The 70,590-nt window shown below is 44.1% G+C and overlaps 1 protein-coding gene across 1 annotated transcript; it reads right to left on the minus strand.

Annotated features, from left to right (window-relative positions):
- Nucleotides 1-27,458: 27,458 nt before the first annotated feature.
- MATN1 (matrilin 1) lies at nt 27,459-60,464 on the minus strand. The gene is made up of 8 exons (XM_032802216.1): nt 60,377-60,464; nt 55,527-55,873; nt 43,443-43,665; nt 40,163-40,288; nt 36,576-36,983; nt 31,514-31,666; nt 30,037-30,117; nt 27,459-27,508 (listed from the first exon to the last, which is right to left on the minus strand). The coding sequence occupies exons 1-8, from the start codon at nt 60,462-60,464 to the stop codon at nt 27,459-27,461; spliced, it is 1,476 nt and encodes a 491-aa protein (XP_032658107.1).
- Between the last annotated feature and the right edge of the window lie 10,126 nt (nt 60,465-70,590).

Below are 70,590 nucleotides of genomic sequence, written 5' to 3' on the forward strand. Positions count from 1 at the left end.
GCCTACAGAAAGGCGAGGCCCTCACCAGCACGGCGCCTCCTGCTGGTCAGTAGGGGAATTAGCTCATCCAGCTCAGAAGCGCCCTCCTCTGGCTGGTTTCTCCCCTGCCCTTACCTGTCCCTCTGCAGTCCCTTTATCTCCACCAGTTCAGGCCCTGCATCTCTCCTGGAGCATGGTGCACTTTACCTTGGGGTGCTGCCCCAGGGCAGTGTCCACACACTCTGGGTCTCCCCTCCCGGGAGAACCCCAACCCCCTATACCCACCTTGCCTCAGTGGCTACTGCCAGTTGTCATCTAGCCGCTTACCCCCAAGGGCAAACTGCCGTCTGAAATGGCCACTCATCATTGGCAAGGGGGTTGGACCTGCTGCCTTTTCTGTCCCTGGCTGCCTCTTTGCATCCCTAGAACCTCCTCAGGCCTTTACTGCAACACTTCAGCCTGGGAGGTCACCAGGCCAGAGTTCTCCAGCTCAGCCTGCCCTTTCCCAGTACTGCTTTGTCCAAGGTACCCCTGTCTCTACCAGGGAACTAGGTCCTTGCTCCACTGCTGGGGCAAGACAAGACTTCCTTCTCCCCAGGAGCCCTTCTTATACTGGCCCAACCGAGCCCTGATTGGCTGCTTCAAGCCTGCTTGTGATTGGCTCCCTGAGGCAACCCTTTCCCAGGGCTGTTTTTAACCCCTTCCAAACTGGAGCGGGGTGATCTCCCCACTACAGGGCCCTGCAGGGATACAACATGGGTCTTTCCCTCCAGTTGGATGGGAAAGACCATCATTAAAATGGGGTCAGCTGAGCTCTAGGGCAAAAGGAAAAGTGCAAGGTTGGCAGTAGGTGTCCATGAACAAGAACGCCAATAGGGGGCACGTGACCCACACCCATTCAGTGTGGCGCTCTGTCACCCTCTAGTGGTGGCTGAGCCACATTGTGAGGTCGATGAGCCTTCTACAGAAGGAGCCTAGTCATCGTGAGAGCAGGGTACAGTGCCATGTTGAGTGGGTCACAGAACCCCAGGCAACGCCTGCTGAGAAGACACAAAGTTTCAGTGACATGGCCTGGAACTGAAAGGTGCCCAGTAGACAACCCTGTACACTTCTGTCCTTTGGACCATGGAGTGCGGGCGCTGATAATATCAGCCATGCAGGCTTCCTCATGCCGCCTGCCTACGTACACAAACTCTGCCTGGGATCAAACGTCTCTAAGGGCAAAAGAATAACTCAGATGCCATTTGATTTTGATGAATAGGGAGGAACTGGTTGAGAATTTGAAAGTGGAAGGCAGGTTGGATGAAAGTGATCATGAGATGGTAGAGTTCATGATCCTAAGGACCAGTAGGAGGGAAACAGCACAAAAAAAGATAATTGATTTCAAGGCAGACTTTAGCAAACTCAGTGAGTTGGTAGGCAAGATTTAAGGGGAAAAATAATTCAAAGAGAGTTGGCACTTTTTAATACTTCGTCTTGCTATGAGTGCGGGGAACCCGACTAGATGACCTTTCAAGGTCCCTTCCAGTCTTAAGATTCTATGGACCTCTGTTCTGGATGCCATAAATGATTAGGGGCCCAGTCCAGTAGGGTGCTGAATACCCTCAACTCCTAATGAAATTAATAGAAAATGAGGGAGCTCAGGACCTCACAAGATCATGGCCCTAAATTAGTATTGATTTGTGGTGGTAGCTCTTGTACTGTGAACACCAGTCCATTAGGACCTTCCCTGGAACCCCCAGCCCATTCTGACAGAAGTTAAAGAATCAGACATACATGAAGCCCCTACATGGAAGGGGCCAGTTCCCCCAATGGAGTAAAGTGATGTGGTTCCGTCAGATTGCCTGGAGCTCTGCCCAGATTAGAACAGGTCGGAAAAAGCAAGCCATTTCTCACAGTGAACATTTTCCTTTAGAAATGTTTGGGATGAAATTTTTTGTTTTTCTACTGGAATTTTGAAATGAAATAAACCTTTTCTTCTTGTTGTTTAAAAAAATCATCTTTAAATGGGATTTTGCTGTTTTAACTTAAAATGTCATTCACAGATTCCAAGGCCAGAAGGAAACATTGTGATCCTCTAGTCTGACCCCCTGTATGTAGGTAAGATCCCATGGGAAGCAAGTCTAAGGGGAAAAACAATTGAAGACAGCTGGCCGTTTTTCAAAGAGACATTATTAAGGACACAAGAGCAAACTATCCCATGGCATAAGAAAGATAGGACGTATGGCAAGAGACCACCCTCGTTTAACCAGGAGATCTTCAAGGATCTAAAATTCAAAAAAGAGTCCTACAAAAAATGGAAACTCGGTCAAACTACAAAGGGTGACTATAAACAAATAACACAAGTAAGCAGAAACAAAATTAGAAAAGCCAAGGAACAAAATGAGATCAAACTAGCTAGGGCCATAAAAGAAAACAAGAAAACATTCCACAAATACATTAGAAGCAAGAGGAAGACCAAGGACAGAGTTACTCAGCGAGGGGGGAAAGACAATAACAGAAAATGAGGAAATGGCAGAGGTGCTTAATGACTTCTTTGTTTTGGTTTTCACCAAGAAGGTTGGTGGCAATGGGATGGATAAAATAATGAATGCCAGGGAAAATGAGGTAGGAACAGAGTCTAAAATAGGGAACAAACAAGTAAAAAATTACTTAGAAAGTTAGATGTCTTCAAATCACCAGGGCCTGATGAAATGCAGCCTAGAATACTCAAGGAGCTGACTGAGGAGAGATCTGAGCCATTAGCGATTATCTTTGAAAAGTAATGGAAGATGAGAGACATTCCAGAAGACTGGAAAAGGGCAAATCTAGTGCCAATCTATAAAAGGGAAATAAGGACAACCCAGGGAATTACAGACCAGTCAGCTTAACTTCTGTACCCGGAAAGATAATGGAGCAAATAATTAAGCAATCAATTTGCAAACACCTAGAAGATAATAAGGTGATAAATAACAGTCAGCATGGATTTGTCAAGAACAAATCATGTCAAACCAACCTGATAGCTTTCTTTGACAGGGTAAACAAGCCTTGTGGATGGGGGGAAGCAGGTAGATGTGGTATATCTTGACTTTAGTAAGGCTTTTGATACTGTCTCGCATGACCTTCTCATAAACAAACTAGGGAAATACAACCTAGATGGAGCTACTATAAGGTGGGTGCATAACTGGTTGGAAAATCATTCCATTAGAGAGTAGTTATCAGTGGTTCACAGTCATGCTGGAAGGGCATAATGAGTGGGGTCCCGCAGGGATCAGTTCTGGTCCAGTTCTGTTCAATATCTTCATCAATGATTTAGATAATGGCATAGAGAGTACACTTATAAAGTTTGCAGACAATACCAAGCTGGGAGGGGTTGCAAGTGCTTTGGAGGATAGGATTAAAATTCAAAATGATCTGGACAAACTGGAGAAATGGTGTCTGAAGTAAATAGGATGAAATTCAATAAGGACAAATGCAAAAGTACTCCACTTAGGAAGGAACAATCAGTTGCACACATACAAAATGGGAAATGACTGCCTAGGAAGGAGTACTGCAGAAAGGGATCTGGGGTCATAGTGGATCACAAGCTAAATATGAGTCAACAGTGTAACACTGTTGCAAAAAAAACACAAACATCATTCTGGGATGTATTAGCAGGAGTGTTGTAAGCAAGACACAAGAAGTAATTCTTCTGCTCTACTCTGCGCTGATTAGGCCTCAACTGGAGTATTGTGTCCAGTTCTGGGTGCCACATTTCAGGAAGGATGTGGACAAATTAGAGAAAGTACAAAGAGCAACAAAAATGATTAAAGGTCTAGAAAACATCACCTATGAAGGAAGATGGAAAAAAATTGAGTTTGTTTAGTCTGGAGAAGAGAAGACTCAGAGGGGAGATGATACCAGTTTTTAAGTAAATAAAAGGTTGTTACAAGGAGGAGGGAGAAAAAAATGTTCTTCTTAACATCTGAGGATAGGACAAGAAGCAATGGGCTTAAATTGCAGCAAGGTCGGTTTAGGCTGGACATTAGGAAAAACTTTCTAACTGTCAGTGTGGTTGAGCACTGGAATAAATTGCCTAGGGAGGTGCTGGAATCTCCATCACTGGAGATTTTTAAGGGCAGGTTGGACAAACACCTGTCAGGGGTGCTCTAGATACTACTTAGTCCTGTCTTGAGTGCAGGGGACTGGACTAGATGACCTCTCGAGGTCCCTTCCAGTTCTATGATTCTACGATAACACAGGCCAATCCCCAGAGCAGGTCTCTTAGAAAAACATCCCATCTTGATTTAAAATTTGTCAGTGATGAAGAATCTACCGTGGCCCTTGATAAATTGTTCTAATAGTTAGTTATTCTCAGGGTCATCATTTTACTCCTTATTTCTTGTCTGAATTTATCTAGCTTCAACTTCCAGCCATTGGATTGTGTTGGACCATTCTCTGCTAGACTGAAGAGCCCATTATCTAATATTGGTTCCCCATGTTGGTGCTTACAAACTGAGATCAAGTCACCCTTTAAGCGTCTCCTTGTTAAACTAAGTAGATTTTGCTACTTAATGTAGTTTCATTTCTGCCTTTTCCTCCTGGAGAAAAGAAGATGGTTGTAAAATAGTGGAAGAAAGTGGGGGAAAACACCGTTTTTCCATTTGGAAAACAGTAAAAGAAAACGTGTGGAAAGCCATGTTTTCTCACTTTCTCACACTTTTACAATCTTTATTCCCTTGTTTCCAGTGAATAAAAGAGGGAGGTTAAATAATGCACACTGCAGATCCCCAAACTGAAAACAGAAATATTTCTGTTTCCAAATTCCAAAATGAAACAACATTTGATTGAAAGCCAACATTTTTGTTTTGAAATTTCCTGCCAGAAAATGTATGTTTCTTTCTTTCTTTCTTTTTTGGGGGGAGCATTCAGAGCTGAAATTTTCCTCAAAAAAAATTCATATTTGACAAAACCTCTTTTTTGGGGGGGAGAGGGAGTTATGCATGCACAATCAATCAATCAATCAATCAATAAAAAAGAGTCAGCTGAGGATCTGGCCATGCTCCCTGCAAAAAAGTTCAACTAATTGGTCCTTCCTGGCCCCGTATGAGCCTTGAACTTTTGGTCAGTGTGGGAACTCATTACAGAAAGACCATCTCACACATTAACCAAGCATAGCTGGGAAATACGTCCTACTGGTTAGGACACAGGCACTGGGAATTGGTAGTTCTAATCTCTCAGATCTGTCTTTTGCCCTGTGTTAGTCACTTTATGTTGTTTTTCCCCTTCTTCCTGCTCTTTTTCTGTTTCAACTGTAAGCTCTTTGGAGTAGAGATTGTTTCCCACTATGTGTCCATATGGCTCCCACCACGACGGGGCCCTGATCTCAGCTGGGCGCGCTGGATGCCATAATGATGATTATGTCCATTACCGCCTAGGCTCATTTCAGATTTATGACCTAGAGGAGAAAAGGCTTCACACGTGTTCCACAAGCCCAAATGCTCTCTCCTTAGTATCGATATTTTCATTTGTATTGTGCTGCTCTGGACGAAACAAAAGCACTAATACAATAATGCAAGATGCTTGGTTTTGAAATCTCCATAGATGGCAAAAGCAGAGACAGCCATAGAATAAAGATATCCCCTTCAAAGGAAATAAATAAGATGTTGATTGGCAAGCTAAATCCTCCACAGCCTTCCTGCTTATATGATTGGAATTCCAAATGAACCCAACTGAATCATGCTGTCTGCTGTTCCCAGACTCAAAAATGCATTTGTAAATCTATTTCCAGGACCACCACCTTGAATCCCACTTCCCATTTCTCTACCTGGATAGAAACATTCAATCTGTTACCAGCCCTTCTCTGCGCTAGCCCATTTCTTTCAGTGTGTAAGCACAGAGGCAGGGTTAGCTTGTGTTAACAGAGCCATTGTCATGAGATAATGTGCTGCTATTAAAGCATCTTTTTTGCTGATGGCCACAGGCCATTTTTCTGTGATAGAAAACAATAATGACATGCGGTACCTGGATACGTTAGTGAGAATAACATTCTCCTGTCTCGCAGTTGTACAGGACAATCAATTCCTCGCCATCCCTCATGGGAGACAAGGTGGGAAAAAGTCACTAAGGGGTGATGTTATCTTGGTAAATTGAGGATGTTTTAAGAGGGAACAACTGAACTGAAGCTGAATAAACTCTGGAGCAAAAAGTTAGCATCTTTAAAGCAGTGTGGCCCAGAGGATAGGGCACCTGGCCAGGAATCAGGAGATGTTGGGACTGTTTCCATCTTTACCACTAATTCGCTTTGTGACCTTGGGCAAGTTACCATCTCTGAGAATGGAGACGATGTTACTTGCTCTCCTTTGTACAGCATTTTGAGATCTAGAGGCTCAAAAGTGGTATAATTACTTAAGTAAATAGACTCTGAGATCGAAGTCCAAAAAGCTTATTATCTCAGGGTGTGGGTAGAGAAGACCTGCTCCCATTGATAGTGGAAGAACAGGGTGAGGGCAGCTGACTTCAGCAGTGTTACTGAACATGCTCAGTACAAGTCAAGCAGCAAATTGGGAGGTCACGTGACCCCGCATGCCCCCTTCATGCGTCACCTCTGGATGTGGGCTCAGATGTCTGTCTCCGGGGGGGAAAACATCTTACATGACTGGAAAATACTGAAAGGCTGAGATAATCCCAACTGTACGTATACAATGATGGAGTCTAAAGTAGCTGTTACCACTCAAGAAAGAGATCTTGGAGTCATTGTGGATAGTTCTCTGAAAACAACCACTTAATGAGCAGTGGCAGTCAAAAAAGTGAACAGAATGTTGGGAATCGTTAGGAAAGGGATAGATAATAAGACAGAAAATATCATATTGCCTCTATATAAATCCATGGTACACCCACATCTTGAATACTGCATGCAGATGTGGTCACCCCATCTCAAAAAAGATATATTGGAATTAGATAAGGTACAGAAAAGGGCAACAAAATGATTAGAGGGATGGAACGGCTGCCGTATGAGGAGAAATTAAAAAGACTTTGACTTTTCAACTTGGAAAAGAGACAACTAAGGGGGGGATATGATAGAGGTCTATAAAATCATGACTGGTGTGGAGAAAATAGATAAGGAAGTGTTATTTACTCTTTCTCATAACACAAGAACTAGGGTCCACCAAATGACATTAATAGGCAGCAGGTTTAAAACAAACAAAAGGAAGTTTTTCTTCACGCAACACCCAGTCAACCTGTGGAACTCCTTGCCAGAGGATGTTTTGAAGGCCAAGACTATAACAGGGTTTAAAAAAGAACTAGATACATTCATGGAGAATAGGTCCATCAACGGCTATTAGCCAGGCTGGGCAGGGATGGTGTCCCGAGCCTCTGTTTGCTCAAACCTGAGAATGACCAACAGGGGATGGATCACTTGATGATTCCCGTGGCACTTATAGACTGAACAGATGTTTTCGGAGCATGAGCTTTCGTGGCCTTGGGTGGCAGGCCAATCCTCGCCCACAGACAGACGTGCCAAAACCTAAACGTATTCTCACCCAGCACTGCACACCGCACCATAGTACTCCAGCTGAGGAACCAATTCCATGCAACAAACCTCATCCCAACTCTGCCACATATCTACACTAGTGACCCATCACAGGACCTACCAGATCAGCCACAACCATGCACCGGTTCTTTCACCTGCACGCCACCAATGTAATATACGCATCATCATTGCAGCATGCCATCACTGCTCTATGTACATCAGCCCAAACTGGACAGTCACTACGGAAAAGAGATAATGACACAAATCAGACATTAGGACATGGCAATCATACAAAAACATGTAGGACAGCACTTCACCTCCCTGGCCACACTATAAGACTTAAGTTGCCAATCCTGCAGCAAAAATTTACCAGGACCATGACTTCAAAAAAACTGCTGAGCTTCAGTTCATCTGCAAGATTTGACACATCAGATCAGGATTGAACAAAGACTGTGAATGGCTTGCCAACTACAGAACCAGTTTCTCCCTCTCTTGGTTTCACAACCTCATGCGGTAGAACAGGCCGCATCCTCTTGAATTGAACCTAACCTAGTTATCTCTAGCTTGCTTGCTAGCATATATATACCTGCCCCTGGAAATTTCCACTACGTGCATCTGACGAAGTGGGTATTCACCCACGAAAGCTCATGCTCCAAAACGTCTGTTGGTCTATAAGGTGCCACAGGATTCTCTGCTACTTTTACAGATCCAGACTAACACGGCTACCCCTCTGATACTTGATGATTCCCTGTTCTGTTCATTGCCTCTGGGCCACCTGGCACTGGTCACTGTCGGAAGACAGGATACTGGACTAGATGGACCAGTATGGCTGGTCTTATGTTCTTACGATAGACAGGCAAACATTCATTAGCTAGACAGAGGGGGACATATGGTGAGAGATAATTTAGACCTGTCACAGTCAACATCTCTGCAGTTTTGCTTGTGCAGGTTTAACACTGGTTGCATGCGTTGATTGTGTTCTCCTCTAGGGGCTGGCCCACTGGGAGGATATACGTCTACAACTATTGTCTGCTAATAACGTTTAGTTCAAGTGGTGAAACCCTGTGCTTTGGTATTGAAAACCCCGTGTCTATTTCCTGCTGATGGCCCACGACAAGGATCATTATACAAGTAATTGATGTCATCACTATGTCAAGGGGAGTACAGAGAACATTGTAATACCATTAATCCTCTTGCAAGACCCTTTAGGCAAAATTTCACAAGGATGACAGCCAGACAAAAGAGTAGCATAATGATCAGAACGGCAGTGGCAGCGCTACAGACTGCTCAGTTCTATTCCTGGCTCTGACATCGCCTCCTTCTGTGGTCTTGGGGAAATCACTTAACTTCCTTGCCTCAGGTTCCCTATCTGACCTTTTCCCTATCAGTTTCCCTAAATCATGGGATTCCTCCAAAGGTAAATACGAAAATCCTAATTAATCCAGTGAGTAAATAATGCTCTGAGCATGAAAAGTTCAGTTTCAGTATTATTACACACCAGTTATACACCAATGCAGAGCTGTAAAGAGCAAGCTTCATACGCTCCCAGGGAGCTGCCAACCGCAATGCTTAGCTCTCAGAGAATTAAAAGCAAAGGGGCTGATTTCGAAAGGCCTTGGGATTTTCTGAGAAACTGAATGGGGCACAAATTGGAAACAAGAAGTAAACATTCATACTCATGGCCTTGGCCTGACCCTCTTGTAGCTTCATATTATCCATGGCAGCTGTGGATTTCTTGTTTGGTGGCTACAAGAAAGAGCACGGCACACACTGCGGAGGTTTTGCTGCTGTTGTTGTTGGTTTGTTTGTTTTTTGATGCAAAGGTTAAACAAATCAAACATTACTGAGCCCCTGCAAATGACAGAAGGCTAAACGGTGTTCTTGTTAATTACTGTCAGTGTCAAGGCAAACGCTGGAGCAAATTGGGGGGATCCGGGCTTGCTGCCATCTCCAGCAGACTGAGGTAGCCTCACCTCTCATTCGCATGCAAATGGGGACATCTAGTGTCCACGGCTGCACACTGCGCCAGAGCCAGGTAGTAGGAAGCAGCTGCAAAGACAAGGTATTGTCAAAAGAAGAATTAGAAGAGTCGTTTTTTATAGGGCCTCTGACACTGCCTGGGAACCATCCTTTGATGGGTGCTCTCTCTCTCTCTCTCCTCCAGCGTATTATTCTTCAGAGGGCAGCACAGCAGAAGAGTTGCTTCCAGCTGAGATGAGCCAGCTCAGCCCTAGCCCACTGCCAGTTCGCTCCATGGATCACAAGAGAGCAGCAGGGCCCAGGTCGCAGAGCTCCAGATTGTGCTCAACATGTAAAGCCCCATGATGTCTGGCCCTTGTCCAAGGCCACCAGGGACCGAGGTGAGGAGGAGTCCTCTGCTAGGCAAGGGCCGGACCGAGATTCAGCCCCTAGGAGCTGCTAGGTACCCAGATGGTGATGAGCTGGCCAGTGAAGGAGGCCAGTACCTGGGCTGGTCAAAAAAAAAAAAACGGGGATGGAACAGGTTTTTTGTTGGAATTTGCTGATTCACTGAAGTTAAAATGTTTCACAGGGATGGTCTGATTTTGATGAAGCTCCTCTAGCAACCAGGCAGGGATTTGAAGAACAGAGGGGCTGGAAGCTCCCTGCTAAGCGGGGTTGAGGCATAGGAGAGGGTGGGAGGGAAGTACTGAGACTCAGCTAGAGAGGGAGAGCAGCTGGCTCCAGGCTGGGAAGGAGGGTCCTTGAGGTTCCTCTGTGCTTCCAGCCTGTCCGGGTCCTCATCCTGCTCCCTGCTCCCCGGCCCAGTCCTGGGCCCTGCGGTGACCACACCAGCCCCCTCCGGGTCCTGCTCTCACCTCCAAGCCCCTCTGCCCCCAGCACGCGGGCATTTATGTAGGGATGGAGCCCCACAATATTTCCATTGTTGGAGTGCAAGCATTCCCCCCATCCCCACTGCACACAGTTCCCCATCCCTGAAAAGGAAACCTACCTTTCTGATTTCCTGCCGCTCATCTGCCTGGCTCCTCAGCAGCCCGGCTTCTAGGGTCCACAGTTCTGGGGCAGGGCTCCTTGTTCCTTCAGCCCATGATCTAGTATTTCTGAGGATTGCGTCTACCAGGTTTCCCACTTCGAAGCAGCTCATTGTCAGATGGGCACCTAACAGGCAGTCCGCTCAGATACAACCAAACCATGTCTTTGATCCCATCAACTGCTCAGCTGGGGGTGGCTGAGGAACGCGCTTTCTTGCTACCAGCTCTGCCAAGATGTTTCCAGGGCCCTTCTCACAGGAAAAAGTGTCTGTTGGTTTGTTTGTCCGGAAAAAAAAAAATTTTATTAGCAGCATGATGAAGACAGCACCAAAGAGCACAGGAAACTGTACCTTTCACGTCTGTTTGTCTACCCCGTGCTTATCACCATAGTATTATAATGCTCATACCTACAACATACAGTCAACTCTTATGGAGACTTTATTTTTGTTCTTTCTTGCTGCTGGGTTTCCTGTCAGCTAAGATGAAAGTAATTCCAGACTGAAATCATCAGACTGCTCATTGTGCAGCAGATCAAGAAACCCTTTACCCAAAATCTCACAAAAAAACCAAAGAATGTTCTCCAGAGAGTTTCAGCCCCGTCCTGCAAAGCTGTGAGGTTCACATTATTTCGATAATGTCCAAATACTGCTGATGCTTCCAAGGCTTGCCCACCAGTGTTGCTTTTCCCCAGCCCACACTTAAAAAAGCTTGTGAGCTTTTAAGTTCACCATTACTTATAGCGAGCAGGATCTCACTCCAAGAGTGAGCCGATTGGTTTCACTGGGCCTGACTCATAAAGTCAATTCCTATTCGAAGTAAGAGCTGCAGAGGCAGTCTCTAAACAATTTGCAAGTACAAATCTGCAGCAAGTTGAGTGCAGTGCAAGCACTTACCACTGAAATGAGCACAAGTCCAGGAGAATAGCTTGAACATGTTTTTTTACTATCCTTTGGTATTTTATTATTATTTACATGTTTTTTTTCCTTAAGTTTCGGGGCCTAGGCTTTGTACAACACCTGGCACAGCCCCTCTGCCTCCCAGGGCCTGGAGAACCCCCTCCACCAAGGTGGAGAGCAGGAGAGCACTCTGGGAGAAAAACGAGAGGGGAGAGACAAGGAACCCATCTAGTGAACCCCAGCCCTGCTGACTGCAAGCCTCCCTATCATGTGACATACAGGGCAGGAAGGATTGTGCTCTGTGGGGGGGTGGGAGAAAGGGGAGGCGGGGTCCTGGTGTGTAACTTACTAAGTGGAATGATCCAGACTGGAGCAGCGGCTGCGTATCTCTATTTGGTGCTGGGCGGCTTGTAGGGCTCTGGGAGGAGGTTGGAGAAGGTGTTGACTTTGTTGGCTCCTCGCAGCAGTGGGGCAGCTTGACGATGTGGAAGTCCTTGTACAGGTCCTCCATCTGGTCGAGATATTTGGACTGGATCTTGTGCCAGGCCTCGCACATCTTGCAAGGCTTCTCAGGGTCCGGGAACACCAGCTGGTTGACGATGATGTTGTGGGTGTTGACCTTGCACTTGGCCAGCTCATGGATGAGGCGCGCTGTCTCGGTGAGCAACATGTTAGCAGGCACAGAATTGCTTCTGTAACTAAGAGCTAGTCTACTCTAATGCTGTGAGTCAGCCTAAGTTATGCTACTTCTGCTATGTACAGACACTGACGGTGACCTCCACCAGATGCTTCAGCTGTGAAGCCAATTTATGGAGTGAATGATGTGGATTACAAAATGGTGCTCCTTTGGCAGAGTTTGGTCTCTTGCAATGCTTCCAAGATGGCCTTAGAATTTTCAGACAGGCCAATGGAGCTAATTTTCTTCACCGGCCCCATCCCACATGCTAAACATCACCAGCTCCTCCACAATGATGCCAGCAAGTTGTCATCCGCCATATGCCCCCGTCACAGATTCTCTCTGTCCAGGGTCATGCAGAGGTTCTAGAGGGCAGGTCCATGACATGATTTTTTCGGGATATATCCCAAACATAATGGTCTTGTTATGGGCCAGGTCCTCAGCTGGCATAAATGAAAATCAATGGAGTAATGCTGATTTACAGCAGCTGAGGAGCTGACTCATGATATGTGGAAAGTGTTTGCATGCCTGAGTAGTAGTGTAGGGGAGGGGTTACTTAGGTTCCTCCTCCTGGAGAATTACAGTCCAGCCACTTGTGCTGATTGCCCAGTTTTTTAAAGAGTTTTGCAATTATCCAGATAAAGTGAGAGTCTGAAGGCCACTGGACTCCCCACCATTGGTGGGGTTTGTGTGTACAGTGGTTCCATGTATAACCCTGTGCAAACATTATCTACTTAATTATCAGAAAATCCTACCCCACCAAACACCCCCACCTGACTCCACCACCATTATAAAGAAGGAACTAAGGTAGACTGCTAACATACATACAGAATCAGTGTCAGAGCTGGTATTGGGAGTCCTATACTATCAGAACTATGCTTATTCTGCTAGACAGTGTCACTTGTAACTCTGTTGAGCTGCTTCTCCTTGTCGCCAGTGGTGCTAATGCCATCAGCCCATGGCCACAGGCTTTGTAAGTGGTGCAAAGCACATCTGTAGAGCCCTGCAAATCTGCAGATATCCACTTCATATCCGCAGACCATTTTTGCGGATTGGCAGCAGATACAAATTTTGTATCTGCACAGGGCTTTACACTTCTGTAGAGATAGTCACTATTGGGGCATTGATGCAAACCCTGTCAAGGTTAGGGTGACCTGATATCCCGATTTTATAGACACAGTCCTGATTTTGGGGGCTTTTTCTTATATAGGCATCTATTACCTCCCACCCCCGCCCCTATATTTTACACTTGCTATCGGGTCACCCTAGTCCAGTTGTGCATTAATCAAAATATATTACTAGCTGCTATCAGTTACGCCAGCTGCAAACAACCCAAAGGGTTTCTAGCATTGTCAACTCCCATGATTGTATAGTGAGTCTCATAAGTGTTTGAATTTTCTTTGAAGTCCCAGCTTCTCGAATCCCGACCGGACACATAAGAATCTCAGGTGCTCATTTAAAAAAGAAGCAAGTTTGTAGCCCTCAAGATTTCTCAGCCCTGAGAGCTGGTAGAATAGCAGCTGGACTCTGACAGATGACTCCACTTCTGGGATCTGATTGGTGGAAACCCTGGAGATCTCACTGGTCCCTAGCCTCTATTTAACCCATGTGCAGGAACAGTACATTGTCCATGCGGCTGCATTCTCCCTGCTTTTGCCTGCTTCCACTGCGATACGGGCTCTTACTGCCTGCTGCTGTTCTGGTAACCCGACTCTGCCTGCCTCCTGCCTGACTCTTGGTTTCCCCCCTCTGGACTCTGACCTGCTGTTACTGGATCCGGCCTGACTCCCGAATCCTGGGCAGCCTTCCAGCATCCTGGCATGACATCGCTGCAGAGAAAAGCTTGGAAACATGAAGTGAGTGCGTCCTAAAGACTCATAAGCCAGAGGGCAAAGAAAAAGAACCTACACGTGTATTGCTTTAAAAAAAAACCCATGATATCTAAACCAATCTCATACTTCGCTGGATTCATGATTGTGTCCCCCATTTGAGACTGGCACAGAACGGCCTCCCTGCAGCCAAGTGCCTGGGTCCAGCCCCTCTAGTCTAGGTGTGAGGCCTACTGGTGGGTGGCAATGTGTGGGGGAAGGTTGCCCACCCTGTGGATGAATAGGGAAGTTCAACGGCCAGGGCTGCTAATGGAGCATCTTTCACAAGCAGCACATTTTATTAAGTCACCCCTTAAGCTTAACCAGCCTCTGATGGTTGGAAAAGTTTAATTTGTCTTGCATGAGTGGCTAGACCCTGGAATTTACTCTGCATGATGTTCAGAAGAGTGACACCACAAAGTCGTTCGTACTGTTCCAGCATGATTTTAACCTGCCACCTGTTCAGATGGATGCGGCCCTTCATGAAAGGGGTGTAGAGCAAAGGCTAAGGGTTTCAAAGGCTGCACTGGATTTGGGGGTGTCTCAGCTTTTTGGGTGCCCAACTTCTGCCATCCTATAGGTGCAACATGAGGCCTGTGCTGGGCAACCATCCACAGTAGTGTCTCAAGCTGGGCCCTGAAAAACAGGCATCTAAAATTACTCGTCACTTCTGAAAAGTTGCCCCAAAGTTCCTACGCCAACCTGCCTGATCTGCTCTATAGTAAATCAAAGGGCCAAGGTCCTTCATGCTTGCAACTGGGCCTTGAAACAAAACATCAGATATTTAGAGATTGGTGATAAACTCACGGGAGTTGGCAACACTGGAACTATCTATTTAGGAAAAAAAAATCTCGTTGGTCTTAACTGATCCTTTCACATTTGCACCTGCAGTACGGGCTGATAGACACAGACAGAAATGTCCACCATCCCCAAAAGGTTACGTGAAAAATCTCACTAGTATTACCAACACCAATAAGATGCCTCACCTGAAGTTGCTTTTCCCAGGCAAGATTTTTATATGATAACACAAGGCCGGCAGCAATCAAATCAAACCAGCTAAAAATTCAAAGTAAAAGCTTCTGGCTCGGTAGCATCTTTCAAAAACACTTCTTGACACTAACGCTTTCTAATTGCCGCTAACAAATGGCGAGCTATTGGCAGCAAAAAAGCTCATGCTGAAATACATTTGTTAGTCTCTAAGGTGCCACAAGTACTCCTGGTTTTTTTTGCAGATACAGACTAACAGGGCTGCTACTCTGAAACCTGGCAATATTATTATTTTTCTCAAATGAGTGGCCTTGTCCCAGAACTGCCATTAACTTACTGTCCCTTTATAAAAGAAGCAGCATCTTTCGCCTATCCCTGTCCTCAGCAGAATTTCACCTTTTAAGGTGCTAATAAATGTATGTTGTGCAAGGGGCCATATGTCATTTCATATCCGATTGGTTATCTGGAAAGATAAATTCAACAGCCTGAAAATGATAATGAAAGTTAGTCTGCATTTCCCTCTGTTGCCATAAGCAATTATTTTAATGGTGAACTTTCTAAGGGTCAGAGCTCTGGCATTACATTTAGAATGACTTTATCATTTGGATTTGTTTTTTAAGCAGCGCTTATGTTTTTAGCAGTTCTGATACTGTAGTTTTCTGTGGCACTGTTACAGTTTATTCTGTATATTAGACCAGAGGCAGAGGTAACAGAGCTGAACAGAGAAAGGTAATCACATTTTCACAAAGGATTTAGTTATTCTGAAATGGAATGAAACCAAAAATTCTGAAATTCTTTGTGAAAGGGAATGGAGTCCCAGCTGTGGGGCAGTCTACCTGTTGGGCTGCCCCAGAGCCAAGGACTCCAGAAGCCCTAAGATGCACCCCTAGTTCCGGAACCTATGCAGGTAATTCCAGCAGCACAGCTGGTAATATTGGGTTACCTAGGGAAATGATGGAATCTCCTTTCTTAGACGTTTTTAAGGTCAGGCTTGACAAAGTCCTGACTGGGATGATTTAGCTGGGAATTGGTCCTACTTTGAGCAGGGAGTTGGACTAGGTGACCCTCTAAGTCCCTTCCAACCTGAGATTCTATGATTCTATGATTCTATGACTGTCATAGCTTTTCCACTCAGATTTGAACCTTAGCGTTCTAAACTGAGAAGCTAGCATGAACTCTCTAACTTTTACCCGCTTAGATCTGATATCGCTGCCACAGCCAAAAATTCCAGGGTTTTGGCTCCCTCTGGTCTTCCAAACCTTCCCTGGGGGACCCCAAGACTCAGAGGCTGTGAGTCTACCACCAAGGGAAATTAAACCATTCCCCCACCTCCTCTCCACCAGAATTTCCTCTCTGGGCTAACTGAGAGTTACTGATGCAACCCCTTACATCACAATCCAGAGCAGTCTCCTCTCTTCCACTAAGAGACAAACCAAACAAGGAACAAAAAGATTCTATCTCTTCTCCCCTTAGCTTCTTCCCACCCTGGACCCTACGAGAGTTAAACACAGAGAGTAGGTCTTCCCTCCCCCTGTCTTTCCTTTCTCCACCAATTTCCTGGTGGGTCAATTAAAAACAAAAATCAACAGGTCTTAAAAGCAAACTTTTAATAAAAAAGAAAAGAAAGAATAGAATAACGTCTGTGTAACCTAGATGTTAGATACAGGGATTCAACTTATAGAAAATGAATAAACAATAGAAAAAGGATAAACAGCCTTACCAGAAACAATACAATTTAAAGTTTATAGCCATACACATAAAGGACTCCACCAGCCAGATACACAGATGCAAATACAGCAAAACAATTTAAAAGACTACTTTTGCTACCTTGTACTTACAACTGGGAAACAGAGATTAGAGGACTGGAAATAGATCCTCTCATAGCTGAGATAGCACAGAACAGACAAAGACCCAGACAAAAAACCCCACAAATTCCTCCCTTAGCTTTGAAAATCCGTTTCCTGATTGTCCCTGTCAGGTGTTTGGTTCCCTTTTGTTAACCCTTTACAGGTAAAAGAAACATTAACCTTAGCTATCTATTTATGACAATGACCTGGTGCTAGGTAGTTGCATTGGACAGTGAAAGGAGGCGGTCTATTCGTAGTTTGCTACTGTTTTGCTGTGTGACTTGGGAAAGTCACTTCACTCATACTCTTTATTTCATTTGGGCAGAAATCGTCTTTTACTTGCATTTTGTCAGCTCCTAGAACAATGAGGCTGTGGTCCCGACTGGGTCTCTGCATGCTCCATAATAATCAACGCTGGCTCTTACACTCCATACGCACAGGGACGTGTGACACATTATACAAGTGTGGTACACGCCTGCACAATATGAGCAGTCAGAAGTGTACATGGGAATTCAAACATGTCAAGCACGGCAGTCTGCAAATATAATAAAAAGGGAATGTGCACTAGGGACTCACACATGCTGCAGAGTCCAGTGCCTTTGGAAATTCACAGATTCTGTTGCTGGAGCGTTCAGGCAGGCATAAACTAATAACACAGCCGCACATGGGGATGACTTTCTGACCTTTCGGAGGTCAAACTTCAATTTAATCACTCGACACTTCTGTTTTCATCAGCGTACCTCAAATTAGTTATATCAGAAGTATTACTTGAGTTCCCACGTAGTATGAATGATAGCCAGGGCTACATTTGGGAAATAAAAGATCAATTTCAAATATATATATAGTAGTCCTGCTAGCAGCAGTATAAGGAAAGGTAATTATATTAAACTGGCGAAAGGTGTGTGGGAGAGAGATACCTGTGGGGCGTGGAAGAAAATTTGGAACTAAGGGACCACCCTTTGTTAAAATGTAGGGCCATTAGGGGAAATGCCTTATCAGGGGTTATTTTATTCCATTAAAATTTGAGCAAAGGTTATAAAACAGCAGTAATCCCTCTTGGGAGAACAAGATGAACAAGGAGTTTTTTGCACACTGGATGGACTTTGCCCACATATCCAGGAATTTGGTGGAAGTGAGATCTGGGCCCTATGTCAACAAAATTATGCATGGTTATAACACTGTATTGCACTAACTGTGCATACTAGCTGAGGCGTTGCAACTTCACTGATCATGGATCATGGGGCAGATTCTGCCAGGGTCCGTGTGGCAGGACATGCAGTCAGTTACAGACACTGATTCTAGTCCCTCTGGATTGAAGGTGTCTGAAAGGGGTGGAGTTGAGGCCTGGCCTTGGCTTCACCTCTTCCACTGCACAGTCTGTCACGCTGGAGCTCCACTTATTTGAATACAGATACATGTAAATGTATTCATCTAGGACCTCAGCCCTCAGGCCAGATTGACAGGCTGGGGGACTCTATCCTGGGAAGCAGTGACTGTGGAAAAAGATTTGGGGGTCGTGATGGACAAGTCAGCTAGGACATGTGGTTCCTAGTGTGATGCTGTGGCTAAAAGAACTAATGTGATCCTGGGATGCATAAACAGGGATCTCGAGCAGGAGCAGAGAGGTTATTATACCTCTGTTTTGGCATTGGTGCGACCGCTGCTGGAATCCTGTGTCCAGTTCTGGTGTCCACAATTCAAGGAGGATGTGTAAATTGGAGAAGGATCAGAGAAGAGCCACGAGATGGTTAAAGGATCGAAAACCTTCATGTGCTAAACTTCAATAGGAGTTCGGTCTATTTAGCTTAACAAAGGGAAGACTAAGAGGTGACTCGATCACAGTCTTTAAGTATCTACATGGGGAACAAATATTCAATAATGAGCTTGTCAGTCTAGCAGAGGAAGGTCTAACACAGTAGTTCTCAATCAGGGCTACATGTACCCCTGGGGGTACTCAGAAGCCTTCCAGGGGGTACGTGAACTCACTTAGCTATTTGTCTAGTTTTACAACAGCCTACATATAAAGCCCCAGCGAAGTCAGTACAAACTAAAATTTCATACAGACAAAGATTTGTTTATACTGTTTTATAAACTGTACACTGAAATGTAAGTACACTATTTATATTCCAATTGATTTGTTTTATAATTATATGGTTAAAGATAAGAAGGTAAACATTGTTCAGTAAGAGAGTGCTATGACACTTTTGCAAGCAAGTAGCTGTTAAATGAGGTGAAAGTTAGGGGCACACAAGACAGATCAGACTCCTGAAAGGGGTGCAGTAGATTGGAAAGGTTAAGAACCCCTGGTCTAACACAATCCAATAGCTGGAAGTTGAAGCTAGACAAATTCAGACCAGAAATAAGGTTTACATTTTTAACCGTGAGTTTAATTAACCACTAGAACAATTTAGCAAGGCTAAAGGTGGGTTCTCCATCACTGACCATTTTAAAATCAGGATTGGATGTTTTTCTAAAAGTTCTGTTCTAGGAGTTATCTGGGGGGAGTTTTATGGGTTGTGCTATGCAGGATGTCAGACTAGATGATCACGGTGGCTCTCCTGGCCTTGGAATGTCTGAAGTCTGATCGTGTCTACATGGGGACGTAGCGCCCAGCATGCCAGGGGGTGGATCTATAGTGCACTGCCTTGCCATTCACTAACTGGCCAGGTGGACCTGCGACAGCACACGAAAAGGTCCTTCGTGCACTTTGACCCACTCCCATTTGAAGGACCCTGTGGAACTTTAGGCTATGTCTATGTTGCACACGACGGGTGGCAGCAGCTACCCTTCCACAGTGAAAAGAAAGCTGTGTCCACACTGCAGCTACCAGGGTCAGTGAAAGGCTCTGCCGGTGGGGAGGCAGTGGGAAAGGCTCCACTAGCGAGGAGACAGTAGGATACTGAGCTACTAGAATTAGCAGTGTAGAGGTGACAGGCACTGCTTGGATATGTGGTGAGCCATGTAGGGTACATACCCCAAGGTTCTGGCATGTCTGGCAAGCTAGTGCCCTGGAAATTCACATGTTGGCTTCCCAAGCCCTAAATCTCTGCATAGATCCTCTGTGATGGGGATGGGGTGGTTCCTTTGCAAGAGTTGTGCCGTGGTACATTGGTGTGCACCAACAGGGCGTGTGTCTGACTCACAATTCTGCCTGACACTGGTCCATCTGCTCACTCCGAATTTTTCCCAGGGACTCCATCCTCTATGCAGACACTTTTCTTTAGCAAGCCAGGTTGTATCTAAAACAGAATCCAGCCATAGACAGATGACATCTCTGTTAACAAGATTCAGCAGCATCGAGACCCCAATGGCTGTTAGCTCTGCATGCAGGCCGAGTTCTCAGAAACGGAGAGGAGCGCTACGCAGAAACCAGAACGTCACAGTTTCAGACAGTTCCCTGTCTCAAATGTCCTGCTCCCAGCTGGGCTAAGAATACTTGATAAAATCTCATGGTGTTCCAACCCTTTCTTATACAGCATCGATGGTCCCATGTTCCAAGGAGACCTGTACAAAGGACCAGAATCTGTCCCCGTCTGAGTAGTTCTCACACAGAAGTCCCTTAATTCTGTGAGGCTACTGAGAAGAGTAAAAACTGTTGGCCTGAGGGAGATCAGCAGGACCTTGATCAAAGTAACATGACTCTTCTCCTCCACCCACTTCTGGCTTCCTGTGGTGCCCTCAAGTGCCAAACCCATCACTTCTGTCTGCGAAAAGTTCTATGGCCTCTGGAAATTCCCCATCTGGAGTGGAGTAAAGGTGGTGGAGTAGAAACACACCTTTCCAAGCAGGGAGATGCAGTACATAGGCAGGGTGTTGAGTCGGTGGGCATCAGAGTCACAAAAGACCATGGATGTGGAATCAGAGCTTTTGATCCAGCTAGCAGGTTGTGTATATATACACGCAGGGCTCTAGAATAGCAAGGCCCTCTATGAATGTGATGGCTATTAGCGCCTAAGGATACCACTGGGTACCAGTCCCTGCTTAATCCAGTACAGAGGTGTTAGAAAAATAAAATGAATGGTGAGAAAAAGGTTCACCAAAATTGGTGAAACCTCCACAAAAGTTTGGTTCAAGTTTAAGGTTAGTTCCCATTGGTTTTCCCATTTGACATAATGTGTTTGAGCAGCACTGCCCTCCATTGGATGGAACTGAATCTGCTGCAGTGTGTGCCATAGGCCTTCTGCATCGAATAACTGCATCTTCTCTTTTAGCTTATATGATACATTGTGTGCTTTCAGAACTAGCAAATCTGAGTTCTATCCCCATGAAGTTCTGCATGGCCATACCCATAAAGTCCCAGGCATACCTGCACTGTTTAGACATATATATGAGATGGGGCAATGGTTTAATATAGTTTGGAGATGTTTGGAAAAGTCCAACAGAATTTGATTAACTCAGAGGTAGCATGGCTGAACCAGTTGGGAAAAAGCAAAGAGCCAGCCTGATCACTGAGCCTTTATGAAGGTTTAGATTTGATCCCTCCCACTACTGATCCAAGATCTGTTCTGCCCAGAATGAAAGATTTCTCATCTGGCATGTAATTCTTCTCAAGGTGAGCATGGGTAACTTGACATTGCTGTAGTCACTGCCCTGTGTATGTTGATGAATTATACTGTTACCCCTTTTTCACCTGAGCGATTGGCCAAAACTTGGGGTACTGCAGCTCATTCTAGATACATCTCTACTCCGATATAATGTGACCCGATATAACACAAATTCAGATATAACGCGGTAAAGCAGCGCTCCAGGGGGGCGAGGCTGAGAGCTCTGGTGGATCAAAGCAAGTTCGATATAACACGGTTTCACCTATAACACAGTAAGATTTTTGACTCCCAAGGACAGCGTTATATTGAGGTAGAGGTGTAATACTTAGTTCTGCTTTGGGTGCAGGGGACTGGCCTAGATAACCTCTCAAGATCCCTTCCAGTTTTCCTAGGAGGAAAAACTGATGCTGGAGTAAGATGGTTTCCCTGATGCAATCCTGTTGATTTACAAAGCATGTACAAAGTTCTGTTTCCCTAAACCTAGGAGGAATCAAACAGTAGGAGGCAGTTTCTTTGCCCAGGTTCCACCTTTGAAAATGGTATGTAGGGTCCTAAGTCACTTGGGGCAAGATATTTAAAGGAATGGGTGTTAGGTGCCTAAATAATTTTAAAAATCTGGCCGTTGGGCATTTTGAAAACATTACCCACTATCAGGAGTAAATGACCTCTTACATTGTAAAATAGGGACAACGGTGCCTGCAGCACTCAATAAGCCATTTCAAATGGCTTTTCCAGCTGCAGCACTCAAGCCAAATTCACCTTTTATCTCTCAGTGTTAAAATTAGACATCCAGTGATTTAAGAAGTAAATAAAGGTGCTAACTAGCGAGAGCTGCAATCCTATTGTTTATGCAAAAAAATAATTATAGAGCAGGAGCTAATTGCCTTTGATCACACGGGTGGAATGAAGGAAAAACAGCAATCATGTGACAGAGGGAAAAGTGTAGTTAAAAGAGAAGCACAAAAATAATAGGTAGGGGAATCAGGAAATGAAAGGGCCCATTTCCTTGGAATGAATCAACTATCAGTCACATATCAGATTCCAGTCATGCAGTTAAATATTATGGGTCAGATTCTTGCCTCTGCAACACTCTCACACAATAAGAGACTTTTAAGGGGAAATTGCAGTGATGCAGGATCAACGTACGGATGATGTTTGCAACTCTGTGCTGCCCTTCTGCTCAGCCCCAGGCAAACAAGCATGCTGGGAGCCAGGCTAGGGGATGGCAGGGTGAGTGGTCAATGGTCTCTGCTCTGGAAGTTCTGGGCTGCTGAGAAGCTGAGGGAGGCTACTGCTGGTTGGAGAAGCCTCTAGGATTTTGCTCAACTGTGATCCAGAATCCACAAGGACAAAAGATGGCATAAAGCCACCTGTGTGCTTCTACCTCCAGCCTGGGCTTTGCCTCTTAGGAGGCACAGATAGGTAGATACTGTCTACCAATCCCTACACATGGGAGGACAGGCACTGGCTCATGACAGGAACTGGTGTTTCCGAAGGGAAACCACAGCTGGCCTTGGAAAGGCACAGGGGCAGCACGCTCTAGCTTGTTAATGGATGGTCTGGAGCAGGGATCCGGGGAGGAGCCAGCAAAGCCACCACATCGGTGCTGGGAAAGCCAAGTTCATTTGTCCTATTGTAAAAGGGAGGCTTTGCATTGCCAGCCTGTACGATTTCCCCCATATGGTGTATCCCCCATGCTGGCGGGGAAGACAGCTAGTTTAGACACTAGTCATGTGACCACGATTAACCAATGGGATTTTAAAGAGATTTGCGCTGAATATTTTCACCATTGTGTCATTCAAATCCCCAAAAGGCTGTTTTGTCAAAGCCAAAACTTTCATGGAGACACTGGTTTTGTTGGAATCACACACACACACACACGCAGGAAGGGCCACATCACCAGTGCCAATGCTACTCCTGTCTCCACCACCTGCTCCTGTATCCAGAAAGAACCTAACCATGGATGCCTCTACTCAGATCCTGGTGTGGATTTGCCAAGACTGTGGCCTGCATTTCCCACTCACAGAAAGCCAGGCTGGGGCACCATCCAGTGCGTGAGATGCCTGCTGGTGGAATCTCTCAGGAAGGAAGTGGGAGAGCTGCAAGAGGAGGTGGTGAGGCTGAGGAACATCCGTGCCCATGAGGAATTCCTCGAGAGTATTTTACATGGAGATATCCATGGCTGAGGAGGCTATCGAGCTACAAAGCTCTGCTGTCACAACTTTGGGGAAGGAGGATATGTCTCTGTCACAAGGACTGGCAGCTGGTTACTTCTGACAGCAGGTCATGCTGCATCCGTCCTCCCAACCCACCCACCATGATGATGGAAAACTGATATGCTGCCCTGGCAATGAGCAATGAGGAATCTCCCCCAGAAGAGGAGGAGAAGACATGTACCCCCAAGGCTGGGAAGACTGCAGCCACCACTACTGGAAAGAAATATAGGGTAGTGATGATTGGTGACTCTCTTCTGAGGCAGATGGAGGCACCTATCTGTGATGGCATCCCGGGAGGATGTCAGGGGTCCAACTGCGACACATTACGGAGGGATTGTTGAGGATCATGCGGCCCCCTTGCTACTACCCCATGCTACTCATCCACGTGGGCACTAATGATACTGCGAGGTATGACCCTCAGCAGATCAGAAGTGATCCAAGGCTCTGGGAGTAAGGGTGAAGGAGTTGGGAGCACAGGTGGTGTTCTCTTCGATCTTTCCGGTCAAGGATAGGGGCCCAACAGAGACAGATACATCCTGGAGGTGAATGCCTGGCTGAAAAGATGGTGTCTCCAGGAGGGCTACAGCTTGACCACAGGATGCTGTTCCAGGAAGAAGGACTGCTACAGAGAGATGAGGTCCACCTATCGAGGAAGGGGAAGAGCATATTTGGATCCAGACTGGCTAATCTAGTGAGGAGGGCTTTAAACTAAGTTTGAAGGGGACAGGTGAACAAAGCCCACAGGTAAGTCAAAAACATGGAGACCCAGGAGAAGGGTTAGAATCTGGGGGGAGCATGGGCTGTTATAGCAGGGACAAGAGAGAGACAAGTCAGAACTGGGGGGCAGGAATCAAATCAGTATCTTAGATATCTGTATATTAATGTGAGAAGTATGGGGAATCAGCAGGAAGAACTCGAAATGCTAGTAAATAAATACAACTATGATATAGTTGTCATCACTTATTACTGGAATATTAGAACAGAAGGTACAGTTTACTCAAGGACAGGCAGGGAAAAAAGGGAGGAGGTGTTGCTTTATATATTAAAAACATATACACTTAGACTGAGGTTGAGATGGAAATCGGAGACAGACTTGTTGAAAGTCTCTGGGTAAGGATTAAAGGGATAAAAAACAAGGGTGATGTCATGGTAAGGGTCTATTTCAGACCACCTAACTGAGAAGAAGAGATGGATGAGGCTTTTTGTAAGCAACTAACAAAATCATCCAAAGCACAGGACTTGGTGGTGATGACGGACTTCAACTATTCAGATATCTGTTGGGAAAATAGAGCAGGGCATAGATTAGCCAACAAGTTCTTGGAATGTATTGGAGACAATTTTATTTTATTTCAGAAGATGGAGAAAGCTACTAGGGGAGAGGCTCTTCTAGATTTGATTTTGACAAATAGGGAGGAACTGGTTGAGAATTTGAAAGTGGAAGGCAGCTTGGGTGAAAGTGGTCATGAAATGGTAGAGTCCATGATTCTAAGGAACGGTAGGAAGGAGAACAACACAATAATGGCAATGGATTTCAAGAAGGCAGACTTTAGCAAACTCAGGGAGTTGGTAGGTAAGATCTCATGGAAGAAAGTCTAAGGGGAAAAACAATTGAAGACAGTTGGCAGTTTTTCAAAGAGACATTATTAAGGGCACAAGAGCAAACTATCCCACAGCATAAGAAAGATAGGACGTATGGCAAGAGACCACCCTGGCTTAACCAGGATCTAAAAATGATCTAAATGACCTAAAAATCATTGTCAAAAAAGAGTCAAACAAAAAGTGGAAATTAGCTAGAGCCATGAAAGGTAACAAGAAAACATTCTACAAATACATTAAAAGCAAGAGGAAGACCCCGGGTAGGCCCGTTACTCAATGAAGGGGGAAAAACAATAACAGAAAATGTGGAAATGGCTGGAGGTGCTTAATAACTTCTTTGTTTCGGTTTTCATCAAGAAGGTTGGTGGTGATTGGACGTCTAACACAGTGAATGCCCCTACTTCCCTAAGTAGTCTCTACCAGTGCTGATATATTTAGTTGCAGTATAATTTTTAACTACTAGATGTCACTCTTTGCTGTATGGAGACCCAAGCTGGGTGGGGTCCATGGTAAACAAAAGAGTCAAAGCTGGGACTCAAATACTGTGAAAGCCTGTTTGATTGGCTGCAATTGTAGCTGTTTTCTACAATAAATGACTCCTCTTTAAGCCAGTCTGTAGTGCTATATAAAATACTACCCAAGCAAGTAGCCCCATTGAAAGCAATGGATAGGGATTACTCATGTGGTTAAGGGGGTTACAGGATTAGGGCTGGGTTAAATGGGTATAATACTAAAGTATGAAATCAGTGGAGTTACTTCAGATTTACACCGGTATATCTGAGAGCAGAATTAGTCCTTTAGGTTGCAAGCTTCTCAGGACAGGAACCTGACTTAATCTATAGACTTTCCCACACTGGAGCCTTTCCGGGGAGCCTTTCCACTGACTCCCATTGGTGCTGGGTTGACACCAAAGTCCAAGATGTCGATATAAATCTGAGAGGAGAATCTGTCTATGTGATTTAACTGCACATTTTGGGCACTGAATAAATACATAATAGTATAAATAACCAAATAATTACAACCAGTAACACAAAACAACCAGCCTTTCAAATTGTTGAGCAAACTTTTAATTTTTTCCTCCATCCAAAAACATCTTCTATGGTGACATTTCTGAACAGGCTTGTGTTATTCTGAAAAGCTTTTTACATACTCTCAAGTATAAATATTCTGATAGGAAAAAAATAATTCTCAAACCCAACCACTCATGCTCACATTTGGAGGGATGGGTAACGTGGCATGCGTTGCTGAGACCGGATACTTTCTGCTTAACAGCATCTGCCATGCAGACTCCAACTGGGTGTGGCACACAACGTCAGACACCTCTGGACCGTGCTGGTTGTTTGTATAGCCTGGGTCACCACCAGCCGGGAAGGGAAACGGTCTGGATCTAAAAGTCTGGCACATTAAGATGAAATGATCAAAATAAGAAAAGCAGAGATGTCTCCAGACATGGGGTTGGAGAGGGAGCTGGCATCCTGCAGGCAGAGAGGGCACCATAACTGCATTTTTTGTGACCGTTGATAGAAGGAACCACAGAGCCAAGCAGCTGGGTAGAGACATATCCCATGGGATTGGTGTTGGTAGCACTACCTTGGGTGACATAAAGCTGTGTATGGGCGGGTTCATTGTACAGTTCAGTTCTTCATCATGGAAGGCCAAACATGGGACAGGTGCTGGCTAGCCAAAACATTGCACGGGTATTAGTTGACTAGGAGAACTGAGCTTACTTTCGTCTACTGTACAGTAGCTGTGGGTTGTACCTGGCTGCAGGAGTGTCCCATCCTAGCACATCTTCAATGCCACACTCAGCAATCACTGCTTAGTTTCACCTACTTACTGATAAATGCTCTGTGCTTATAATAATACATTGGTCATTTGTGAGGGCAGGTTTTCACACTCAGGATCCGAGTTGCTTTTAATCCAATTTGATTCTTAAATAAAATTACAGTACGCCCAGAAACAAAAGCTGCAGAAGAACACAGCAAGGATTCACAGAACTCATAATCAAGTACTTAATAACAATATATATATATATTAAACTTTAGATTAAAAATATATTTCTGGGTTTTTATATCTGTATACTATAGGATGCAAGGGACATTAACATATTTTGGCGCGCAGTGATTCACAGTGCTTTGCCCTTTAATATGATGTCTGCTCTAACATTATAATGTTTCCTTTTTAGAAGAATGCAGCTAGACTAGACTTTTTTTTCCTTCTTTTCTTTTATTTTAAGTAGAAAGCTGGATGTAGTGCTGCGGCGGAGTTGCTCCTGCGTATGCATGAAGGTCTTCTGGCACAATTCTGTTACGTTATGAAGGAGAAATATAATAGTGCTCCAGGTGTTTAGATGATCTTGTTTTCCAAGGCTGCGATCCTTTTTGTCACAGCTTCCAGTAAGCAAGAGTTAAGGGAAAAAATGGCAGTGCATTTCAATGATTCCCATGCCAAATCCTCAACTAGCACAACACAAAGTCAATGGCGATACCCCAATGTATGTCTGCTGAGGATCTGGCCAATTACAATAATCTAGTCCATGGTTTCGCCACCTTTTCAGGTTGCTGACCCTGCATTTGAAGTCAAACATTTTCACAACTGCTTTACATTTACTATAAAAAGCTAGAATAAAAATGTTACAATGATCTGTGTGTGTGTTTTTGAGATGATGACCTAGAAGGATAAGGTTTTGTGGGGAGCACAAAGGGAGATATTCTTTATTTTAGATTCTCATAAAATTGTCAATGTCTCACAACTCTCTGATTGCTTTTTGTGTCCCCTCTTGGGGTTGTGAGCCAGTGATTGAGAAACATTGATATAGTCCAGGGGTGACTAACCTATGGCACATGTGCCAACGGTGGCACACAAGCCGATCTTCAGTGGCATTCACACTCCCCGGGCCCCAGCCACCAGTCCAGGGGGCTCTGCATTTTAATTTAATTTTAAATGAAGCTTCTTAAATATTTTTTAAAAAAACTTATTTACTTTACATACAACAATAGTTTAGTTAAATATTATAGACTTATAGAAAGAGACCTTCTAAAAACGTTAAAATGTATTACTGGCACGCGAAACCTTAAATTAGAGTGAATAAATGAAGACTCAGCACAGCATTTCTGAAATGTTGATGACCTCAGATATAGTCTGACCTCCTGCATGACATCAGCCCTTGAATTTCACTCAATGATACCTACAGAGGAGGGAATTTATTCCATAAGTGACACTATGGGTCTGGTAACTTGGAGCTGACCTATAACATCTGACTTTGAAAGATATCCAAGCTCAGTGGATAGACACCAAGCGGTGGAGAATCTACCTTATCCTTCAGTGAGTTCTCCCAGTGATTTATCAATTACCCTTATTGTTAAAAAGTTGTCACTTATTTCCAGCTGGAATTTGTCCAACTTCAACATCCAGCCACTGGCTATTGTTCTCCCTTGTCTGCTAAATTGAAGGTCTCCCTGTGTTGCAGTGCAATGCTCCTGTTCTCACTGACGTGAACTGGAATTCTGCCATTGACTCAGTAGGAACAGGCATCTATTGCATACTTAAAGCAGCATCTCCTTGTGATGAAGTGCTGGTAGACTTGTATTAAGCATGCACCTTGCAGCAGAGCCTCTTGTTAGCTTTCTGTTCTGCCCACTCCCTGCCTCTTGCTTTCTTCTGTCTCTTTCCCCTACTCCTGTGTGCTTCTTTACTTACCCACGTGGCAGGAGAAACAGGGAATTGGGATTGTTTAGTCTGCAAAAGAAAAGTATGAGGGGGAATTTGATAGCTGCTTTCAACTATCTGAAAGGGGTTCCAAAGAGGATGGATCTAGGCTGTTCTCAGTGGTAACAGATGACAGAACAAGGAGTAATGGTCTCAAGTTGCAGTGTGGGAGGTCTACGTTGGATATTAGGAAAATTCTTTTCACTAGGAGGGTGGTGAAGCACTGGAATGGGTTACCTGGGGAGGTGGTGGAATCTCCTTCCTTAGAGGTTTTTAAGGTCAGGCTTAACAAAGCCTTGGCTGGGATGATTTAGTTGGGGTTGGTCCTGCTTTGAGCAGGGGGTTGGACTAGATGACCTCCTGAGGTCCCTTCCAACCCTGATATTTTATGATTCTATGATTCCTTAGTCCTCCTTCAAGTCCCACCTCAAACTCCCTTTGACTGTCTAGCCTTCCAGGCTAACTCCCACTCCACTGCTTCCTGCTCCTGTTTTTGGGCTGATGCCTCTCATGAATGGGAAAAATTCCTGATCAGTATCCCTAAAGCCGCCACCATAATCTCCTTCAAATCCCTCTTTAAAACCCATTTCTCTATGGTGCTTCCACATCATTATTGGCTGGCATTGGTTCGGCAAGTGCCAATCTATTTGCCTGTCTTGCCCTCCTGTTGTGTCTTGCCTGTCTCAGAGAAGGTGAGCTCTCTGTGGCAGGGACTGCTTTCTTTGTTAATGTCTGCACAGAATCTAGGTACAGAATGTGGTGTTTTTAAAAACAGTGTTGGAATTGTAGGCTGTCTCTTTAATTTGTAAAGGGTTTCTTGGCGAAGTTTCCAGTCTAGGGGGCTCTGTAGGAAAGCATGAGATCAGAGTCAGTCTGCAGAGAGCCTAGAGCAAGGTGGGTTGAATTGTGCCACACACTTTTAAGGGAGCAGCCTGCTTTGTCTCTCTCTGTTTTGTGGTTCTTGTGTGTTCTTGTGCTGAATTCTAAGTAATAAAACAGTGTTATGTTGCTGCCTTCCGGCAAGCATATTTAATGTTTTTATCTAACTTCTCTGTGTGCATGCCATGAATCTCAACACTGAAACCTAGTCTCCTGACTGCTACTCCAGTTTCTTGATCACTGCACTAATCTGTCTCCCTGGTTGGAAGGTCTGGCTAATCTGCTGTCTAGAAAATGGAACCTGACATTGTGAAAATGAGCTGCTTCTAAAGGATATGTTTTTGTGTCAATGATTTTATGAGGTCTTCTACTTTTTGCTGGAACTTCACAATGGCTTTACATTCACATGGGTCCTCCTCTGTGGATAAGAGAACAAAAATGATGATGAATCAGTCATCAGACAGAGCAAGAAAGGAATATATCAAAACCTAAACCATGGGGACAAGTGAAATAAAGCGAAAGCCTTTTCTCCAGTCAGAGGTCTGGAGTAAATCAATGCATCATTCAGCGAGATTCTCTGAATGGTTATTGCTGTGTTTAACTTTAAACTAACTAGAGGGTCGCACACTTCATTGCTTATGTAGGCCAAGCTCTGTGTGTTATCCAAATTTTTGTATTTCATCAATGATTTACCTAATACTGATTACCCAGATATGGCTTTTCTGATTCTCAGCAGGATTCTGTTCATCCAGGCTGTCACGGAGTGTTGGGGGAGACTAGGCCTGGCACCCCCGGCTCCCTGCGGTTCACCATGACTCTCAGCAAGTCAATAAAACAGAAGGTTTATTTAGGCGACAGGAACACAGTCCAAAACAGGTCTTGCCGGTACAGACAACAGAACCCCCTTTAGTTAGGTCCATCTGGGGGCCTCAGGGAGGCCACATCCCCGTTGGGAAGGCCAAGCCCCATCGGGGCTCCCCTCTCCATTTTCCAGCCAGCTCCAAACTGAGACTCTCTCCAGCCTCTCACTCAGCCTCCCCCTGGCTCCTCCCCCAGCCTTTGTGTCCGTTGTCCAGTTTCCCAGGCAGAGGTGTTACTTGGCCTCCAACCCCCCTCCTGGGTTCTCATGTTACATGCTCAGGTGTGCTCCCTTCCCCAATGCCGGCAGTCCCAGCAAAACTCCCCTGCAACCTTCCCAGGTTAATACTCCTCACTTAGCATTCACATAACACATCAAGAACATTCCCACTTCATCACATATGCCTACACCATCCCTGCAATTTTGGAACTGATCAGCTGCGGTGTTTAAAGTGACTGTGCTACAGACAGACAGACAGAAATGTCATCAAGTTGAATGTGGAGCCAATTAACAGACCTCAGTCAGATGCTTGGCTGTCATCCAGTCTTTTTGTGCCACTCTGGTTGCAAAAGGGGTGAGAGGGCCAGTTTAACTGGCCAGTGATGGAGTCCCCTAGAGAAATTGTGGGTGGTGCAATTCAGGAAGGCTTGATGTTTTAACGAATTACTGGTTTAGAAGCGTGCTGAGACCTTTGGTTGAAAAACACTACGGCAGAAGTGCAAAATGCTATAATTTGGACAGACTGACATTTTTTCAATCAAAGAATTTCGACAAAAAAAAGAGAGAGAGAAAGAGAGAGAGAGAGAACCAACTAAACCACACACCTACACAGAAACAAAAAAATAATAACAACCTCACATCTGTGAGTGGAAACCTCTAGATGTACTTTTGCCCCTTGCTTCAGGAGTCAATGTTTTCCACTTGTAAACATCCTCCTGCCCTCTCCCCCACTCACCAGCACAGATTTTCGTAGGCAGTTCCTTTGCAATCTTGTTGATGGTACTGAAATCAGCAGTATAGAAGTAGTGTGTTGCTACTGGCTCTGAGGCAATTTCTCTTAATTCATCTTCAACAGCATTGCCCACTCCCACAGCAAACATCTCAAAGCCTGCAAGCAATGAGGAGCATCAGTCCTACTGCGACCATCTCATTGGAACAGCAAAAGAACCCAGCCAGCTTGTAAATCCTTCTTCGCATTTAGCATGTGATGTGCTGCGTACAAACTAGGATGCCCCCAAACACTCAAAGATGGACACCGGAGAACACCCACAGCATTTGCACATGGAGTCACTGTGCTTTCAAATCCCTCAGCTGTAGGGTCTTGTGGAATGGGTGTGATTATGGCCATTTAATGCAGAGCGTGCATCCTGAGAATGGGCCACCTAAACTACAAGCGCATGTATTGAGCCATCGCAGAACCCCAAGGGAGCATTGATATGTTTATGTATTACAGGGACAAACTCAGACCAAAATCCCTGTACATCTGGGAAAACGCAGCTCTGGATTTGTATCCAAGCTTCTCTCTACAGTGGGGCCATGCCGAAACTGTGGATCAAACTGCTGAACTCTGGGAAAGGCTGAAACTAGATCTGAATTTTATTTTGGATCCACCTCTAGGCTGTTCATAGGGCAGAGGCAGGTGGGTAAATACACTTGCCTTTCATCTCCCAAGGCGGGTGTATTTAATATCCACTGGCAAAGGTTCTAAAGTGAGTTTATATATATAGAAGTTGGGTGAAAAGATAAGGAAAAAAATGAAGAACCCTTTTAAACTATCACCCCAAAATGACTCCGAAATGTTTGTCCCAGGCAACTGTGACAATCAGAGTCCAGACACCCAAGGGGGAGGACGGGGGGGTCTGAATGCCAAAGAATAAGCAATTGAATCAACTGACTTTATTCAATATGTATTGCACTATAAAAGAACATTAAGGTCTTTTATGAAAGCTGGTGACCCTCTGGTCATTAATATTATTGCATGATGTGTGTATGGCTAGTGTGTAAAGAGGTACGTGTGCATGCAGGACAAAAAGAGCCAGCGCCCTTTGATTCTGTGAAAGTTGGATCCCCTTTCCTGGAGTGTTGGAGATGCTAGTAGCTTGATGTAAGTAAGAAACTGTTTTAGGCAAAGACATAACTGGTTGAAATTAAGTTTGAGGCACTAACAAGCGTGTGATTTTTGTTTTGTTTGTAACCCCATTTTCTCTCTTTTATTCTTGCTTAGCATGACAAATCTGTGTTCTTTATTAATACACTTATCCCTGTTTTATTTCAAAGCCATCTCAGTGCTGTATATTAAACTGAAGTGTGGGACCTCAGCGAAACTGACAGACTGGTACGTGCACTGTCTCCTTGGAAGCAGCAGACTTAATAATTTCTGTGAGTGTCCAGTGAGAGGGACTGGACACTACAGAGAGACGTCTCTGGGGGAACTTGGGAACTGGGGTTCATAGAACATTATCTGTAGGGCAAAGTTTAGACTGGTCAAGTCTCGAGAAGTTTGCTGGTAATGCAGACAGACTGGTGCATCAGGGAGTTAACACACAGTTTCAATTCCAGGAAAAAAAAAAATCCATCTATCTCTTGCTGAGGCAGAGGGATGACACAGTGGCTTATGGTTCTGGGCACCTCACACGTAGCATCACAGAAAAGTTGTCTCAGCCTTTGTTCAACCTTTTCTAGAAAGGAGGATGTCATAATTCCTTTCAATCTTGTTCATTGCCCCCACCACAGAGGTCATGACCTCCCGCTGGCTGAGAACCTGTGGTTTAATAGGTACTCTAGGGGAAGTTTCTGAAACAGGGCACAAAACAACTCATCATGTTCTCAGTACTTATATCCAGAGGACAAGGTCACCCACTGTAAAGCAGACCAAATGCTGGAATAGGGGAGTAACAGGAGCTGGTCAAAAATTTTTAGATGAAATATTTTTTTGTCAGAAAATGGCAGTTCATAAAAAGTGAAAAGGTTGATTTCAATCAATTTTTCAACTCAGAAACAAAACTGAAGGGTAAAAAAATTTTGAAATTGTTGAAATGTTTCATTTAAACTTTTTCAAAATGAAAAATTCATGTTTTCCAGTTCAAAATTACTTTTGGTTTTTGAAATTTAAACTAATGATATAAAAAAGAGGCTTGAAATAGGAACAAAATGTTTTGATTGACCCAAATTGATTTTTTTTTTGTTTGCCCACAAAAAAATTCAACTTTTTAAAACTTTTTTGTCCCAGTTTTGGATGTAGGGTAACTACATCCAAAACTGGATGTCTTGATTTTATAGGGACAGTCCAGATTTTGGGATCTTTTTCTAATACAGGCTCCTATTACCACCACCACCCCCCCATCCCCTGTCGTGATTTTTCACATTTGCTGTCTGGTCACCCTGTTTGGATGGGACACTGTTTTTGAAATCTCAGACATTTTTTGCAGGCTGGAAAAACCATATCCTGACCAGATGTCGTAGTAACAGGCTGCTGGGTCTCTTTCCCAGGAAAACCTGTCACTCACTAGGGACAGCAGATCCTGTTGTGAGGGGAGAGCATTTGTGCAGGTACTTGGGTGGTCTCCAGGGTCTCATGTAAACTGTCTGAAGCCACATCTTGGGTGAAAACCTGGCCCCATTGAAATTAATGGGAGTTTTGCCATTGACTTCAATAAGGCCAAGATTTATCCCCTGAACTACAGGATGCTTGTGTGAACTCTGACCCTATTTAGTTTCAAGCATCGCTAACTTTTTCCAGTGGCTTTGCCTTAGTTCATTTGGATTTGCAAATTAATTCCAATTCTGCAGTTTCTCGTTGGAGGAAAAAAAATTCAAAAACAGACTCCACTGAAAAACTGCAGAATTGGAATTAATTTGCAAACTGGACATCATTAAATTAGGCTTGAATAAAGACCGGGAGTGAATTGGTCATTACACAAAGTAAAACCTGTTTCCCCATGCTAATTTTTCCCCTACTGTTACTCACACCTTCTTGTCAACTGTTGGACAAAAGTGTTTTTTTCCTCCTACTGATAATTGCTCACCTTAATTGACCACTCTCATTACACTTGGTATGGCAACACCCATTTTTTCATGTTATTTGTGTATATAGATCTTCCTACTGTATTTTCTACCGCATGCATCCGATGAAGTGGGTTTTAGCCCATAAAAGCTTATGCCCAAATACATTTGTTAGTCTCTAAGGTGCCTCATTCTTTTTCCTGATAAAGACTAAGACGGCTACCACGCTGATACTTAATCTGTGGGGCTGTTTTATTTATCCCCCAATACGTTTTTTAGTTCTCAGTGCTGCTGTCCTTAAATACGTTCTCTGTGGGTTTCCTTTTAATGGCCATTGGCTATAGTAGCCCAGCATCCTGTCTTTGACAGAGGCCCATGCCAGATGCTTCAGAAGGAATGGACATAACAGGGCAACTTTGAGTGACCGATCCACTGTCATCCAATCCCAGCTTTTGGCAGTTGCAGGGTTAGGGACACTGATGGTCCTATCCTTCATGAACTTATTTTTCCCCACCATGAAGGCAGTTGATGCTGACAGTGACTTTTATTACAAATATAGGGCAGATCCTCAGTCACCCACAGGATTGCATTGTGCATGGCATGAAGGGGCTCTAATTCAGCATGAAATAGGCTGCTGAGCATTCTCCCCAGCCAGAGGGAATCTTCAGCTGATATAAACCCAGTGGGTGCATCTTAATACCACCTGCTTTCACCCCTCTGGCATACAGGGAGTGTTGGGGTTACAGTAAAGAGCTATCCTGAGGGCATGTTAGGGCAGACCTGGATCGTGATGCCTCCCCCCATCCTAGGTGGGTGGAATGGCCCTACGGGAGCACGCTAGCTGTCATAAGTTAGAGCTGCCCTGTGGCTGCTCCAGTTTGTGCCATGAGCCAGTTTGGCCTTTGTGCATCCCCAGCAATGGGGAGGGTTTAGAGCACTAAGCAGAACTGAGGAGTCAGCCAGTTTTGCCCCTAGACCCATCACTGAGTGGGAACTGAACATGTGAGGAAGTGCAACTGTCATGTGAGACAGCAAGAAACCAACAATCCTAACAAGCAAAGAAGTCAAAGCCCAGCACTGCAGAGGATTGCTCTCATGTCTAATGATGTGCTGTCCCTGGAGTAAAAGCTGAGCCACAGAGCTTCCATCCTCCCTGTGAAATGGGGGGTCAGTAATCTCTGAAGCAAATTCCTTCCATAACAAATGCACCGAACCACACCCTCCCCTAAGTCACACTAACAGGCCCCCAGTACATCCCCTGAAGTTATCACAGTTACTCTGGTCTTACACTGAGGAAGAGTGTAGCCTGCAGAGCTTAGTTTAACTTTGCATTAAGACACTGTTCTGATAGCCAGAGAGGGAAGAGTTCGCCATTTAAAAAGGCTCAGAAGAACATAACCTCTATCAGACAGGTGCTAACTGCAGGGGCGGCTCCTTGCACCAGTGCCGCAAGCGTGTGCATGGGGTGGTAAGCTGCTCGGGCCGGCCTGTCAGTCATTGTGAAGGCGGCAGTCAGGCTGCCTTCGGCGGTGCGCCTGCGGGAGGTCCGTTGGTCCTGCAGCTTCGGCGGCAATTTGGCAGCAGGACTGGTGGATCTCCCTCAGGCGCACCACCAAAAGCCGCCTGACTGCCATGCTTGGGACGGCAAAATACGTAGAGTCGCCCCTGGCTAACTGGCTCCTTTGCTGGTAGCCTCAGAAAGAGGCCCATGACTGCCACAGAATAGAGACAGAGGAATGGGCCTTCTAAAGAGATTATGGGAGTTAGCTGCCCAGCTCTCATTGAAAGCCAAAGCCCCTCTGAAAATCCCCTTTGCCCACATCAGGGGCCCTCTAAGTCGGCACTGAAGCACATGGGCAGGGATTGAGGCAATGTAGACCAACGTTTTGCTCTACTGATGCCCATGTTCTATGGTGAATGGAGGACATCGGTTTCCGGGACTGCCAATCAGCATCATACATAGACCAGTATTTGACCCAAAGGAAAACCAATGCCACTGAATTGTGGAGGCCTACCTGAATCCTTGGCTTTCTTGGCAGCGTCGCTGATGTAATCTTGTGACCGTCCATCCGTGAAGACAATGCCCACTTTGGGGACTCCAGGTCTGGCTCCACTGGAGGGATCAAAAGACTTTTCAGTGAGGTGCCTCAATGCTAGGCCTGTCATGGTTCCTTTCTCCATGTAGGACATCTTTTTCACTGCTGCCTTGATGTCCTTCTTGTTGTTGTACCGTCCCAGAGGGAACTCCTGCCTGACAGAGCTGGAATACTGGACTAGGCCCACATGAGCATTTTTATCGGAGACGTCCAATGAATCCACAATCTGGTTGATGAACTTCTTCATAAGCTCAAAGTTCTCAGGCCGCACACTCTTGGAGCCATCAATCAGGAACACAAGGTCAATGGCAGATCCACCATTGCAGGCTGGGGAGAAACAAGAGAACAGGGTACAGGGAATAGGTCAGAAGTTCATCTTCCAATTAACCAGAGAGAAAGAAAACAAAAAACAGTATGGCTTTATTAATAATAATAACTCAACATCATAGTAAATCTCAAAAGCTTGTTGCTTCCCAGCAGATATAGCATTGCTGACATAAATCTCGACCTACGTCCTTAAGTTGGTCTGGCTAAGTATTCAGTTTATGCCATTGCTAGTGATTTTATCACACCACCAAAGCTTTTAGTGACCATGTGGTGTCTGACCGTGTAACAGCATTCCTTGGTAATCATTTAATAATAATTAATAATAGCTTTTCCAAAAAGGACAATTATTTTCCACACAACTGTTTAATATTATTTAAAAATTTCCCATGAAAATTTTTATTTAAAAACCAAAAAACATTTTTTTTCCAGTTTTTGAAAGCTGTTTTCAGTTAAAATTCTGGGTTTTAGTTAAAAAAAATCAGTTTTCAAAACTTAAAATCCAAATTATTTTACTGGAATCCAAAAATGTGTACTGAAAAATGTTGGGCTTTTTGGTTTCCATTTTTAACAATAAAAATAGATCAAAAAATGTTTTTGTTCATTTTGGACAAAGTTCATTTTTCCCTAAAACAAAAAGTTTGACAAAAAATTTAAACCAACTCTAATAATTATTGATAATAATAATAGAATCATAGAATATCAGAGTTGGAAGGAACCTCAGGAGGTCATCTAGTCCAACCCCCTGCTCAAAGCAGGACCAATCCCCAACTAACTAAATCACCCCAGCCAGGGAATTGTCAAGCCTGACCTTAAAAACCTCTAAGGAAGGAGATTCCACCACTTCCCTAGGGAAGCCATTCCAGTGCTTCACCACTCTCCTAGTGAAAAAGGTTTTCTTAATATCCAACCTAGACCTCTCCCACTGCAACTTGAGACCATTACTCCTTGTTCTGTCATCTGGTAACACTGAGAACAGTCTAGATCCATCCTCTTTGGAATCCCCTTTCAGATAGTTGAAAGCAGCTATCAAATCTCCCCTCATTCTTCTCTTCTGCAGAACTAAACAAGCCCAGTTCCTCAGCCTCTTCTCATAGTCATGTGCTCCAGCCCCTAATCATTTTTGTTGCCTCCACTGACTTTTTCAATTTTTCCACTCTTCTTGTAGTGTGGGACCCAAAACTGGACACAGTGCTCCAGATGAGGCCTCACCAATGTTGAATAGAGGGGAATGATCACATCCTCGATCTTTTGGCAATGCCCCTAATTATACGGCCCAAAATGCATTAGGCTTCTTGGCAACAAGGCCACACTGTTGACTCATATCCAGCTTCTTGTCCACTGTAACCCTAAGTCCTTTCTGCAGAACTGCAGCCTAGCCACTGGTCCCTAGTCTGTAGCAGTGAATGGGATTCTTCCATCCTAAGTGCAGGACTCTGCACTTGTCTTGTTGAACCTCTTCAGGTTTCTTTTGCCCAGTCCTCTAATTTGTCTAGGTCCTCTGTATCCTATCCTACCTCCAGCATATCTACCATTCCCTCCAGTTTAGTGTCATCTGCAAACTTGCTGAGGTGCAGTCCACGCCATCCTCCAGATCATTAATGAAGATTATTGAACAAAACAGCCCCAGGACCAACCTTGAGCTTGAAACCGGCTGCAAACTAGACATGGAGCCATTGATCACTACCCATGGAGCCCAACGATCTAGCCAGACTTATCTATCCGCTAATATGTCCAATCATCCAGCCCATACTTCTTTAACTTGCTGGCAAGAATACTGTGGGAGACCGTATCAAAAGCTTTGCTAAAGTCAAGGAATAACACATCTACTGCTTTCCTCTCGTCCACAGACCAGTTATCACCTCATAGAAGGCAATTAGGTTAGTCAGGCATGACTTGCCCTTGGTGAATCCGTGCTGACTGTTCCTGATCACTTTCCTCTCCTCTAAGTGCTTCAGAATTGAATAATAATTAATAACAATAACAACAAAGCTTTTCACTGGCAGGTCCATAGCGCTTTTCGTCTTGGGATCTCCATGCCCAGTGAAGCCAATAATGGGTTGAGCCTCTGCGGTAGGCTGGAGAATGCAACTGGCTGAACCTCAAGACCCATTGCAAAATCTGTTTGTTCTCCCAGGCTTTCCGTGAGGGGGATGTATTGGGTATAGGGGAATAGATGAGGTAGGAGCATTTAATCTGTGTGCACTGGGGAGTTTTAACAAAGGGCATTGGTCTAATCTGTGAATTGGTGTCATGGGACCCTCCAAAACCTCAGCTCCCAAAATGCATGCTTGGTGAGGAAGTGATTAGAGCACAGGAGTCTGGAGGAGGCATAATTCCTGGGGCCACATTATGTCCCCTCAGGGGTATGTCCAGAAAAATTAGCCAATGAGAATGGCATGAAAGTTTCCAAGGGCAGGTTTCATCTCTGCCACTAACAAACTTCTTATTTCACATGATTCAATCGGTCTCTTGATCAAACCGGCAGTGACCATATGAGGAGTAAAAGGGAGCACTGAATGGAGCACACACCAGAGGGTTTTTTGCTCTGCTGGAAATCTCAGAGCCATGAAGTCACTGGACCCTGACACAGTGAGTGATCGTAAATCCCCTTTGTTGCCTCCAGTCATGCCCCACACTTAGTGCACAGTGCGGCTGCCAGCTAACTGCAGAGATGGCAACCAAGCCCCTACCAAAGCATCCACCTCCTGCCCCTCCCAGCGCCCCACTCTTCTACCAGGGAAAGAGTCCCACATGGGTCTATGGCTTCATTTGGGCCTTGGGACTCTGCGTGCTGGGGTTCAGACCCACAGATCAATGGGGCCCATAATTAATCTGCCCCAGTTTGGAGGGCGTTGGGTGCCTTCCAGGAGATATCTCTGCTAAGAGCTTAAATTAGTCCAGCAGCCTGATCCAAAGCATGTTTAAGTCAATGGAAAGATCTCTACTGACATCAGTGAGCTTGCAATTAGGCCCTGAGTCCGTAAGGATCCTTCCTAGGGGAGAGCTACTTTGTTAAATTCTCAGTAGTGAGCAACCCATGGGATTGGGGTGAAGGTACCATTCTTTTACCCTGCTTTTAGCTTCTTGCTTTTCTGAGGCAGTGCCTCTGATATCTCAGCAACCCCCTGACATATCATCGCACTGCCACGTTCATATCAGGGATGCACAATGATATTTACCACTGCAGGTTTTCCCATCGCTGTTCAAAGTGAAGCCCTCTTTGCAAGCACAGGTGTATGAGCCAGGTGTGCTGACACAGATCTGCTGACAGTCATGGTCTCCAGAGGCACAGAGGTCTGACAGATCTGTAAGGAAAGATAGAGAATAAAAACATGTTGACCCTGAAGAAGAAAGTGTCAAGGCCACTTTGACCAAAGACAGCAGGAGACTTGTGTTCCTCTATCTGCCTGCATAGCATGTGCTTTAATGTTCTCCCCTTCTATAAAATCCTCCTATAAGTCCTCATTTAATAACACATTGCTCATAGCAGGATGGATCACTCAATGATTGCCTGCTCTGTTCATTCCTTCTAAAGGATCTGCCATTGGCTATTGTCGGAAGACAGGATACTGGGCTGGATGCATCATTGGTCTGACCCAGCATGGCTGTTTTAATGTTCTTTTCTGCTGCAGATCTCAAAACACCAAGGCAAGTAAGAGTTATTATCTTGATTTTTCAGATGGGGAAACTGAGGCACACAGAGACAGTGACTTGCTCAAGGTCCCTCTGGGGCACCTGGCATTGGCCACTGTTAGAAGACAGGATACTGAGATAGATGGATCTTTGGTCTGTGCCAATACGGCCGTTCTCATGTTCTTATGTCATGCATCTCGGTGACAGAGTCAGGAATAGAGCCTATGTCTCCACAGTTCACGTGCAATACCTTATTTACTGGACAACTCTTTCTCCAACACCCACAGCAGCAGATCACAATTTACTTCACTGTTCAATGTTGTTCAATGAGAATTTTGCAGTTTTTGTTATTCTTTGAATTGATCATGAATAACTGTGAATAGCCAACGTTCACTCTTCTGGCAGTATGGGTTAGTTGTGATTAGTCCAATAAATCACATGGGATCATTGCTGTTCTCTGGTTAGATTAGTGTGGAAGCAAACTTAAAGTTCATTTTACAGTAATGCTTGCACATTCAGCTGTACATTTGCTGTCTGTGAACATAAGCGCCGATAGAACTTGACCTGGGCCTGAGCAAACAAAACTGGAATTGAAGTCAATGGGCACATCCAGTACTCATCTCTGAAAACCAGGCCCCAGTGCATCAATGTTGGTCGAAAGGAAACACAAGGGTGTAACAAATCTGGTGGAAGCCAATTCGTTTACAAATTAGGTGAGTATTTGCAGGAAATAGTGTATGCTAGTATTTACCTGGCTCTGCCACAACCACAGGGCCTGAGTCAAAGTCTGTTAAAGTCAGTGGGAAACTTTCCAACTGGTCCGTATATATGTGCTCAAGCCTTCTAATTGTTCTAAACAAAGCAGTGTTAACCTCTAACATTTATAAGCAACCCTACCTTAATGAGTGGGTTAGCATATCTCCAATGTAGAAAAGGGGAACTTCAATCCTGGGCAGAGGATACAGACAAGAACTATGCACCATTTACGTCCCTCTTAAGTGCTCAAAATAGGCCTTAAGTTGCCAAGGCCATGAGCTGTCCTGGTTCACCAGGGTGAATCCTCTCCCTTGTGGATCTCTAAGACCGTCACAAAGGGAAATAAGTATCATCGTCTCTGTGTTGGGGACAATAAAGCACAGCGAGGTGAAGTGATTCTCCCAAGGTCCTGGGAACAGAACTTAAGTTTTTTGCCTCCCAGCCCCTATTCTATGCACTAGCTTCTGCTGGCTCAGCTGCATATTAGCTCCATTTTATAGCTGGGGAAACTGAGGCAGATACGGTCTCCATAACAAGTCAGAGGGCATTTGACTTCGGATAAGTTGGTTCCCATGTCTGTTCCTAGACTTTGTTTGTGTAGTTAGATTGTAAGGTCTTTGGGCCAAGGACTGTCTTCTTGTGTTTGGATGTTGCCTCTTAGATCTACTGTAACACATATTATGAGAGTATGACTCTCCTGCAAATTCCTGTTCATACCTACAAGTAACATTTGTGGTAGCTGGGGACTGTGCCATTAAGGGCTGAGCTTCCCAGGCCAAGAGCCTGGGGAATGTGTTGTGAAACTCTTGTTGTCATGCGCAGGTGTTGTATCTGGACACAAAATAAAGGAGATCTCTGGCAAGCATTGAGACCCAGATCCTCAAAGGTATTTAGTCTCCTAAATCCCATTGATTTCACTGGAAGTTAGGAGCCTTCAAGGATTTGGTCCGGAGTGATCACCAAACACAACACTGAACCCCACGGGAGGGTATTGCTATTTCAAACAAAACCTGCAAGACTGTCGGAGGTGAAAAATACTCATTTCCCGTGTCAACTGAACAGGCCCAGGGATTTCACACACCCTTCCTGCCAAGCACTGATGTGTGGCAGCAGTTTGGGAAAGGTGTGACACAATAAAGCACTGAAGGAGACACACAGTAGTAGAGTCAGAACTGTGAGATGCTCTGAGACTGACGCGTAACAAGTCATGATTCAGTCTTTCTGCAGTCTGTGTGGGCAGTGTTAATGTTGAATCTAACATGAGACAGGTGTCTTTTAATCAGATGCAGTTGTGCATACAATATTGAAAACCAGGGCAGGTGTTCAGATACTAAGGGAATGGACATCCAGATATAACCTTGAGGGTGAAATCCTGCCCCCACTCAAGTCAATGGAAGTTTCTGAAGCAAATGAAGATTTCACCTAAGATTAGAGATTTTTGAAATTTCACCAATAGTTGAAATTTTAAGAAAAAAAAAGGGGGGGATACATTTTTACAACATTGTGACATTCCCTCCCCCCCCCTTTTTTTTCTGGACTGGTTCCATTGCCTGTCTGGCAGAGATTTTTCAAATTTGGATTTTTTCTAATTTGAGGGGAAAGGTCAGCGTTTCCCTTTTCATTTTTTTTTCAGCCAGCTAGAGAATTCAGAATACTTTTATTGAAAGAACACATAACGAACCTGTGGAGCTAACTGCCAATAGGCACCACTGAAACCAAGACCTCCGCAGGATTTTTTTAAAACGATTACAGAGGAAATAGAACACCCACAATTCTATTAGATACTATTTAAAAATGGAAGGGATATGAAGCTTCCTGATTCCTAAACCTCATAACTGGGGGTTAGGAGGAGATTTCCCTTATGGGGCAATTATTCCATTATCCCCTCAAGAATGTCCTCCACCTTCCTCTGAAACTGTTGATAATGGCCACTGTTGGACACAACACTGGACTACACGGATTCCTGTTTGGATTCAGTCTGGTAATTGCTATGTTCCTTTGTTCCTGTCTGTTCACCAAAGAAGGTCTGCCCCCTACCTCAGAGCCTCTTGCTGCTACTTTAGGACTTACCACAGAAGGCCTCTTGAAATTTTGTGGCCAGCTTCTCAATGACACTGTAGCTCTCTACATAGTCCACGTGCTCGTCCAGAGGCTCGCTCGCCATTTGCCGAAGAGTGTTCTTGTCCACTCGGCCCACCCCAATGGCAAACAGCTCAATGCCAAGGGATCTTGCCCTCGCTGATACATCCTTCACACTATCCTGGGGGCGTCCATCTGTCACAATGATTGCCACCTGAGGAGAAGAGTGAGGGAAATGGAGAGAATAGGTGATGAAGTGTCTCCGTGCAATCTAGCACAATAGTTTTTCTACAACATGGATGTGAGCAAAATGTTTGCTCAGGGAGGAATCTGGCTCAATAACTAACGTCTTCATATCTGTGGAGTTAAAGCCCAGTACAAAGTGGAACCATGATTTCCTTTCCCCATAACATACCAGAACATCAGCATAGTCTATTTCAGGGGTAGGCAACCTATGGCATGCGCGCCGAAGGCAGCACGCGAGCTGGTTTTCAGTGGCACTCGCATTGTCCAGGTCCTGGCCACCGGTCTGGGGGACTCTATATTTTAATTTAATTTTAAATGATGCTTCTTAAACATTTTAAAAACCTTATTTACTTTACATACAACAATTGTTTAGTTATATATTATAGACTTATAGAAAGAAACCTTCTAAGAACATTAAAATGTATTACTGGCAGGCGAAACCTTAAAATAGAGTGAATAAGTGAAGACTTGGCACCGCACTTCTGAAAGGTTGCTGACCCTTGGTCTGTTTTGTCTGCCCCCGTGGTTTGTTCATTTCTGGGCTGCAGGGGTTAAATTGACATTGTCTTAAACATCTTAAATAGGGAATGGCTGGATGATACCAGATTTAAGGAAAACAGAGTAAAGACAGCCTTCTTAACACACAGCATTAACACTGGATCAAACTCAACAGTCGTTGCTCACCCAAAACTCCTGCTGAAGTCAATGGAAGTTCTGACTAAGTAATGGCTGGAGGAGAGAGTTGGCCCAATAACAGTGTCTTTAATTCCATCAGAGGATATCAAAGCACTTGGCAAACATTAAGTGATTAAGCTTTATCTCCATTTTACAGATGGGAAAACTGAGGCATAGAGAGCAGAAATGGCTTGCTTAAGGTTAGTGACAGAGTCAACATTTTTGACTCTTAGGTTCCCGCCAAGTGAACTGCTAAGCCAAATCAAAACTGTTTCACAGGCAAATACCCTTGATAATAGAGAAGATAAAGAAATGTGAGAAGAAAAATGCAAGAAATAGCTAATTGAACCGCAACAGCAGAATTCTCAGTGATCCATCAACACACAGGTCCTTAAGGTTAAGCTTGTGTATTATTCACCTTCACATTTATACAACAGAAATCACAAGTAGAGCAGGGGGAATCTTTTTGGCAAACAGTAAATTCACCAAAAAAATGCATTTTTCAGGGTATCAAAACTATTCATGGATTTGGGTAAAATCCAATAAATTGTTTCAGACAAAAAAAATGAGAACAAAAATGTCAGAAATTTTAAAAAATGAAAAAAGAGCCCTTTTGAAACTATCATTTTTAAATGACAGTTTTGAAATACAATGTTGACTCCAAATGACGTTTTCAGAACGAAAATGTCAAAAATGTTGTGCAAGGTGATGGCATTTTGAGAAATGTTTCCTTTTGACCCAAATTAAATGTTTTCAGTTTTTCATTTTGGCAAGAAAAAAACAAAAAACGCTCAGTTTAAAACAAACCAATGTTGAGCCATATCTTCAATTTGGCCATTGAACCAAACAATCTATTATTCACTCAGGGCTAATCAGAGAGAACTTGGATGGAGGGCTCACCGGTTGCTTAGTTAGGGGTAGCTTTAGCTTTAAGGCTGCCCTCCATTGCTGTGGGGGCAATCTCATCTGATGCCAGGATCTGGCCCTTGATTTATATCAAAGATGAGCAAACCTCAAAAGACATGGGCCTTCTATTCTGATAAGTGCCCATAAATTCATGTGCTTAGTGGAATGACCTTAACCTTTTGGGAGCTGTAGAAATTGGAGTTAAAACTGTAGCTGATTGGAACATTTTTGGTTGAAATGAAATTTCGTTAAAAGCACATTATTTCGTCACTCCTCTTTGCAATGACATAGATATTGCTTTTTTCATCAGAAACAGAATGTCTCACGCTCAACAACCTGGTACAGTAGTTATAGCATTAAGCAAGGATGTGGGAGATCTTCAAGTCCCTGTTCTGCCTTATTCAGAGTAGAGTTTATCACCCCAGATCCTTCTAAGGGTAGATCTACACTTACAACGCTGCATTGGCACAGCTGCACCAAAGTAGCTCTACCACATTGCTGCTAAATGGTAAATGTTGTCTTCCAGTCAGCTCTATCTGAAACCTAACAAGAGCACAAGATCTCTGGCGTTTGCTGTTTCCAGTGGTGACAGAAATATTGCAAGCACAGTCTCTCGTGGTTCAACTCTTCTTCTGGCCAGACTCTGGAAATGTGGGTGTGAAAAAGATTAATCTGTGAAAATCATCACTGTATGCTGTGCGATTAGTCGCTATCAGGAGAGAAATAGCATTCCACTGAGATGTAACTTTCTTTCTTCCTTTATTGACTTGCAGCTTCAATAGAAATATCAGCCAAAGTCAAGCAGGGCTCCCCTTCCTTCTGTTTCTGCAGAAACCACCCATGCAATCCATTCTTTTTGCCAGAAGAGAGAGCCATTGATTCAGCAACTTTGCATGAAAAATGCCACTCAGCAAATGGCAGCATAACTATGCTTTCATGCGGTGCTACTGATTACAGCTTAGCAACACAATGCATTATCAGCTAGCTTTAGTGAGGGGCACCACCCAATGAACAGGGTTCTGTCAGTGGTTAAACGTCTCTCTAACAGGATCTATCACTAGCGGTTGGATGCATTCCTTGCATTTTCTTTGTCTGAGACAAATAAGTGAAGTGAAGTGAAGTGCCCAGGCTAATCAGTAATTCCACTTCTTTAAGCCCACTGACAACCTGCACAGATCGGATATGGGCCTGAACCAAAACCACAGACCTGATCTCTGGGGATGTCTGATATCCAACCAGAAGCCTAGATCCAATGGAAATTTGGGCTCAAGCTCCAAGCGGCTGTGGACCCAAAATTCACATCAGTTCCTGAGCTTTGCTGCTTGAGCCTGTGCTTAGGGCAGGTCACGTTTTAGGACGGCATTGCACAGTGGGGATGCAGCATGGCGCGGTGGCTAAAACTCAGGCTGGGCAGCAGGACACCTGTGTTCTTGTCCCAGTTTTGCCTCTGACCTGCTCTGTGACTATGGGCCAATCAGTGTGTCTCTTTCTCCTTCCCCCCACCCCAGTGTTTCTCTGGCAAGGTGGAACTGTCTGTGGCTATATCTACATCTGGAGCTAGGGGGGTGAGCCGCACTCATGTAGACATACCCATGCTAGCTCCAATGGGCCAGCATGCTAAAAAACAGCATCGGTGGGATAGTACAAGTAGCAGTGAGCGGTGGGGTTCCAGTAGGTTTGTACTCAGGACAGCTAGCCCATGCTCCAGCTGCACAGCTATTTTTAGTGGACTAGCTCAATGGGAGCTGGGGTGCGTATGTCTACACAAGCTGGGAATCACACCTCCAGCTCCATGTGTAGGTGCATCGTCCCACTCTGTGTATCTCCAGTGCCTGGTGCAATGGAGTCCTGGCCTCAGCTGGAGCCTCTAGTTTATAGGAATAGGATAATAGCCTTTTGAATATATTTTCTAAGTTCTTTAGCTGTGCTCACTATGTTCTATGTGGTAGAAAAATGGTAAGAAACCAACAAGAGCAGCAATTTATATGTAACTAGGCCCTCATGTTCGTGTATATTTGGGATCCACCTGAATCTAGCAACCTGCATGAACTTGGAGGGAGGAGCACAGGTTGCAAGGAGGAAGCATTTGGAGGAGGCACCAGGAAGTCAGTCTGTGTGCACATGGCTGGAACACTGCAGGAGTTGCGGCATCTCTGTCATTAGTTCTCTTCATAAAGAGCTAGTTTTGTTTTACAAACGAGGAGTTGCTGATGTTGTTGCCCATGATGAGGCACATGAAACACTGAGCCTGTGTGGTTTCTTCGCAGTGTTTTTCTTGGGTAAAGAGCCAAAGACACACCAGGGCCACTAGGTGATGTTGTGCTAATAGTAACATGGCAGCCTTGCTGAGTGGGCTGAGAAGAGGGTATATAGTGAGGGGAGCCTGTGACAAGTTCAGAGGGTCATAATCAGAGAAGCATTAGGGATGGATAAACTGGTTTGATAAAATAGCTGAGCTGAATCGTCATCCTAGCCCCCAACTGACTCTGAACAGAACCCTACATTTTTTAGGTTCAAAAATTTCCACCATTATGGTCCACTTTCTCTACCAGTCTCTGACTTTCCCAACTCCAGACTCCTCCTCGCACTTCTCCTGTGGTGTGCAGCTGTCCTCTGCCCCTCAAGGCCTATGCTCTAGTGGTACAATCTAGCCCTTTTTGGCAGCAATTCCTAGGTATTCTCCGCATTAGTATAGGGACGTGAGGCAATCCTGTGGATTCTGAGGCAGGCATATCTAATGATTGAAGGCACAGCTGGATGTTTTCAAGTGCTCTCCTGTAGCAATGAATGCAGTCCCCACACCTTGTGAGGCAAGTGGATATGTGAATACCCTCCTCACTTTTGTAATTTTCTTTGCAATATAATGATCCACTTCTTGCTGTTCCTAAAGGAAGACAGTAATAGGCCAAAGTCCCTGCAGCCTTTGCTGGTGGAGTAGCCAGCTTTGGGCTACAGGAAAGACGTAAAACAAATATATTTACCTTGGTCTTTTTGGGCCCCTTCCCTCTGGGAGCACTGCTGGGCCAATGTTCTCAGGGTCCTACTAGCACGTCTCCTAGATATCTGGAAACAGTGGTGTGGATTTTCAAAAGCATGAGGTTTGGGCCTTGCTCTGTTCCCGCTGCAGTCAATGGCAGTTTTTCTATTGACTTTAACAGAAGCAGGACTGGCCCAGCACCTTCCAGGTTTAGATTCCTAACCGGTCAGCCCCACTGACTACAGTGAGTGTAGCCAGGAACGGAGTTTGGCTCACAAGATGGGAAAACGTGACCTTCGGGCTTGAAAGAAGATGTTAAAAAGAACAAAGCATTTTAAAAAGGAAGTAAAAAGTGCAAAATGTCTGTTGTCTATAAAGTCCCTCCCACAACAGGCCAGGAAGCTCAGTAACAGTGGAGAACAAAAAAGAAATGGAAAGATCAGCAGTGAATAAAGATCTGGTTCAGAAACAAGAAGATAAAACTAGGGGGAAATGGCCAGTTCTCTAACTAGCGGTGTGCTCAGAAATCAGGGCTACGAATTAGGTAACTGACTTAATGGGCTGGGTCCTCAGCTGATGTAAATTGCTGTAGCTCAATGGGATGAACTGTGCGTGAGCCTGATTTGCTGATGGGGTAACATTTTTTAGGCTAGTAAAAATGAAAGAGAACAGTGAAGAATTTCAGAAGAACCGGAGTGATATGGATGGCAGAGCAGACCAGAGCAGGGCAATAATGCACATTGGAAGGAATTATTTTAAACTACTTGGAATGGATTAGTGGGATAAAGATCCTGACATTTTCATGGCCAAGTCAAGAAAGCTGTCTGGTCAGTGTGCACACTGTGTGAAGGGAAACTTGATAGACGCCAATCCACATCTGAGCTTTCCTGGAAACCTCCTGTAGAAAACTGAATCATGCATGGACATGTGACTTGCCCATGTGACTCCAAGACTCCATTTTGTAGCTGGATTCTACACAGGGGGAAAGAGGGGTTTCCACTCACAAGAGAGAAACTATATAAGTCCCCTGGAAAACCCCTCCATTTTGCCTTCAGCTGGTTCAAGAGATAGCCTCTCCACCCCAAGGAGATGCCTGAAAGAAACTGGAACAAAGGGTAGTAACTACTGGGGTGGGAGTGATTGCTGGACCCAGACTAGAAGGAGGCTAGTCTGTAAAAGAAGCTTATTGGAATATCTCCAAGGGTGAGATTTCATCTGTAATCACTTTCTTACTGTATTAGGCTTAGATTTGCATGCTTTATTTTATTTTGCTTGGTAATTTACTTTGTTCTGTCTGTTATTACTTGGAACCACTTAAATCCTACTTTTCGTATTTAATAAAATCACTTTTTACTTATTAATTAACCCAGAGTATGTATTAATACCTGGGTGGGGAGGGAGTACAGCTGTGCATCTCTCTTTATCAGTGTTATAGAGGGTGAATAATTTATGAGTTTACCCTGTATAAGTTTTATCCAGGCTAAAACAGATTTATTTGGGGGTTGAACCGCATTGGGAATTGGGTATCTGAGTATTGGAGACAGGAACACTTCTTAAGCTGTTTTCAGTTAAGCTTGCAGCTTTTGGGGAATGTGATTCAGACCTGGGTCTGTGTTTGTAGCAGGCTAGCATGTCTGGCACAACCAGGCAGGGCACTGAAGTCCCAAGCTGGCAGGGAAAGCAGGCTCACAGGTAGTCTTGGCACATCAGGTGGCAGTCCCAAAAGAGGTTTCTGTGATCTAACCAGTCACAATTATAATTCAAAATTAGCTTAACAAACGGAGAAATGGTCTGAAATAAATAGGATGAAATTCAATAAGGACAAATGCAAAGTACTCCAATTAGGAAGGAACAATCAGTTGCACAAATACAAAATGGGAACTGACTGCCTAGGAAGGAGTACTGTTATACTATGTCAGAAACTAAATATGAGTCCACAATACAACACTGTTGCAAAAAAAGTGAACATAATTCTGGGATGTATTACCAGGAGTATTGTAAGCGAGATACTAGAAGTAATTCTTCCACTCTACCCAGCATTGATAAGGCCTCAAATGAAGTACTGTGTCTGGGCACCACACTTCAGGAAAGATGTGGACAAATTGGAGGAAATCCAGAAGAGAGCAAAAAACGATTTAAGATCTAGAAAACATGACCTATGAAGGAAGATTGGGAAAAAAAAGGGGGAAGGGAGTTGTTTAGTCTGGAGAGGAAAAGAGTGAGGGTGGCCATGTTAAGTTTTCAAGTACATAGAAGATTGTTATAAACAGGATGGTGATAAACTGTCCTTCTTATCCACTGAGGACAGGACCAGAACTAATGTGCTCAAATAGCAGAAAGTGAGATTTAGGATAGACATTAGGAAAAAGTTCCTAATTGTCAGGGTGGTTAAGCACTGAAACAAATTACCCAGAGGGATTGTGGAATCTTCATCATTAGAGGTTTTTAAGAATAGGTTAGACAGACACATGCCAGGGATGGTCTAGATCAGTGGTGGGCAACCTGCATCCTGGGGACCGCATGCGGCCAGTCAGAGTAATCCGCTGGCGGGCCGCGAGACAGTTTGTTTACATTGATCATCCGCAGACACGGACGCGCAGCTCCCAGTGGCTGTGGTTCACAGTTAGCTCTGGAAACGTGAGGAACGAAAATCTAGCCACTTTCCAGCGGGAGTTGCTGCAGCTCTGGGAAGCTCTGGGAGCTGGATTCTGTTCAACCTCACCCTGCCCATTTGGTTCCAGGTGCAGCTTCCTGGTTATCAATGGAGGTGTAAGAAGCAGGACAAGTCAAGCTGGATTGTTCAGCTGAGTGGGGTTTGTGGAGCTTTTGGTTTTGAATCAGAGCACTTGTGATCTGGATTCATTGAGTGAGACTTGGTCTGCTGGACAGCAGAGAAAGAAATGCTAATGTTTTGTGTGATGTTCTTTAAGGGTTGATTTTTCTAAAGATATTTCCCAGACTCTTTTGTTCATTTCTTTTTCAATGAATAAACAAATCCAAAAAATGAAATATTTATATGGGAGCTTTGAAATCCAAAAAAAATATATTTTTTTCTGCCAGAAGACAAAAAAAAAAAAAATTAAAATGTTTTGTTCTCTCACTAAGATGACCAAACTGAAAACTTTCAACTGAATGAAAATTTATTATTTTTTAAAAAGCACAAATTAATTTATTTTCCAAAAATGTAAAATGTTTGTTAAAAATGTGCTTGCTCTTTTAGTGCTAATAAACAGGCCCATTTTGACTAAAATGAAAATTTTCCACAAAAATGTTTCTTTGGACAGCAAAACCATTTCTCTTTTTTAAAAAAAATGTTTTAAGTACAAACATTTTGACCCCATTTTAGTCCTGCATCATCATTATTACGCAATGGCTTCTCAGAAAAATGGGTGGGGGGAGGCTGGTATCATTTGTGATAGAGCCAAAAATAAATAAATAGGTAGTCACTAACTTTTTTCCTTATCACAAAAATTAGACCAAATCCATCCCTGGTATAAAGGGTCTTGGAGCATCTCCCATTGAATTACACCAGGAAGGAATCTAGTCCATTGTTTTCTGTTCTGCTTTGGGTTTTTGCAATGGCTGTTCCTAAGACCTGACAAAAAATCCTGTAGCATGTGATTGCTGGGTTTTGGGTTTTTTGTTTGTTTGTTTTTTATTGTTACACTGTGAACTATCCATTGTAGACAGGTTAGGAGGAATGTATCTTCCTGGCATTCTCTTCCCAAAGGCCAGTATCAGACAATAGAGTGACCTGTTCTTTAGCACATAATAAAGTAAAATCATATTACACTGAGCACAAAGCTACCTGGGAGTTTGAAATATGCCCAGCCATCTCTCAGTGAAGTAACGACTGTATTTGCTAGAGAGCTTGGGAGACCCAGCTGAAGGGAGGCCCTGTCTTTGTCCCTATTTCATTGAGTTTTCCGTCTAGTTTGTCACCTTCAACCTGCAGTGAGCTACTAGCTAACTGACAGGAGGGCTTTGCGGGAAACTTTAATATCCTTCCCTCATCATCCCCTGCTCCCACTGCTACTACTGTCTCTCCCTGGAAAGGTCTTGCTGGAGATAAAGTTTCCCGTGCACGTGCGGAACTGCTCTTAAGGGGGTGAGCTGTAAGTCAGGTTCAAAGAGGAGGGGAAAAGTTCCCTCTGAAGCTATTCCCAGTTCCACAGGACCACTGCCAATTCATTCATGCTGTTTGGCTTCAGGGAATAAAGATCTAGGGAAGGGGAGGAGAGTTCTCTAGCAGATTCAAGCAGGAATTTTGATGCCTCAGGTTCTGCATTCAGAAGGATCCTTCAAGTGTGGGATGAAGAAGCAGTGGGCTCTAAGGAGCTGCTCTCTGAGATGCAGGAGTTTCCTTATCACCCCTGTTGGCCTGGAAGCTGGCAATGCTAGACATGTAGCGGCGAGTCAGATGATGTGTGTGGACAGCACTACATTCAGTGACAAGGGCCCGCATGCCCCATCCAGAGGCATGGAGTGTGGATTGAACATTTTGAATGGATTTTCTTAGACAAAACAGGGCCATTTTCAATCACTGGAAATAAAATTTTACATTTTTAAACTGAAGAATTTGGGGAGTTTGCTTGTCTGGATGAAAACATGAAAAATGTTGGGCAATCAGGAAAAAAAAATCATTTTTCTCAAAAGTGTTCACAGGTATGAGGACTGGAGGAGTGACAGGCTTCTAAAAGCTCACAGGGTAGAAAATTCCATTCATGGAGGGAAGCAGAGATGATGAGATGGGAGATGCAATCAATGGGTTTTGTTCATTTCCAGACTGCTGGTGGATCAGTGTCTTACTTCATTTTAATCCAGCCTGGGGGCAAGGAAGGAAGACTCTAGAATCTCCTCTTTTAACCCAGTGATGGACACACTCCAAAAGGCCTGAAGGACAGTTTGGGTCTGAATGAGTTTGAAGCCATTTGGGACTTGGGCTGCAAATACCATTGAATCAGCACCTAGATACTATGCTTCAGTGAGGGAACTGTATAAACACAACACATTAGATAGCAGTCCTGTTTCTAACAGGGATAGATACATCATCCCAGACTGCCTTTCTTGGGTAATTTACCATTTCTGTTTCTATGAGTAACACCTTAAAGCAGTGAAAGGCAAAATATACCTGTGGGACAGAATGAACAATTTTGAATCTCCAAAAAAGATTAAAGTTGAGTCCATTCTTATTCTGTTTGCACAAACTTGGCCAGAATCACAACCAGGATCATCCCAGGATTTCAAAGCACTTTACAAACATTAATTATTATTAATAATGATAATAGCAGTAATAATCATAATACCAAACTATTATGCACTTCCTTATATCCATTGGTGAGGTGAGTGTCATTACATTAGGCATGAAGTATCATTCAAATTAGGCTTGGCAACACCCCTATGTGGGAGTACAAGGTTATTACACTTTACACCATTTTACACCTGGCCACACTTCATCCCTAAGTGCCTTGCCCAAAGTCACACACAGCCAGTGGCAAAAGTGAGAAAAGAAGCCATTCCAGGCCCCTGCTCTCACTTTCACAGGAAGGATGTTTTTGTGATTATGACACCGGACTGAGCTTCAGAAGATAAAGGTTCAATACCTAACTCTGCCACAGACTGACCTTGGGAAAGTTAGATTTTCAAAAGTTCTCAGTTTTGGCCCTGCCTTCAATGTCTGTGCCTTACTTTCCCCTCTGTGAACTTGGAGATAAAAGAGTGATGTGAGGTAAATCCATTCATATTTGTTATGCCGATGCTAGAGTGACGAGGGGCATAGACGGTAGGTATGTGGAGAGATCTGATCCCCACCTATTGACACCATTGTTCAGTAATGTCTGGTTGATTTCTGGCTACTCCAACTATTAAAATGCTAGTGTCGGGCTGTTTGTTTGTTTTTCCGGGTGTGGTCACCTTTTTACGAGATGCATTTCTTGCATTTAGGCTTTGCTGGTTGTTGGGGGTTTGTTTGTTTGTTTGTTTTTGCTGCCTTTGGCTTCTGTCCCCTCTCCTTTTTGCACACACTTCCACATGGCCGGCTTCCCCGTTCCTCTGCTAGCAGCAGAGGAAAAAGGAAAGAAACTGACATTCCAGAAATGTTAGAGTTGGGAGGGGGGAAAACCTTCTTCAAACAGCTGGTTTCCTGATTGGTTGGGACGGAAGCTCTGGCTGTCCACGTTAAGCCCTTGCTTATTTTTCTGCTCCTGTCTGGTTAGCAGAGAGCCTGAGGAGCCAGCTTTGGGCATGTGGGCCTAGGCTGCGTCATGACTCATGTTTAGTTAGAACACAAGCTGCTAATGAAACAAACTTTCTGCATGCACAGAAGGGAGAGGTTTCCCCTAACTGTTACTGAGCTGAGACAGGTGTAGCCAAATTCAAAGGTGAGGAGTCAGGGGAAAGCAGATGCTGTTGTTGTTATATGGAAGGGCTTCAAAAAAGAGCTAGATAAGTTCATGGAGGACAGGTCCATCAATGGCTATTGGCCAGGATGGGCAGGAAAGGTGTCCCTAGCCTCTGTTTGCCAGAAGCTGGGAATGGGCGACAGAGGATGGATGAATTACTTCGTGATAACCTCTTCTGTTCATTCAGAAGACAGGATACTGGACTAAAAGGACCTTTAGTCTGACCCAGTATGACCGTTCTTATGTTAAATACCAACCTAGACCATGATCTCACTGCCCCACACTCACTACATGCACAGAGAAAGAGGTGGTCTCTGCCCCAAAGAGCTCACCATCTCAATAGTCAAGACAGACAAGGAGTGAGCTGGAGGGATGGGGGAATTAAGGTTTCCAGGGCAACATTAATTGTGACATTTCCTATCTTGTGAGTTCGAGGTGGGGTTTTTTCAAAGGCAAAAAGAAGAGTGAGGCACCAAGGCCCAGATTGTCAAAGTGAGTTAGGCACCTAATTCCCATTGAAATAAATGGGAATTAGGCACCTACATACCTTTGAGGATCTGAGACAAAGATCTCACTGACTTTCAATGAGAATTGAGTCCCCAGTTGCTCTGTCTGCCTAGAAAACCAGCCTCCTTGCCACTGCAAAATTAAAAGTCTTTTAGTGTCATCTTGGCTGGGATGTTAGTAAAGACGGCCATTGCCACAGAGATAACAATCACTTTTTCCCTGTCCCGAATAGTGTGTGTGGGGCTTTGGCCATTTTCTTCAAAATTTCCAGTCTCTGATTAGACAGAAGGAAGCGGGGTTGTGGGATAGGGAGAGTGACACTGACTTCTCCCAGTGCAGCAGCTCAGCAGATAATTCACTTACCTTGTTAATCTCAGGAGACCTCACACGGGCCCCTTCTGAGTCACTGAATGCCCTATTGATGGCAAACTGGATCGCCAAGCCCGTCATGGTGCCCGTGGAGAGCGGCTTGATCTTGCGGACTGCTTGCAGCAGGTTGGCTTTGGTCCAATGGGTCCTGAGGGAGAACTCGTTCTTGACTGTGCTGGCATAATTGATCACCCCCACCCGAGTGGCATTGGGGCCCACATCGAGGGACTCGATGACCTGGGACAAGAAGACTTTGACCTGCTCAAATTCATTGGGGCGCACGCTGCGGGAGCTGTCTATGATGAACACCAGGTCGGTGGGTCTTGTCCTACACAGAGCACCTGCACGAGAGAAGTGGGAGGAGAAAGATGAAGAAATAAGGCTACAGAAAAAAAATAGTGAGGTTCGGGGGTCAGAGCAGGATGCTGGGGAGTCAAGACTTATTGGTTCTTGTGGGGAGACAGGGTTCTACTGAGTTATGGCAGAGACCTGGGTGTCAGGATGCCTAGGTCCTATTTGTAGCTCCAGAGAGCTTACAACCGATACAGATCAGACAGATCCGGGGGTAGGGGGAGAGTAGAACACACCAGCAGGATGAACAGTGTGGCAGCAGCAAATGGCACCTTAGTTCCACAATTTTTGGAGGGGGGCTGGTTTTAGTTAGAAGGGAATCCTCTAAATAGAAAGAAATGTGAAGGGAGAGGGGACACTGGAGAGCAGGCAGGTGAGGGGGCAGGAAAGTGGAGAGAAGAGGATAAGCGAGACCGATGCAGGTTACAACAGAGGATTATGAATCAGGGCTCCTAGCTCCTATGCATGGGTCTTTGTAGATGACAGAGAGTGAGATCTAGTGGGTCAAATCTGGGTCATTGCTCTGCATGACACTGGGCAAGTCACCTCACCGCCCCGTGACTCAGTTTCCCCATTTGTAAAACCAGTAGGATGATGATAAATATTTACTTATCTCATGGGGCAAAGTGGGAACTAATTAATCAATGTTCTTTTACTTTGTGTACAAGAAAAGTATTTTTATTGGTTAAAAAACATAACACCATGTACAAATGCGTGTACTTATAAAGCACAGAGATGATGAGATAATAATATTTGGCATTTATGGGGCTGGATTCACCTCTCCAGTTTTATGCTGTTATGCTGATGAAACTCAGTGCAGTCGCAATGGAGTAAAACAGCAGTGGAGCAGACCAATTGTTTGAAGCACCTTTCTCAGATGCCCTGCAAACGCTTTGCAAAAATTAACACATAAATTCCCACAACAAGTCAGTGCAATAAGTATTATTATTCCCATTACAGAGATAGATAAACAGAGGCACATCTAGGCATTAAATAACTACCTCACGGCTCCAGGGGGTCAGTAGAGGTGGAAATAGAACCCAGGAGTCCTAACTCATACAACCCCCTGGTATAACACTTAAAGAAGTAGTTCTCAACTAGGGGTACATGTATTCCTGGGGGTACACAGGGGTCTTCCAGGGTGTACATCAACTCATCTAGATATTTGCCTGGTTTTACAACAGCCTACATAAAAAGCACTAGCGAAGTCAATACAAAATAAAATTTCATGCAGACAATGACTTGTTTGTACTGCTCTATACACTGTACGATGAAATGTAAATACAATTTTTATAGCCCAGTTGACTTATTTTATAATTATATGGTAAAAATGAGCAAGCAGCAATTTTTCAATAACAGTGTGGCTGTGACACTTCTGTATGTTTATGTCTGGGTAAGTAAATAGTTTTAAGTGAGGTGTAACTTAGGGGTACGCAAGACACATCAGACTCCTGAAAAGGGTACAGTAATCTGGAAAGGTTGAGAGCCACTGCATTAAAGCACAACATTTCCTATTGGTATCACATCACAAAACACTGGTGATTATACTGTAAAGAGTAAAGCTGCACTAGACAAGCGAATCGGTGTGAAAATGTAAAATAGATTGACCTAAGACTACATATTTCCCATGTAACTTCTATGTTCCCTTGGTAAGATCAATCATAAACATGGTGGAGAAAACTATTGGTGGTCAAAATGCTCTGGGGTGTAGCTGGGTGGAATTTCTCAAAACTGACCATTTTGATGAGATTTTTCATTAACATTTCAAACTGTGACCAAAAAAATAAAAATAAAAAGCGTTGATATTTTATGAACATTTCCCAAATTGCCCCATTTAGCCTGCCTCTGTGAGGTTCTGTTCTCCTGTGCTCTGTTAATATTTCATTTTCACACAGGGGGAGGATACGGGTTCTGTGATACAGAGGAAAGTTCTGTCAGACTTTGTAGGCAAATTGTTACACGCAAGCTTTATGACCAGCAAGTCTGTCTAAAGTTAAGACATAGATCTAGAAGTTGGTCATCAGTGTGAAATGCAACTGATCTCTCACGCTATTAGACATATGAAAACAAATATCCTGCTGTACATCCATGAAGACAGATTGTCAGGTGAGTTTCCTGAAAGCATTTAGGGCTGAATGTGACACTGGCTTCTGAATAATTTATCGTTAAACAACACAATGTGCAGGAGGGATTCAAGGAGGAGTTAGTCAGTAGGACACAGTGTTTGCCATTGAAAGATAACCATTTACCTCAGGGGGTTGGTTTCACTTCACTTCCATATTTCATTGAAGGAAATAGAAAATGTCGGTTTATAATCAGGCTTACATAGTGCTTTAATTCTTAGACCAAAAAAGAACTTTATGAAGTGTCATTATACCCATTTTATAGGTAGGGAAACTGAGGCACTGAGCTTTGCCCAAGGTCATGCAGTATGTCCCTGGTGGATCAAGGAATGTACAAGAGGTCTCCTGATTCCCACTCCAGTGACCTAACCACCATTTGTTGTTTTTTTGTTTGTTTGTTTAATTAATTTCTTGCTGCCAAGAAAGAAGTGTGGTACCAAAGCATTGAAGTGTGCGATAAGGACTGACTGAGCAACAAAAGATTTTAGAAACAACTTTTTTGCAAAACGCTTTTGTATTTTTGTCCCAAACAATTTTTTTTTAATCTCTTCTTATGGAATTAAAATGTATTTATGGGGAAATAAAGAGAGAGTATTGGAAAATCAAAAGCAAGTCTAGCTAATTGTGTCCAGCCCCAGAAGGCTCCCTAGTCTATTCAGGAAGAGCTATTCCAGAACAATTAGTCCTGAATAATTCCACGGATGGACACTTTCATTCTGGCAGAAGAGTGCCTTTTTCTAAAATAGCTTAATTGATTCTGGAAGTGGATTAAATTAAACCAAAAACAGCACTTTCATTTTGGAATAAGAATGGCCACATGTGGACTTATTCCAGAGTAGATACTCCACTTTAAATCCACTGTCTACCTTATTCTGTAATAACTTTTATAATAGTCAAACCCTTATGGCAATGAAACACCATGGTGCTGTATTAATTAGAAGAAACAGAAAACTGTTGATAACTCAGAATTAAAACATGTTTATATTGCAAGCCACCTTCAATCATACCAGAAATATAGTGGATTGGATGAATGGTCCATCTGTCATTTCCTGACTCTGGTAATGTCTAGTACTGGATGGTTCAGGTGTAGAGATACCATCTCTTCACAAAGCTGATCAGTTGGGCAGTCTGGGAAGAACGTTCCTTTCTCTAAGTGGCTATCTTATGCCTTGCAGCATGTAGTCACATCATCCTTATCATTGCTGTGATCTGCACAGGTATAAGTGTTTTAGAATGTCCCAAAATCACTCAACCTTTTTAGAAATCCAGCCCCAATATTTGTCTTGACCACCTCCTGCAGCCATGAGTTCCGCAGATTGGCTGACCATTAATTGTCATCTGTAACTTCATCCACTTCCTACTGGATCAGTTAGTGGACTGATTTCTTTACCATTTTTACAAACCTCTTTCACTATTTGCTTTTCCTTTTGAATTCAACACTCGTGCATTTGTAATACCTCAGTGCCTAAGAGCCGACAACATGGACCAGAACCTCATGGTGCTAAGTGTTTTACAAACACAGAACAAGCCAATAGCCCCTGCCCCAAAGACCAGAGATAACAGGTGCAGACGGACAGACTGGGAGTACAACAAAACAACATGACAGTGTTGTTCAGCATGATAGGCACTGAACTCAGCACACTGGCTACCTACCATGGTCAAGTATTTTGTAGCTGGGAAATGGGGATTTGCAGACATTAAAATTAACCGTCCTTCTTTGAGGCTGCTCGCAGGGTATCTCTTCAGCAGCTTGTCTCTAAGGCAAATCCTGTTATCCCAATTCAGGCAAAATCTACCATTGACTTCAACACACTGAAGGGAATTCACTGGAAGTTTGCTTGAAAAAGGGCTACATTAAAACCTTAAGAAGGACCAACCTCAAAACCAATCCATTCCACTTTACTGGGAAAGGTGAACCAGCTCTAGGAATGTCTGATCAATCCAGGCCAATTTGCTTCTTGAATTCCCCAAACAAAACCAGCTCTTTGAGGAATGGTTTGAGAGAAGAAGCAAGTTCTATTCAGGAGATAAAGTGGCACAGGACAGCTCCTTTAATGGCAATGCATCCTCCAGCTAAAAGGAACTGGACCTGATACTATGCTTAAGACATACTGAAGCAACTTTCTGTTAATGGTGTCTGTGCCATTCACATGGCTCTAATTCTTAAGCAATGAAGCAAACAGGAGAACGCAGCACAGACATCAGGATTTTGCTGCCTTGGTCAACTATTTACAAAAGATTCTTTGCACAGTCCTGCAATCTGTTTGGTGTCATTTTTCTCCTTTTCTCCTCCCTATGTTCGCATCTGCCCTAGCAGGATGGCTTCGGGTGACAAGAAGGTACCGCAACCAAACTGACCTCTTCACTTACCTCTGGGCTGAGGGGAAGCCCCGTCAATGCCATGATCCTGGAAGAGAAGAAGCACAGAGAGCAAGAAGCCAGAGAAAATCCTGTCCATGGTTGCTCAGAAGCTGGAGGCAGAGTGACAGGCAAGAGGCTTGGGCCAGAAGTATTAACATGCCGCTCCTCGGAGAGGCAGCAGGCCAGCCTCTGACACGTGTGATAAATCTGGGGGGAGGGCAAGGTTGGGAGTGGGGAGGGAGAAAAAGCAGAAGAAAACTTTGAATTACACGAAGGCTTGCCTGGCTTTGTCCCGCCCCTGGGGCTTTCCACAAGGGGTTCATTGCTTGGGTAGGGGATGGGAAGTAAGAAAGAGGACCCGCTACTGCCTGGAATGTGGAGAATCTGAGACCTGGACAGTGGGGCCAGTGAAACCAGGCTGGAGAAAGGGGTTAAGCTGTCATTCACTGTCTTTAATCTGCACAGCCTGATGTTTGCTCAACTCAGTAAACAGTCTGCGGTGTAAGGAGCTAGCATCCTTCCTGAGCCTGAGACTGGAGGGAGTGGGAGAGTGGGACAGGAACAAGGTCACACAAACCACTCCTTAGACATCCAGCTCGGCACATGAAACGCAGGTCTCAGGATTTAGGAAACATTTGCCTTGTGGTGGGCTCCCCCCTCCCCCACCACACACACTGCTTTTTAATAATCAGCAGGCAAAAATATCCATCTGCTAAGGTAGGAGTGAGGGAGCAGAGGGGAATGAAAGGACTGGAATTAGCTTAGTGAGACACACCCAAAGTAATGTGAAATAGGAGTTAATTTCAGGGGGAAATTGTTACATCCATTACAAAAATTGTACCCTCTGGGATACCGAAGAGAGAGAGAGAGGCAAACCAGGAGATATCAATAGCAAAGGATGGATAGATAGCTTAGTAAACCTAGATAAATAGATAGATTAGAATACTGTATGAGTTATTGTTTTTAGCAGGATGCACCATTCTGCCCAGACCTAGACGAAGATACAGTGCCTGCCACAAGCGGCTGACCATCTAAATAGACAAATAAAACCAATGATGCATTGGGTGAATAGGAATCAGATGTCTTCAGTATCTATAAAGCACTATGCAGATTTAGCGGGCTGCGTTAATACGTTAATAGTAAGTAGATGCATTCATCACAAAGTAACATAACAATACTTCCGTGTTGGCTGATAAATGCCTTTAGGCTGCAAGTGATCTGCCAATCTCATCTATCCAGCCATCCATTCATGTCCTTCAGCATTCGTTCATTTCACCTGCACTGTATGACCCCAAGCCTCAGCAAACCACCTTCAGATCCAGAGGAGGCCAGTTCCGCCACCCTTATGCTGAGTCGCTCTTTACTCCACAAGTGTGTACCCCGCCCCGAAGTCAATGGGAAATCACACAGAACAAGACGCTACTCAAGTGAGTCGTGAGCAAGGAAAGCACAATCTGGCCTTAGAAGAGCTGGCCAGAACATTTCAAAGCCATCAACATCTTGATGAGAAATGGATAAACTCTCCAACAAAATTTTACAAGAGGGAGCTCGGGCTCTGAGATCGTCCCATCTTGGCAGGTTTTAGCACCAGTCTGAACATCTGCGCTGCTATTTTTAGCCACCCTGGACAATCCCCGTGAGCCCAAGTCAGTTGGCCCATGCTCCAAAACTTGCTGCTTTGGGCTTTTTATTTTCAGTGTGGCAGTACCCCGGGGCCCCAAATCTGCTGCTCTTGCTCGTGGTAAGTAGCATCTTACTTCACAGGTTGCGCCATTGAGATAAATGAGGCCGACTCACGGAGGAATTGCCATTTAAGATGAGCAAGAGCAGGAGAATTTGGCGGCAGGTTATCATGGGAAAACACACACATACATATATGTATGCACACACAAAGCATAGGTATTATACACACACACACAAATATACATCCACACAAATGCATTTAAACACTCATATATACATTCACACTTGCAGACGCACACATATAACTCCCCTACACACACACACATATACACACACACACATAACTACAAATAGCGTCAGGGAACAAAATGGAATTAAAAGATGTGTTTTTTGCTTCCACCCCCATTTTTATATATATAAAATATGGATTTTTTTTCCCTTTTGCTCTGCTCGACACACAAAGACCTATTGGTGCAGACAGTATTGCTGGCCATGAATGGGGATCATTCAGATCCCTCCATAAATGAAGTCTCTATGGCCGTTCTTGCTGAAGAAAATATAAAGTTTCTCTGTGTCATTTTTCTGCTAATTAGCAAAGAAAGGTAAATACATTTCAGGTGAAACTTTTCACTACAGAGGTCGAGGCACACACGCGACATTAAAGCTTTGAAAACAGGGTGAGGGCAGAGGCATTTGGATACCCTACATCTGCATTTATAGATCTTTGACAGAAATGTTTATTTTTAAAATATGAACCATAACTTTTGCCTAGGCCTCAGAAAACTAAAACACTGGAGCCAATATTTCCAGAGGAAAATATGCATTTAGGGCTGTTCCCAAGGCCACTCACAACACAAACAGACAAACTATTAAAGGATTAAGCTGGCCCCATTCTGTAGGGCAGCTATTGTAGCTTCGTGTTCCCAGGAGCATAGAAGATTGTTCTCTTTCCCTCTCAAACACACACACACACACACTCCTCTTTACTGAAGAAGCACTTGTTTTAAGTACTAGATCCGGCTCATTCCTTCTATTTCTAAGAAGCTTTGAATCAAGGTACTACATCAGGATCAACCCTGCCCTCACTGGAGTCAACTGTTTAGAGCAAATAGCAAAGGTCATGTGCACTAGCCCCTCTTTACCAAGGAAAGCAGAGTGTGAAGGTGGTGGGAAATGGCAAAGAGAAATACATTGCCCAGAGGCTCAGTCTTAGGGGTCCCTGTAGATCAGGGTTTCTGAAACACGGGTCGCCGCTTGTGTAGGTAAAGCCCCTGGCGGGCTGGGCCAGTGTGTTTACCAGCCCCGTCCGCAGGTCTGGCCGATCGCGGCTCCCACTGGCCGCGGATCACTGCTCCAGGCCAATGGGAGCTGCTGGAAGCAGCGCGGGCCGAGGGACTTATGGGGTGTGGGGGGAGCTTACCATAAACATCTGCAAGGCCACCTCATTCTCCACCTTCCAATCCCTCTCTAAAACTCTCCGTTGTCGTGATGTCTATAAAAAAATTTGTCAACGGTTAGGCCTGCAGTGGTCTGAGACAACAGTCAATCATGCAGACTCTTGTTTCGTTGTACTTCACTGCCTGTTTTCATCCGTTGTCTCTTCCCTTATACTTAGATGGTCGGCTCTGTTGGGCAGGGGCTGTGTCATTGTTCTGTGCTTAAACAGCGCCTAGCACAGCGTGATCCTAAGACTCCCAGATGCCGCGTTAATAAAAATAATAATGAAAAGTTCCTAGAAAGGCTGTGGAACCCAGGCATGTCCATAGCCAGCAATCCCACACGCTCCAGAATCACTGTCACGATTTCTTCTCACAAGTGAATGGGAGACTGAATTAGAATAAGCTTCACGGGGCACAGTGGCCCAAAGCCTGGAGCATTAGCTTGGGGGGGTTCAAGAAACCTGGATTTTATTCACTCATTCATTGCCTCAGTCTCCCCATCTGCGCCACGGGAATAACAATACTTCCCCTTCCTTGGTAAAGCATTGGAGATTTGTTGATGGAAAACGCTGCACAAGAGCTTTGTAAGTATGATCGTTATTAGTTCGTTTACACAGTTCTGTTTCTGACCTGCTCCCGTTTCCTTCAGCCATCCAATTTCCTTGAGACGTGCCAATGAATCCAGTTTTTCCAGTCATCTAAATCTGCTCTGCTGTAGTTAGAACCCGTTGCCTCTTGTCCTGCCCTCTGTGGCAAGAGAAAACAACATTCCTCCATCTTTTGTATGGCAGCCTTTCAAGTATTTAAAGACTGCTGTCCTGTCTCCTTTTAATCTGCCCTATTCCAAATTAAACATACCCAGCTCCTTCAGCCTTTGCTCGTATCTGACTTTCATTCCATCCCTTTGATCATCTTTGTCACTCACCTCTGGATTCTTTCCAGTTTCTCCACATCCTTCCTATACTTTGGTGACCAAAATTGGACACAGTACTCCAGCTCAGGCCAAGTGGTACTCTCACCTCCTCTGACTTTCATGCTATGCCATTGCTTTTTTGCAGCAGCAGCATCGCATTGCTGACTCATGTTGAGGTTGTGATCCACCACAACTCCCAGATCCTTCTCAGCAGTGCTACTGCCAAGCCAGTTTTTCCCTGTTCTGTATTTGTGCATTTGGGTTTTCTTCCCTAAGTGTAGCATCTTACATTTCTCTCTGTTGAATATCATTTTGTTGGCTATAGCCCAGTTCTCCAATTTATCAAGATCCATCTGAATTTTAGCTCTATCCTCCAAAGTGTTGGCAAACCTTCTTCCCCCGCAGTTTTGTGTCATCTGCAGACTTGATCAGTGTGCTCTCTATTCCTACCTCCAGGTCACTAATAAAGACGTTAAACAACACCAAACCCAGAACAGATCCCTGTGGACCCCCCCTTGAGACCTCCCTCTAATCAGACATCATTCTATTAATAGTTACTCTTTTTTTGCAGTTGTTTAACCAATTATGTAACCATTAATGGCAGTTCTGCTGAGCCTGCATTTCTCCAGTTTACTGTGTCAAAAGCCTTGCTGAAGTCCAGGTATATTAAGTCCACCACATTCTCCCTATCCACAAACCAGTTACCCTGTCACAGAAGGAAATTGAGTTGGTTTGGCATGATTTGTTCTTGGTAAATCCATGCTGGGTGCTAGGGGTCACCACTTTATCCTTCAGGTATTTGCAAATGGAATATTCTATACATTGATTTAGTAGATTCCCAGATATCAAAGTCAGCCTGACTAGTTTAGAGTTTCCTGGGTCCTCCTTTTTACCCTTTTTAAGGATGGGCACCACGTTAGCCCTTCTCCAGTCTTCCGGGACCTCTCCTCTCATCCATGAGTTTGCCAATATTATTGCCAGTGGCGCTGAGATTTCTTCAGCGAAATCCTTCTATACCCGCAGGTGAATCGCATCAGACTCCGCTGATTTGAAAATGACAAAACATTTTTACCTCATTGAAATGAAACATTTAGACATTACTGCAATGAGATGATTTGCCATCGTTGACGTGAAACATTTTGACATAGTTGAAACACAATATTTTGATGGTCTCAAATCAATTTTTTTTCAAGGTCTGTTTCGCTGGAAATTAAGAAAATTTAGCTTTTCGTTCTGGTTCAGACCAAATATCTGTTTTCAAAAAGCTGGAATTTTCCATAAAATGGACATTTCTGATTTCCATCCAGCTCTAGCTGTGAGGCATTGAATATTTTATTACACTTTTAAGCAAAGAAAATCTTGTTTTCCCATTCTCCACAGACTCTGACTCGAAGATTAAGACTTCTCAGTCACCCTTTTGAAATGTGCACACAAATACATGGTGTAGGCTTAGCACTGTTATCATTTATGTTATTTTTCTTTTACAGTAAATGTAAAAGCACCAAGATATTTTTTTACTTCAAATAAGGGGTCACCATCAAGCTGAAAAAGTTGAGAAGCACTGGCTCAAGCTGTAGGTTTTTGGATCCAAACTTCCCCTATGTTTAGGGAACTGTCCCCTCAGAGCTAGATTTTACACATGGCTGCCTGTGTTCTGAGTCCTCAAACATAAATACTTTCTAGGAAGAATCCGGAGATGTGGCTAAAGTCATGTTAATTGGCCACCTAAGTCGTGGAGTAAAGGAGAAGGCTCCAGTTGGGAAAGCCAGCCAAACACTGAGTAGTTTACTGTTGATTTTTATTTTAGTCAAAATAAATATGGTTCCTCTGGTAAACATAACTTTCTTCCCCGCAAGCCACCAGAAAAACGTATCAGTTTTAGCAAACTACCTTAGCACTCTTTTAACAGTTAATTTTTTTTAAAAAAGGCTTCCTTTGATGTTCTCATTTCAGTGTTACTGAGCTTGACTCAGCCTCAAAAATGCACGGGGAAATTTTGTGTCCGATGCTTCTGTTTACCCAAAGTCAAATTCCAGTGTTTTCTCCCCTTTTCACTGCTGGTTTAAAGGGAGTGGAGAAGCCACTTTTAGTCTAGTTGTTTATCAGGGAGAATGTTTATTGTCAAACCACTTTCCTGAGGAAATTAATACTGTTTTTGACAGGGTGGGCTCGATAAGGCTTAAACAAACAGTGGGAAAGGCGGGAAACTGGGGAGAAATGTATGGCCTTAAATACAGACCTTTTGAATAACTTTTATGACCGAAACAGTGAGTGAAAGTTTATTTTTTATGCTTTAAATAGCTGGTAAATATTACTGATCTCTGATGCTATAAATGGGAAATGCTTTTTACAGCTAACAACTGTATATGTATTTTATAGGTCACGCTCATTTCAAAGGGATCAATTTTTAATTACCAGAATTCTTGTATATCCTCAGTTTAACCACATCCCCACCAGGGGGTTAGGAATCAACAGGACACCTGGGTTCTATTCCTGGCAGTGCCACTGACCTACTGTATGACCTTGGGAGGTCAAGTCCTCTCTTTGGGCCTCAGTTTCCCCATCTGTGAATTGGCAATGGCAACACTTGCCTGTCTATTTTAAGAGGTTAATTAAGGCCACCACCTGCTCTATAGGTGCACTGACAACCTTGGATTTTGTGAACTCAGTACAGGTTCATTGCACAGAGAAGGCAAGATTGAGGACAGCTGTGTCGGATGGTCATATCCTCTCTGCACTTTGGCAGTCTGGGGAGGAATGAGGCTGCCTTCTGGGGGTCGACCCATGACTATACAGATCCATAGGTCATCTCCCCCCACCAATGAAGGGGAGGGTCTGCATGGGGTACTGCCACAGAGAGGCTCTGCTGTTGCTGGATAGCCCCGGTTGAGGATGCTGCCTCCTTAGTCCCCACTCCTCCTTAGCCACCAAGAAACTAGGATGAGAGGAGCTATATAAGGACACAGGAGTTGACATAATTCATTAACATGCTGCCACAGACATGGTAGCTCACCTCCAAACTGAGTGCAGGAAAATGCCCCATTGTATGTATGCCCTTTAACCTGCATTGGGGCATTATTATTATTTTAATTAATGAATTAATTATATGCTCTCATTCCTTATGACACATGTGGCAGCCCAGGTCCACTTCCATCTGCCTAATATGCCACTTTTCTTGCTCCATTAGTCTGTTTCCAGGACGGCAGCATGCGTCTCAGTGGTTTTCTTGTATGTCATCTGTTTTCTCCCTCTCTTCTGTTTTCCACCAGCAAGCATCCCACCCAGGGCTTGTCTAGGAAGACAGTTTTCTGACAAATCTTTGTCTCTACAGTCTGCTGGCCAGTCCTTTGTAACACATCAGCACTAGATACTTTATCTTATCAGCAAACACAAAGTTTTCTTCGCAAGCATCTCCTATGAAATGTGTTGTTTCCTTCCTGGGTTCCTAGCATTTGCCAAGACTCAGAAGCCTATAACAATGTGAGTATCACAATGGTATTGTCTGACTTTATCTTGGCTCTTGTGTGCATGTTCTACTTTTCCAGAGATTTGCCAGTCTCAAGAAGGTTCCACTTGCCTCCCAATTCTTGCTTCCACTTTCTTTTTGAGTTGGTCATTGGCACTAATTGTGCTTCCATGATACACAAACTTTAGCCATGCCGCATTCTTCACTGGCAATCACATATACACCTTCATTGCTGACTCTTCTTTCAACAGTCATGACCTTCATTTTCTTCTGGCTGATTCTTAACTCTAGTTTTGTGCCCTAATGTTTGATCTTGATACTGGTGTTTTTCATAGCTTAATCATCTGTGTCCAATAGAACAATGTAATCTGCACAGTCCATAACTTGATGTTTTCTTCTATTCCATATCCCTTTATCTTCCATTGATGTTGCTTTTTGCATCACATAATCTATCAGAATTCAGAAAAGAAGAGGTGATAAAATGCCTCCTTGTCGCACTCCAGTGACAATATCAAATCTGTCGGTCTCTCCACTTTCTGTCATTACACAGCATTTTGAACCTTCTTACAGCATCTTAGCTAGTGACACTGTCTATTTTGGAAGCCTCTGTTGTCACAAGATCTTCCCTAGAGCCCCTCTGTGAATGCAGTTGCAAGCTTTGGTAAAATCTATAAAGTTCAAGACAAATCTTCACTGGTAAGCAAGCCCAGTCATTCATCTCAGTGTAAAGAGGTGATCTATACACAGATTTTTCAAACTACAGGCTGCTTACTCGGTGTGTGGTTTTTCATCTATAACCAGTTTGATTCTGTTCAGTAGTACACTGAAGAACACTTTTCTGGGTATGGAAAAGTGAAGTTATGCCTTGACATTGTCACACACGAGCTAGTTTCCTTACTTTGGTAATTTACAGACCACTTCTTTCTTCCACTCCTCTGGGCAGAATTCCTTCTCCCGGACTATATTACAAAGTTGACATATTCATGTACTGCCACCTCTTCCCCGGCATTAAAGCCTTTTAGCAGCGATCTTATCTTGACAAGGCACTTTGCCATTTTTAACCGCTTGATTGCTTCCTCTATTTCTGCTTCTGAAATGCCGATCAGGGAGACATGTACTTCTACACTTTTTTCTTCACATCCATCGACTGGAGCTGTTGGCTCTGGTTGGTTGGGGGTGTCATTAAGATGTTCAGGCCCTCGCTTCTTGTTCTGCTTCCATTGTTAACAATCTTCCATCTTTAGTTTTTATGATACCACTGTGACTCTGGAACGGCGATGACAAATGCTTGCACACCCTGGAATGGCTTCTTCAAGTCACTCCTCACTTCTTTGGCTTCTCTAACATTTTTTGTCAAGCCAGGGGCTGTTATTTTTCTAACACAACTTCTTTACTTTTATATCTTCCTCTGCATACTCCCATAGCAGGATCCATTGTCCGACTTGTCTCACCTGTGCTTGCCTCCTTTTTAAGGCTTTTTTTTCTTCAATCAGTTTCCATGTGTGTGGCTATATCCACTCTTGTTTCCCTGGTCCTGTTGGTTCTAGTGAAGATGTAGCAGTTTCTCAGCGGACATCGCTAAAGTGAACCCATTGTTCCTCTACGTCATCATTCATTACCCACTAGCAGAAATTGTCTATGCACATTCTGGCAAAGGGGACCATAGAAATTCCATAGATGGCTACATATGAGGTATGCAAAGACAGGGACGAGGTTATCCATTCCCCAGCTCTCCTCCCTTGTGGCAGGAAGCAGCTCCCATCCCTTCTCTCCCACAATGCTGAAAGGATGCTGCTGGGCACATTCTGGTGTGAACCATGGCAGAAATGTGGTAAGGGAGGGCATGTGACCTTTTGTCCCCTACCCTCCACGTGTTGCCTTTGGAAAGATGCTGCACCAGCTACAAGGAGAGGTGGGTCCATCCTGGGGCCCAGCCAGGCACAGAGGGCAGAGAGAGTCAGGCAGAGAGGGTCGGGTCAGTCAGTCACACACGCCTCCCTTGAGAGAAAGGCATATGGGAGTGTGTGCATGTTACTCCTCTCAGTGTGAACCCTAAAACCTTAAAGATAAGAAGATAAATAAAAATAATCCAACTACGCAGGCTTTCTTTTTAACATGGACTTAGTCAACTTGATGTTAATTTGAATGTTTGTACTGCATAGTTGTGATTGGTTGCCATTGACCTTGTATTGAGTGATTTTACCTGGTGGCCCATACTCAGCAGAGGGAAATATGGTTAACCCAACTACTGGGCCTAGCTGCAGGGTGAAGGTAGAACCCTTTTTTGTATTGATTTAGGCGTAACTAGTAATAAAGGCTCTAAGTGCCCTGACACGTCATTAATAACACACTAAAACCCCAGCAGCATTAACTCATTATGTCAGCAAGAATCAGAAGCCAGAAACTCCACCTTTCAGCAGCTGGGTCGCCCACCCTCAGCCTTCTTCAAAGCCCAGGTGAACAGATGGGTTTAGGACAACTCAGCCCTTCTCACAGAGCAGACGCTATTGCTTGGGATTTTAAGAAATGCTTGATTTCCTGTTTTATTTAATATTAATATTATTATTACTATTAGTAACATGGCTGTGTCAGTTCTATTGTGAGGCAGTTCTCAATCCACTGGCCATGCAGCCAATCCCTCAAACCCTGGCAAGCCAGTGCTCTGTGACATTTATAAGCTTGTGTGTTCTCCTCTCCTCCCTGTCTGTTACAGCTGAACGAC

The sequence above is a fragment of the Chelonoidis abingdonii genome, chromosome 25 (genome assembly GCF_003597395.2).
Source record: "Chelonoidis abingdonii isolate Lonesome George chromosome 25, CheloAbing_2.0, whole genome shotgun sequence".
NCBI lineage: Eukaryota > Metazoa > Chordata > Testudines > Testudinidae > Chelonoidis > Chelonoidis abingdonii.

Excerpts from the sequence above, each read along its gene's own strand:
- MATN1 (XM_032802216.1), bottom strand. The coding sequence starts at position 60,464 with ATGGACAGGATTTTCTCTGGCTTCTTGCTCTCTGTGCTTCTTCTCTTC. Across the intron at positions 55,874-60,376 it reads GGCTTCCCCTCAGCCCAGAG|GTGCTCTGTGTAGGACAAGA; the intron begins GTAAGTGAAGAG and ends TCTCTCGTGCAG. Across the intron at positions 27,509-30,036 it reads AAAATCATTGACACAAAAAC|TGGAAGCTGTGACAAAAAGG; the intron begins ATATCCTTTAGA and ends ACTCTTGCTTAC.